Consider the following 72,089-nt stretch of genomic DNA (forward strand, 5'->3'; position numbering starts at 1 on the left):
TTGAATTAAAAGAGATTATTCATTTATTTATTTTTGGTTTATTGCTTTCACAAATTATCAAGAATAGAAAATTAAAAAAAAAAAGTTATTAAGGATACAAATATTACTATAAATGGCAAAATCATAGTTTTCGGGGCCTAAATGAAGGAATTCGCCTTTTTCAGGGGGTACTTCTTAGCAAAGCCATGATTATTGCTCAGAAGACTGTTTCGCTTTAGTTTGCCAAATTTCATGTGATTCCAACTCTGAGGCCCATGATTTTTACTAGTGCATTTTTGCCTCATGCATTGATTTCAGACGCACGTTATAGTCAAGGAAGGCCATGGCAGTCTATTCTATATCACTAAGGAATACATTTTTTCCTTTAAAATTAATATTTGTATATGAAAATGAGATGAAGCATAAGGATAGAATAAATGTCACATCCACTGGGAGGGGGGACCGATTCATCTTGCTAAATATTTTGTGGAAGAGCTTTGCTAAAGTTTCCACATTTATTTGGGTGACTTGAAGTCTCTAATGAAGCAGACGCTTTTGAAATATGAAGTCAATATAGCGTCCCATCAAAGAATACTATTATGTGTGCTATTTATTTTAATTCAAAGTCTATGATTGCATTGAATAACGATCTTTGAATTAAAAGAAATTATTTATTTATTTATTTTTGGGTTATTGCTTTTGCAAATTATAAGAACAGCAAATTATAAATAAATAAATAAAACTGAGGATAAGTTTCGTGCTTTTCTTGTCGTAAGAAATTCTCTTTTGGGTAAGTTGCTATAGAGGAAGGAATTAATTCAACGATTCATGTTTTAAGTGCAAATATGAAATATGGAAGAACAAGCTCTTATGCATGTGGCATAGGGATGGGAGGTTTTGTTTGAGCCAAGTAAAAGAATTTTTCGTACCCATGTAACAAAGCGTGTGGATCCATTGCAGAAGATGTTAAGGAAGTTGATCCAAATTTCTTCGGGCTTCTATCAAAGAATGAACAGGTCTTCAGCCCCCAATGCACGTAACTATTTAAAATATTACAATAAAAAATTTTAATTTTCTTCTTCTTCTTCTTCTTTCTTCTTTTTTTTTTTGGAAATATTCACGCCCTAGTCAGTAAAGTATATTTTGATTATTTTCCAAAGATACTTCATTGCATTTGTATATAATATTGATTAATTTTTTTAACCACTAAATTATAACTCGCGCAACATGCAATATAAGTTATAATTAACGTCTGCATTTATTCCCCCTTTTTTTTTTCTTTTTTTTTTTTTTAATTCCTAAAAGAATATTCATTTGGAAAGAATATTCCTACGTAATTGAGGGCACAATCTTCCTTTTGGTAACCATTGGCTCTTCTCTCCAACGGTTTTCGAGTCTAAATCTTCTGTACCATTTTTCCTGCTTCACTATATACTCTACAAATAAAAATATGTCATATGTCCATCTAATTTATTAAATGCTAAATTTATGCCTTCTATTATTTCAATTTTATAAAATAAATAAATAACCCATCATATTTAGATAATTGAAATAATAGAACGCATAAATTTAGCATTTAATAAGTCAGATAGACATGTGGCATGTTTTTATTTGTGGAGTATATAGTGGAGCAGAAGGAGTGGAATAACGATTTGGATTTACTGTTTTCAAGAAAAATGCTTGTTGTTTTAGGGCAAGTAGTTGGATGGGTTTGTTAAAAAACATGTTAATAACATCTTTGCATGGTTGGTCTATTTGCTGCATGGTTTTGTATGAACAAGTGACCAGCATGAATCCATCTCAATGCTTCATTTGGAGGATGTTAAGTTCTAAAGTTTAGGATTTTATGTATTTAGAACTCTAATGTGTATTGTTGGCAAACCATGATCAAAACAATGTGTTTAGAAGTGTTTAAAGCTAGCTCAAAGTTGTGTGTCAATGTAAAGTTGGAATTGAGTTAAAGCAGGAAGCATTGTGCCTTTCGGCCTGGCTCGATCGATCAAATGACAGGCTCGATCGATCGAAGCTCGGGCAGAATGCTTTTCTTCATATTCGTCCAACTCAGCCCTAGTTGTTTTAAAACGTTTTTAGGGTTTCTTATTTGTCCTAAGTATAAAAGGCAAACCCTAGCCACATTTTAGCGTTGCTCATATTTGCGGTTTGTCTAAATCTCTTGTGAGATCTAGAGGAGCTTTCCTTTACACAAACTTAGGGTTTTCAAGGAGAAAATTTATCTACGCCTTGATGATCAATTCAGTTGCTGCCATTGAAGTTTAAAGAAAACACAAGCAGGTGTGCTTGTAGCTGGTGGTGAATCCAAGAAAGAAGGAGTCCATGGATTCAGAGCTTGCATGTAGTCGTGTCAGTAAGTCTTATTGTATGAACTTCGATTCTTTCTAGTGGATTTGCTTTTTACCTTGAGGATAGCTAGGTTAAATCCTCCCCAGGTTTTTTACCGGTTTGGTTTTCCTGGGTGATCTTATCATTGTCTTATTTATTTTCCGTTGCTATGCATGATATGATTGTTTGATTGTGATAACCTAGACTTATTTAATTGGACTAAGTAACAACTTGGCTAATTACCTAGGTTTAATCAATTGTTTAAGGGGTCTAAAAACTATCAGAGGACTTGATTAGTTCAATATTGTGTCAAATAGCTCTATTTATCTACCTTCATTCCACATTTGCCATATCTTATAGGATTTCAGTTAGACATAATGTAACTATCAAGATCAGATTATTTCATACAATTTATGAAAGGTTTATTGTTTGGATTACTTACATGTCCTTTAGGATTGAGTGGGTGATCTGAATGTCATTTTACCAATATACATTTTAAACCTTAGATATATAAACTTATTTTCTTTCTTAGTTGCATTTTCCCAAGTCCCATAACTGTCTCTCACTAGCTCTCAACCCAATCTCACCTCACTTATTTTCTTTATCACCATTGTCCTTCTATAACTATGGTGCCAAGCTACTGCCACCCTCATTCTTCACTTCTCTCTATCACTCTTAACCTTAGTCACCATCATCATTTACTTTCACCTTTGAACTCTTTGTTATTATCACATCATCACTGTTGTCCTTTACTTCCTTTACCTTTATCTATTTTCCTTAAATTGAGTGTTGGGATTAGACATTAGCTTTTGTGGTTATTTTGTTTGACATATTATGATTGATTATTTGTGATATTTAGATATGCTTTAACTTTAAATGATTATTTGTGATACAGTTATTCTATTAGTTTTGAATATCAGATTAAAAAAATCTTTTTGTTTCGCTTTACGTAATTCAAATCAATTGAATTAATGCTATTAGGATTTTACCAAAACAAATGACCGTTTCCAGACAAGCGTTGTGGGGTGCCTAACACCTTCCCCACACGTAACTAGACTTTCGAACTCAAGAATCAAGATTTTTTACCATCCGTATTAAATTAGGAAAAATGACCATTTTTCGTAGCCTAGGATTGATAGTAAAATCAAATAAAGTCGAGTGACCAGTCACACCTTAGAAAAAACCCAATGATTGGTGGCAATTTCACTACCCTTGGTAATAATAGATTAAAATTGACTCAATTCAGTCACACATCAGAGAATAGAGATTACCCCTTTTCTAACCCTCTTTTATAGCACTCGAGCTATGCTAAGATGCGAGCGTCACCATGGTGGGTGGTCTACCGCCGTGAGGCATCGACAATTGAGAAAAAAAAAAAAAGGAACAAAATTAGAAAGAGTTTTAAGTCAAGTCAATAGCCTTGTAAAGGTATTAACCAATCCTACTACTGTGGATTGAGATCCCTAAGGATCCCACATCCAATCTCTCTCTAGGGTTACTAAGGTGGTAGAAATAAAATATAACTTTTTGAACTACTGTGTGATAGACATTTTTGTTCTATTTAGAATCCATAATTGTGTGGTATAAGGATTTTTGAATGAAATTATTTTTTTATTTTCTTTTTTTGCTATTTCTTTTGCAAATTATCAAGAATATCAAACATGAAAAATAGAGGATAGATTTTTTATTCTGGTAGAAAGTCACTAGAAACAAAATACGTGTCTCAAGAAAAAAAAAATAATAAATCCTTAAATTCACAAGGAAAGTTCCTAGGAATTTACCAGACAAATAAAGGAGAAAAGACGCCTATGAATTTTTATTAAACTGAAATCTATTGAACTTGATTGACTAGAAGAAGATGTTAAAAGAGATCATAATTGATACCGGATCATATATAACATGACTCTAATTTGAGTAGAAAAACATTAATAAATGCATTTAAAGTCATGAAAATGATAACCCTAAATTTAAAATTTTAAAATTACATTAAAAAAATACTAAAATTAATATCAGTTTTTTTTTTTTTTTTTTTGCATGTCACAAGAAAGTCTTTTTTGGTAAGCTGCTGTAGAGGAAGGGATCAATTCATGTTTAACTGCAAATATGGAAGGCCAAGCTCTCATGCAAGTTCTTCGTGTGGCATAAGGTCGGTTTTATGTGAACCAAGTAAAAAAAGTGTTCTTTTAAATTAAAAAAAGTAGTGTTTTTCGTACCCGTGTAACAAAGCGTGTGGACCCATAAGTGGGGTCTTGAGTCAATTCATCTTGACGATATATGAAGTATACACTTTTGAAATAGTAACAGGAAAGAACAAGGGAGCACACAGTCGACCATCAAAATTTTAAGGGAATACAGCGTTCAATCAAAGAATAATAGGATTACAATCAAAATCAAAATTAAAATCAAAATTGATAATTGTATATTTGTATCATTTGATTACTTCTTCTATTATTAATTATTTATTATTTATTTTTGATGAAATATTCAGTCCCTAGTCAGTAAAGTATATTTCCAAATATGCTTCATAGCATTTGTATAATATTATTGATGATTAAGTTTTTTCACCACGAAATTATAACCCGCACAATATGCAAATATACACTATTATTAACGTATATGGTTATTATTATTATTTATTTAACATAATAAGAACTTAACTCAGAAAAACCTTAATTTTAGTCGAGATCAATAATTAATCAACCGCCACATGTATTGTTTTATTTTATTTTAAATATATGAAATCATCCTCTCCTTTTTTTTTCCCCTCCCCAATTAACCTATCATTTTTTCCCTTTACATAATAAAATGCACAACGGAATATTGCATAATTACCGTCTTACAATAGATAATAGATACTTTAGCAGTCAATTTATCCCTTCGTGAATGGTTCATAGTTTATATCAATTAATATTTAATGATACCTGTACCAACTATAGCGCAATATCAAACATCTTTGACAGGACAAAGAACAAAGGAAATTTCTATTCTCCAATTAAATTCATCTAAATTGATAAAATTATTTAGTGAAATTAGTGTAGTAAACGATATAACCTTATTGTTGATACCCGATTTTGGTCGGGGTAGATCAAGCACACGTGACGACCACAGGTGTTTGTGTTCCAGACACAGAAATCTAATTACATGTAGCCCCTAATAAAAATCCTAATACATTTGAAATATATAGAAAAATAAATGCTACTATGTCTATCCCTAGATAAGCATACATTTGTAAATGATTGGTGCATTTATCTAGGATCCATCCCTGAAATTGTAACGTCATTGATGGAAAAGCTTTCCTTCTTCATTTTGGCTACCATTGGCTCTTCTACGACTGTCTTCATGAAAAATGCTGGTTGTTTAGGGGTAGGTAGTTGGATGGTTTCATTGAAAAGCATGCAAATAACATCTTGCATGGCGGGTCTATCTGCTGCATTTTCTTGTACACACAAGAGACCAATATGAATGCATCTCAATGCTTCATTTGAAGAGCATGATTCATTCAATGTTATGTCAATTAGCTCTATACCTCTACCTTCATTCCACAATTGCCATGCCTAATAGAAGTTCAGTTAGACAAAATGCTTACTATCATGTAAGACCAGATTTCATACAATTTACAAAGTTTTATTATTTTGGATTACTTACATGCCCTATAAGATTGAGTGGGTGATCTGAATCATAGAGATTGTTATTCTTCTTGCCAGTCAAAATTTCTACTAGTAGGACTCCATAACTGAATACATCAACTTTTGTTGAAATAATACCATTCATAGCGTATTCCGGAGCCATATAGCCACTGAAATAAGAAATGAAAAAAGAGCTTAATGTTTCTAAGAAGAGACTTAAACTCACCCATAATTAAACTAAATTATGTTAGGTTGAAATGTATTCTTACAAAGTTCCAATAGGTCGATTTGTCCTTTGTTCTGATTCCTTTAAACCAAATTTTATAGCTAGGCCAAAATCAGATATTTTTGGATTCATGTCATCATCAAGTAAAATGTTACTTGCTTTTAAGTCCCGATGAATTACTTTAAGCTTTGAATATTTATGAAGATAAACAAGCGCTTGAGCAATGCCTTCAATAATGTTGATGCGCTTCTTCCAATTTAAATATCTCCTTTTTGTAGAGTCTGTTTCAAAGAATAATGTAATAAGTAAATAAGCAATTGATAAGTGATGACCTTATAAATTGATAGTAGCAATAATTACAAATGCAATTATGCTAAACTTTGAGCATACCAAAAAGGAAGAAATCTAAACTTTTGTTGGCCATGTATTCATAAATTAATATTTTTTCTTCTTCTTGAATACAAAACCCTAAAAGTGTCACGAGATTAGTGTGCTGGAGTTTGGCGATGAGTATAACTTCATTTTTGAGTTCCATCAAACCTTGTCGAGAATTTCTGGAAAGTCTTTTTATGGCAATTTCTTGCTCATTGACCAATTTTCCCTGAAAATATTTCCCATTAGTTATATATTAATGTGGTCGCAATTTACTTGTCAATTTTACCAAGCCCTTGATTTGAGCTCAAGGGCTAGATCTTATTTCAAATTGTTCCAAAGAAAACGAAAAAATAAAAATAAAAAAAGGAAAGAAAGAGAAAGAAGGTTCATGATTTTACCTTATAAACTGGTCCAAAACCACCCATTCCTAGCCTATTTTCAGTTGAGAAATTGTTTGTAGCAACTGTGATGCTTTCAAAGCTAAAGATTTTCAAATCAGTCGAAGTCATTGCATGTCCAAATTCTTGTACTAGCATATTTTGTTTCATCTTTTTCTTCCCTAATTAACATACATGAAAAGTAGAATTTGAAAATACTGTTACTATAATTGTTCGAGTAAAATTTAGAGAAATATTGTTACTCATTGATCTTTAGTAATAAAATACTTTTAAAATATATAGTAGGAGATTACCTTTTGCTTTGTATATTTTCCATAATATAACGATGCAAAACAGGGTTATAATAGTTCCAACTTCCTCAACGATTAGCCATATCCACCACCTGCTTGCTGTAATATTGACAAATAAATTTTATACAGTTCTAAACATGTTATCTTCATATAAGCATGTAATGCATCAGTTAAATACATTTTTTAACAAGTAGACTTACCTTTGGATTCAGGGACGCATAACTCTCGCAAACCATCTGAACGATTACTTCTAAAACTTGTATCTCTGCGCCAAATCTCACCCGTGCCGGCGCGAGTGTCAAATGCATATCCAAAGTCAACCCAGGAACAATTGTTCTCACTGAAGTATGTCTTATTCTCATTTGAAATGAAGCCAAAATTAAAATACTTTTGGTTTGATAAACCATATGATGACGAGTTGGAACGCCCATTGAACCAAGGCCCAGTACTACAATGGAAGTTACCTCGCCACAAGATGACCAGTTGGTTACTATTGTTAAGGGTAAAGGATCCTAAGTCAGGGAAATCACGGTTTCTCTTCGGTGTTGTAGGCCAAGAACGTCCTGTTCTATTGTTTTCTCCAACTTTCATTCCTGGTACATGTGCGTCAGTAGTGTTTGGCCGCAAATCTCGCTTCACAGACCCTTCTGAATTCCCTTCGTACAGTACAAAATTGCCAACATCCAATAGAATAGCACTATTATTACTTTCACCTTGAACTGAACATAGTATCTTAGACTGATACCCTATGTATGAAATTCTCAAGTTCCCATAATCATCTATAGTAAGAACACTACATTTGTCAGCAATTGGAGTGCTTCGATTAGCATCCCAAACTGGCTTCTCATTGTTTCTGTTGTACCATATTCCTAGGTAAGCTATTCCTGCAAGCTGGAAGAATCGTATTATAAAGTTTTCATTAGCTGAAACTAGTTCATCCCCGTCTTTGAGCTCTTTCCCATGGACTAATTTATCAGCTAGCTTCGAATAAGATGGACCCAACAAAGGTAGCAAACAGGAAAACACAAGGAAAAGGTTTCGTGCTTTGCTCGCCATTATCAAAAAAGTCTTCGATCATGTAGGAATGGAATTAGGATTCAAGAATAGTACATCTGTATTGGGCCTTTTTCCTTTTGTATTCTGGCAAACTGAAGTGTTACTTGAGAGAGAGCGTCAGGCTGACTGTGGCGGAAAAAATATCTCCTTGTCCTTTCTATGAGCGGAACGCGGGTCACACATGTTGGAAATATAGTTTGGAAAATTGCCCAGATTGATTAAGAAAGTTACAAAGCAATTTCAATAATATATGATATATCGGTAAAATAAGAAGTGCACAGATTAACTTATAAGCAAAATAGACAAGTGCAAAAGAGGGGAAGGTGCAGCTGACAAGTTTGCTAAGAAAATATAAGATGATTGAGGGTTTTGTTTGCTATCAAAATTCCCACGCTTGTCAAGGAAAATTCTAGAGCATGGACTTGGGTTTTACAACCAAAAAAAAATAAAAAATGCTAAGGCCACAAACAATTACACAACTCACCTCTATTTGTGTGGCAAAAGTTGTGTGAACCAAGTAAACATGCTCCTTAAAATTCAAAAAAAGTAGAAGTGTTCTTTGTACCCATGTAACAAAGCGTGTTACATGGAGCACATAGGGGACCATCAAAGAATACTAGGTCTTCACTCTTCGCCCCAAAAGCACATAACTCTTTATAAGGATTCCAATAAAAATTAAAATTGATAATTTTATCATTTGATTTTTTCCTTCTACTTCTTCTTATTCTTTTTTTATTTTTTATTTTTGATGAAATATGCACACCCTAGTCAGTAAAGTATATTTCCAAAGATGCTTCATAGCATTTCTTTTTTTGGTAAACCAGGATCTTATTAGTGCAAGAAAACATTAAGGATCAAAGTAAGGCCTAAGCCTATCATAGGACATGCCAAAAAAAACATAAAACAACAAAGGATTATTGATGATTAAGTTTTTTCACCACTAAATTATAACTCGCGCAACATGCAATATACATTATTATTTTTAACGTATATGTTTTTATTTTTTTATTTAACATAATAAGAACTCAACTCATAAAAACCTTAATTTCAGTCAAATCCAGATCAATAATTGATCAACAGCCACCTCTGTTGTTTTATTTTATTTTAACTACATGAAATCATTCTCTCCTTTTGTTTTTTTCCCTCCCCAATTAACCTATCATTTTTTTCCTTCACATAATAAAATGCATAATGGAATATTGCATAATTAACCTCATATAATAGATAATAGATACTTTAACAATCAATTTATCCCTTTGTGAATGGTTCATGATAATATGAGCTCTTAAACATGATAACTGTACCAACTTTAGCCGTCAACCTTGATGGTTGTTTTTCACATTCATTAAAACATCCATAATTTCTGAGTTTGTTTGTACTCAACTTTCTATATATATATATATATATATATATATATATATATATATATATATTACATTTTAACTTGGTTAAGAAAAGTAATGAATTAAAGTTTATGTAATATAAACAATAGTTTGAAGCTTCAACTACTCATTTATTTTATTGGTTTCAATTTTTTTTTTCAAATTTTATTTAATCATAAATATTATATAAAAATGACTAAAACAATCTTGCGTAATTCTACTTTATATTAAAAAAAAAATTAATATATGACAGTTTGTTTATACAATTTGTTTAATATATTTTTAGACTTCATGATTTTCAAAAAGATATTATTGTTTTCTTTTATAACTCTTTAAAACTTCTTTAAATTATTTGGGTTAAAAAAACATTGTCCTACGCTGTCATAAAAAGTCAATGTGTAATCCTGCCGTGATTTTTTTTTAGGGTAAGGCTTTGAAATTTTGGTCATTATTTTGTTTACTATATTCAACATTTTATATACTCATTGTAGAATTTATAAATGAGTATTTTCGTTTATTTGGGTCTTTTTCTCTCTTTGTTTTTGTCGATGAAAATATTTAGAACTAGTCAAATACTTAAATATTTATTATTATCCGAATGTGTGGACTCTCACCAGCCCACACCAAGAAACTATTGAAAAGAATCCCTCAAGGCTTCTGTTGAGGGCCATTTGCGGAAGCCCAGACAGACAGAAAAGCCCAATAATGAGGGCCACAAAGAATTGACAAGATAAATAGCAAAAAACCCATTAGGCCCAAGCGGCAGGAATAATGGATCACAGGCCCAACAAATAAATAAATGGGTCTTGAAGAGGCAAGTGGGCTCAAGGAAGCCAAGAAAGAAAGAAATAACATCCCATGGGCAGAGTATGAGGTAGAAAAGTGAGAAAGGGCCGCCGCAGGCCCAAGGCAATTGTAAACTAAGAGAGTAAGGGGTTTATGGCAGGTCCATAAACTCCAAAGATAAGGATAAGGTTATTGGGCCGAGGAAACCCAATGAAGTTAGTAAAAAGCCCATAGGAGTGTAGAATTAGCAAACGGGCCGAGGAAGCCCAAAGAAAGCAATCGGGCCATGGATGTCCAAAGGAAAAGCCCAAAGGGACATAGGAGCCCATGAGTAAAAACAAAAACAGTGTCCATAACAGGCCACTAAGAAATGGGATAAATGGCTGGCCCAAAAGGAGGTCCAGCAAGATTAAGTTATTACGGCAGGAATAACAATTCGACGTGGCAGGCAATAAAGAAAATCCAAAGTGGGCCAAAAAAAATGTAAAGCCCATTATCATACGAGGCCCAGCTCTTGAATGGAGCGAAAAACCAAAGGAAAACCCACATGAAAGGCCAAGAAACGCAGACGGAGAGTCTCCAAGTCGCGGCAGACGCATGAGCAGCAGGCAGACTCTTGAACAAATTTGAAAAGGAAGCACGCGCAAGGTCCAGGCACCACCAGCCTGTACCCAACCAATATAGGACATGGTGGGACCATGGGCCAGAGGTAAGAGGTAAAGGGGGTATGGTTTGGTGGTGGGGAGAGGGGAAAAGATCTATTTACGGCTCCTGCCCAAGTCTCTTTTGGGAGGTATGTCCTACTGGGATGATAGACCACCCAAAAGAGGCAAGTTTAAGGGGGAACCATTGGGTGCATGCTCTGACAGTAGAGAGAGAAAGCATTAATACCGTGGCAGGAAGAAATGTTACAGTATACTGAGGAACAAAACAAACCCGCCTCTGTCTGGCGAGGGTGGATGTCGCACAGTCCTAGTGGTCGGCAAGTACATCCAAACCAGACAAAGGTGGCTAAGGGGCAAAACAGTAAAACACTAGCCACGGCAGATGCTATAAAAAGGCTCTTGTCGTGCCCTGTAAAAGGGATCGAAAAACAGGGTATATTTTCGGAGTGAAAGGAAAAAAACAAAGAAGAAAATAAAAAAGATAAGAAAGAAAACAGAAAAGAAAAGAAAGGAAAACTAAGAAAAAGGGGAGTTAGTTCAACAGGGCATGCACCCATAGATCGTTTTCTCTCTCTCCCCCTCCAAATCTTACCTTCTTCCAAAACGCAAACAAGGACTCTTTCTTTTGAGTAACAACCATTCAGGTCCGACTCCCTCAAAGTCATTAATCCCCACGGCAGGACCCTTTTCTTGGGGGGGTTATTTGCATTGAAAAGAAGCGTTCTCTCTTCTTTGGCTTTGTTGCGGTAGACTAAACTTAAAACTTAATTTATGCCCATTTAAATTAGTCAGTATTATTTTCTTCATTTTTCTCTGTGATTGATATCATTATGATTGTAATCATGCTTTATTAGCAAGGAATACATAGCCATTTATTTAAATAAGTCAAAGTACTCCGTTTTAGTTATTATTATATCTGCCTGCCGTAACTCGTCTGCAACAGTTCTGCTTGCCGTAAATTTGCTCCTGGCAGACAAGGCATAAGTTTGTGCACAAACCGACCCAAGTTGAGTTACAATTAGTCCAGCCCCAGCTCCCTTACTCAGAATCACTAGGGCCCATCACCGCAGGAGGCAGCCCAGCCCATTACCGTAGGAGGCAACCCAATATACCATATCATACAAAAAAGGCCCCTACAACTTCAAACACATATCAGACAACAAACTGTAATAGATGTACACAAGCTCCTTGCTACGTCGGCCATTGACTCAAAAACTAGTGTCTGGTCTATCACGTATCCTTCCTCACACGGGGTGGGCCTAGAATCCTCTATTGCATTTTATATGGGAAAATGTTTAATTGGGCCGACCGCGGTCCCTACTTTCTCACACGGGGGCCCCACCCCAGGATACTTTCTGAATTATGAAAGAAAAAATGGGATGGAGTGTTCCAATAATGTTCAACGTATACTGTATACAGTAATAAAGTTCCATGTTCCTGAGTCCATTGTCCATAGTCAATACAGTGTTTTAACAATGATTGACAGGTCTTCAGCCCCTAAACCATGTAATTTTGACTACCCAATTCACTAATAAGAATAATTGGAGGGGAGGCCTACAATTACAATCTATAAGTGTATTGTAATTGCAGAATTAAGGAGAAAAAAAAAAAGAGAGACATTTTATACCAACGTTTATTCTACAATATTTCTCAACATTTGTTCTTTTATTGTTTATTACTTTAATGGAATAATTATAATTAATATGTGCATGCAATTTATAATTATTGTTTCTTATAATGAACTCAATATCAACAAACTTATATAACAATTATGCTATAATATATGTAAACATTTTTTAAAACCATCTTAAATAAAACACTACAACATCATTCGCGCATCACACAAGCAACTTATTAATTCTAATAAATTATAAAACACATGGATACAAGTATGTATAGTCACAATTAGGTATATTGAGGCCAGTATAGCCCTTCTCAATTAGGCACGTGTGCATATGTACTTCATTCATACATAACTAGTACATTTTAGTATTTATCTGGCTTCATCACATAAAGTGTAACAATATTTGTGGAACAATTTTCAGGCTTAATTTCAAAAACATTTGACGACTCTGCTACAATAGTGTTGATAAAATATGCAGGTTAATGTTATTTGAGGTGGAGAGTTGAAGAGTTTTATTTGAAAACATATAAAATCAACATTTAGCAAGATAGGTTTATCTGTTACTTGGTCTTGTATGCATAAGAGACCAACATGAATGCATCTCAATACTTTTGATGAAGGATATGGCTCATTTCATTTGAAAACATAGAAAACACATCTAACATGATAGGTCTATTTGTTGCTTGGTCTTATACTCATAAGAGACCAACGCATAATGTTAGAGGTTAACCATCAGAACTACTATGTGGTAGGCATTTTTGTTCTATTAAAATCCTTGATTGTTTGGTATAAGGAAATTTGAATGAAAAAAAAAAAAAATATATATATATATATATATATATTTATATATATTTTAATGAGACAGGCGTGTTTTGTTTCTTATGGCTTTCTACTTGTATTCACTTTTTTATGTTTGCTAAGTAGAAAGCCATAAGAAACAAAACACGCCTGTCTCATATATATATATATATATATATATTAAATCCACAATGAGAGTTCCTAGAATCCACCAGAAAAATAAAGAAGAAAAGTCTCTAAATCTTTATTAAACTAAAAATATTTTTTTAATTTTTGTTTACAAACTTGGATGAAAATTTAAGGGCTCCAAAAAACTTGATTGGCGAGAAAAAGATATTAAAAGAGATCATAATTGATACCATACCATAACAAGACTCTAATTTGAGTCATTTGACTAGAAAAGCATAAATACTCTTAAAATCATGGAAATAATAATCCTAAACATAAAATTTTGGAAATCAAATAAAAATAATAAAATTATAAATTATAAAAATTAAATTAAAAATTTTGTCATACATGATCAATATTAATTTCTGTGCTTTGCTGGTCATAAAAAAGTCTTTTTTACGAAAAGCTGCTGTAGAGGAAGGGATCAATTCATGTTTTAAATTTAAAATATGGAGGACCAAGCTCCTATGCAAGTGCCATAGGGTTTGTGCGAACCAAGTAAAAGTGTTATTCATACCCCTGTAAGTGGGGGGGGGGGGGGGGGGGGCAAGGTTTTTCTCTAGTTTGGAGAGAAACTTTTCAAACTCTCTTTAAAACTTTTTATTTATTGGATGTGAAATTTGAAAATCAAACTATTGGATTATGTTTTTAACACTTATATTTTATACATAATTTTATATCACAAAACTTGAAATTTAAACACTTGATTGAATACATAGTTATTGATTTTTGATTTTTGATTTTCTTGAAATTTTGCAAGCATGGAGGATATACTAAGAACATGCAATCTAATGGTTAGATTTTCAAAATTCACACTCAATAAAAAATATATGAGGAATTTGAAAGGTTTATCTCCAAATTAGTTTGGAGAGAAACTTTTTCCCACTAGTGTGGCCTTGAGTCAACTCATCTTGCCAAATATGTCAATGGTTCCTAATTTCTTCGGGTGACTAGAATAAAGTGGAGTGGATGCTGTTGAAATAGTAGGAAAGAGCAAGGGAACATAGTGGACCATTGGAAGTTTATTTATGTCCATACTCTAGAGTCAATACAGTGTTCCTGAAAGAATGATAGGTCTTCACTCTTCAGCCCTCATAGCACGTAACTCTGAGCTGTCCAATTGAGAGGAAAAAATTGGTTTCTTCCCCTTTCAAAAAAACAATCCAACATTTTGCCCTCTTTCACAAATTAATTAGGGAAATGCCCCTCTTTTGAAACTCGATTTTCTCAAAATCGAGTTAAGCCCTATAGTGACGTTTTTAAGGATCCTATAGTGACGTTTTAAGGACCTATAGTGGTGTTTTGTAATCCGATTTCCATGAAGTCGAGTTATAGGTAAAAAAAAAAAAACTTGCATGTAACTCGACTTCATGGAGATCGGATTACAAGAAGCCACTATAGGGTTCCAGAATTTTTTTTTTTTTTTTTTTTATAACTCGATTTTGAGAAAATCGAGTTTCAAAAGAGGAGCATTTTTCTAATTAGTTTGGAAAATGGGGCAAAATGCTAGATTTTTTTTTGAAAGGGGCATTTGCCCATTTTCTCCCCAATTGAGAAGAAACTCTTTAAAAAGATTACAATCAAAATTAATAATTGTATAATTTATTTATTTTTAAAATATGAATGTCATAATCATTGATGTTTAATTCTAATGATTCTTCACAACATTTGTATATAATATATCTTTCTTTCTTTTTCTTTTTTTCTTTTTTTTTTTGAGGAAAAATTGAAAACTTTATAAATGAAAACTGGCTACATCAGCTTGAAGTATAGAATAAAATTGTGGTGAAACATCCTCCATCCATGCAGCACAATCTGAAACAGTAAGAGAATTCCTAGCCAAACAACGGGCAAGTTTATTACCTTCTCTAGTAAAAAAATTAAGAAGAAGACCTAGTAAAAAACTTAGCATCTTGAATAAGAGGGCCAAAATGGGGATATACCTATTTCGGCAAAAAGTTCTAGCAAAATTCTCCATTTCTAAAACTATTTAGGGATATGCTCCTGTTTTGAAACTAGATTAGAAAATCGAGTTTCAATATAAAACTCAATTTTTAGAAAATCGAGTTATACCCAAATTAAAATTAAATAAAAAAATAAAAAAATTGTGGAAAGTTCCACACTAAAACTCGATTTTGATAAAATCGAGTTTCAAAACAGTGATATATACCTAAATAGTTTCAGAAATTGGATATTTTGCTGAAACTTTTCACCGAATGGGATATATCCCCATTTTGTCTTGAATAAGAGGATTTAGAGAGGCTGAATACCCATCCTCCACCAATGCTTTCACGATCACCACGGAATCACCTTCCAACACAGCTCGCTTAACCCCAATCTCTGCACCAAACTCAAGAGCCTGACCTACAACTATAGATTCTATATCCTGAACTTGGAAAGAGTGTGGTAGTTGTTGAGATAAAGAGGCAATCGCAAGTCCCTAAGAGTTGCGAATGATAACTTCTATCCCAGATTTGTTTTCTTCTTTGAAATTGGCTCCATCAAAGTTGATTTAAAATAAAAAAAATAAAAAAATCTGAAGGAGGAGTTGTCCATGACACTTTAGTTTTCGGCAATCGTGGCTACTGAAGGGACCACACCACTAAATTATAACTCATGCAACTTGCAATATATACGTTAGTATTGACGTATATATTTGTTATTTTTGTTTTATTTAACGTAATAGCAACTCAACTCAGGATTACCTTAATTTCAATTGAATTGAGATTTGAGATTAATAATAGATCCACGACCACATATATTCTTTTATTTTATTTTAAAATTTAGTATTATTCACATGTGATGCACTTAATTAAAAGTTATATGTGTTGAAACTCTATTAACAATTTTAGAGCCACACGATAAAAACTAATTAATTTTGAAACATGTAATACATATATGTATTGAGTCACTTTGTGCATATAGGGTGTATAGTATATAAATTATACATATTAAAACATAAAGTTATATGATTTATAATCTAAATAAATATTGAATTTATTTTAAATTACTTGAAACATTTGGTTATAAAATTTTAAATGAAGTGTAATTTAAAAGTTTTTAGAACTTGGGACATAAAGTTTTATTCATAGTAAACTATTAGTAATAAAGTTTAATCTTTGATAACAAACTTAATAATAAATGAAAGTACAAATGTATATTTTACTAACATTATCAAAATTATCTTAATGATTGCTGAACCACTTGAAAGTTGAAAGTTTAACAGAGTTTTTCCTAGAGTAAATCAAATGGAAATTATATTAATACTCTTGGTAATAAATGGCCAATTTGAGGAGATTTTTTTTTTCTTTTTTTGAGGAAAAAGATATCAAGCATGTTATTATGAAAGCTCGAAAATGTGTTAAAACACAAGAGCTGTTTAGAGTTTTAGACCCCCAAATTAAAGTTACAGCTCAATTGATTTTACTCTAACTTAAACTAAGTGCGGAAAAGAGTAAATGCAAGCAGATAGATAATATAACTACTCTAAGCCATATTCAATATAACATAGCAGTAATATGAAAGCTAAAAGAGTAGGGAAGACGAATGCAAACACAAGATAACACGCCGATGTGTTATCAAAGAGGAAACCGAAGTACTAGGTGTAAAACCTTTCCGCCGCTCTCCAAGTGATAATCGATCCACTAGACAATCAATTGGGATACACGAATAGCAAGAGACTCTCCAAGCCTAATCCACCCAATGCGCCTAAGCCCTCCAAGCTCCTACTCCAACAAGGCTTCTTAGAACCATGTCTTGTCTAACTCTATGGATCCCACAATACGCCCGATTGCATCCACCAAAGCCTTGCTTCTTCCAATACTTCCCAGCAACACCAAAACCTCACTTGCCACTCTAAAAGGGTGTGGTAAGTGTTTGAGCTATCAACCTCTCAAGTGTATGGAAATGGAGAGGTAGGAGTTGAGGAAAATCCACAAGTAATTGTATAAAGAATTGTGGGTATAACAATCTCTAACTCTCAATGTTTGTGGCTAGGGTTTTCTCTCAGAAGCATTCCTCAACATATGTGGGTAATGGGGGTATATATAGTTTGGGTATAAAAAGTGTGTATTAGGTATGACAGTTCAGCAAAACAGAATGTTTCGCGGGTATCTCGCGGGAAGGCCTTACCTGCGAGACACTCACGAAAACCAGCTGTCTCCATCCTGTCCTGACTCTTCGCATTCCAGTCATGTGCAGGGCACATGCTTTACTTCGCAGGAAGCTTACTCGCGAGCTACCCGCAAAAACAACTTTAGTCTTCAATTGCCTTGAGTCTTCACACTCTATCTCTCTCACACATAACCCTTACAAATAAATCCCACATGAAATATAGGGTATATAAGATTGAACAAAATTACAATCAAATTTGGCATAGAATAAAAGCCAACAAAAACATAGTTGTAAATTATAATTACAACTTTACATATTAAATAGCTGGTAAATCGGCTCCAATCACAGAAAATAAATCTAGAGGAACAGACTCCATAAAACATAGCATTTTAGCACTCTTTCAACTTTTTTGATGTATAATGTAAAGAAAGGAGTAAGTGTTAATCTTATGCTTTGAATAAACTTACTTGAGATGATTAAATATGATATCTTCACATGCCTTATTAGTTTATGTCAACCTCTTTGCTAATCTAACATAATTTCATGTTTAATCAAAAGTTATCTACATAATTCTTCACCTTATATTATGAACATTTTCTATCTTTCACTCTCTACAATCTTATTAACATTTGTAGAGAGTGAAATAGTGATATCATGCTTATTTGTAGAGAGGTTCTAGAATAAGTTTGCATATACCTTCAAGGGAATTGATGTCATGCTTATTTGCTTTGAACCCCTAGCAACTACCGAACCAAATAGTCATAGCAACAAGGCAGAAGAGAAAGAGATGAGTAAGTGATTATAGTTCATGATTGTAGAGAATGCAGCTTGACTCTGAGATGGGTATCCTTTGATGGAGATTTTCTTTTGTGGGGAGGGCATTAACCCCAACGTGCCATAACAACATTTTGGTTCTCTATGGAATTTTGAGCTTCCAAAGTTTATTCCAAGGCAGCTGGGATGAGCTGGGGATGTTACTTTGTAGGATCATAGAAGATAGAGCTAATTTGACTGAGAAGTTTCCTTTGAGATTGTGCACCCAAATCAGCTTGTCTAATAGGGAGTGGAATGGAGAGAATGGCTTAAGAAGAGGCATCATCAAAAGTGTCATGGATAAGGTTAGCCTTCCAAGTATGAAGGTCATTGTTAATGAGCTATGAAACCATAAATGGGGGTTCGGCAGTTAAAACTTACTCGGATTTGGTTTTGGGCTTGAATTCTAGAATCTAAGGAACCTATGGATCTTGCTAGATATTGATAAATGTCCCATCTCCGGTGGTCTAGCATACACCTTTTTCTATGATCTTTTTGGAACTTTCAATGGCTTTCTAAGTAGGGTTGTTGTCATGGTGGATCGGCAATTGCTTTGGTTTTGTGTTTTGTGTTTTTTTTTTTTTTTTTTGATGATTGCTGGGATGTGTGCGGTAGTGGGGTGGTGGTTGTTTGGGTGGGTTTCAGTAATGGTTGTTTTGGTGTTAGGTTTTTGTGGTGGCTAGGTTGGGATTGGCTGCTAGGTTTTAGTGGTGGGTCGTTTTGGTAGTTCTCTCTTTCTCTATGATTTTGGTGGTTATTGGCGGTGGTAATGGGCTGCAGGGATGGTGGCTGTTGAGGTTGAGTTGAGTTTTTTTATTTTTTATTTTATTTTATTATTTTTATTATTTTTTTTTGCTAAGAGGTTTGATTTTTGGGATGGGTATTTACTGTGGTGCTAGTGATTAGCAGTGGCAAATTTTTTTGGGGGTAATTTTGGTGGTGAAGAATTGGTGTTTGTGGCTAAGTTTTGGTGGAAGGTGGCTGTATGGGTTTACTGCAGAGAGAGAGAGAGAGAGAGAGAGAGAGAGAGAATTGAATTGTTTATATTATTTAATATTATAATTTATATTATTTTAATAAGTTGTATGTAAAAATAGAAACTGAGATATTAAATGAGTTGTAAAATGAGATAATAAAATAAACAAAGCAGGTTTTTAGGATGTAAAATAGAGACCCGTATGCATTCTTGGATGTTAGTGCTCTTAGTGAAGCAACATCATCCCATAAAGTGGTTATAAAAGTAGATTCTCGAAGTAATAATAATAATAATATTGTATGTGAAGGTGCCTATTTTATTATAGTGTGATCACTCATCACAATGTACACTACTAATAGATATATAATAAGACATATTAGTGACACATCATAATCAATCTAATCCTATAAAATTAATACTTCTCACACGCAAATCAATAATTCTTCTTGTTACTTATAGCAAGAAGAAAGATAAAACTAATTAGGTTTAGGCACATACCCCTGTGTGGGTTCTTCTGTTTTTTTAGTAAAACATCACATAGGCCCAAGTAGCAAACAAGGATCTTGGGCCCAATGCTTTATGTTTTAAGGGACTGGATTTGGTTCACCGCAGCTAAGTTTGGCTGATTTCAAACCAAGTTGTGCACAAAGCGCGGATCCTATAACACATACATACTAACATACAGAAAACATATACGCATTGAACAGTAACGAACAATAAAGAATGATATATAAGAAATAAAAAAATAAAAATAAAACGTTGGGGATCCTTAGGATAATATGGAATGTTTCATTGTTTTCTTAAGTTTGTAATACATCATGCTCACTAGGATGTGTTACAAGGTCCAAATAAGTTCAAAAATCACAATCTTAGATGGCTTTTCAGGCCTCTAAGACTTGCGAAGTTTGAATCCCTTTAAATCCAAGTGTATTATCTAGTGGCTGTTTGAGGATTCCAAACGATGCTTTCCCTCTCTTTTTTCTTTTTTGAATTCTAACAGAGTTTTCTCAAGGATCTTTTCCCTCTAATTCACTGTTACTGAATGTCTTTCATTGTTGGCTACCCTCCATTTATAGTTCTATCCTAGGGCTTCTAGAGTACCACTGATTCCCTCCATTTGTTGCCCTAGGTACCAGAACCAATGTTGTGTCAGCAACATTGGTGACTGGTCCCTTCCTTATTTTCTCACTATTTCCCTATTTTGAGGTTCTTTCTTCAAAAGCCCCTAGTTGACTTTCCCGTTCTGGGGGGGTCCTAAAGGGCTGACCTTTGATTTTTCATTTTCAAAAACTTCTAGATTCCACCATTTTAGACCCACCTTTTGGCTACTTTCCTTTTTGTCATTTTTCCTAAATGGACTGATTCCTTTCTCTCAGGCTAAAAGATTCCCAACCACCTTCCTTCATGGTCCATCTTTTTGGGTTCCTTGAGGTACTAGACCCTTATTCATGAGTTGTTGGTTCCCAAGCCTTTTGTTCCTTTTCTGCATCATTAGGTGCCTGATGGGACATATTTGACCTCATTCGTTGTGTTTCTAGGCATGCCCCTTTGAGTTATCTCAGTCTCAACCTGGCCAAGCTACATATTCCGAGGATTCCAGGCTTTTGGGAATTCCCAAGTATCCTGGTTCAGCTTTCTCCCTTAAGGGCTGGGCTGCACTTCTTCTTTTCTTTGTTTAGTGAGACCCAAAGCTTGCCTATTCATGTGCTTGGGTCCCTTCCTATTGGCTTTTAATGGACTTGGGCCTTCCCTATTCATTGAAAGCCCAAATGGTTCCTAGACTTCAATCCTTTGTATTGTTTTGGGCTTTGATGCAATATTGTGATATGTTGGGCCTTAACATTTAGCCCTCTGAGCTCGTAGGTTGCCTACAACCCACACGTGACTGCGTGAGCAGACAAGACTCTTGATTTTTGTAAGAATTTTTTCACTTGTTGTCTCAGTCCGTTTCGAGATCCCCTCTCTTTGCTTCTTGGGGTCCTACTCCTTTACGTTATCCTCTAGTATCCTGATTTTTTTCAAGTATCCCACTCCTTTTGTAACTCCCCCTCTTTCCACTGAACATGGCAGCTAAGTGTCTGAGTAAACTTCCCCCTTCCACTTCTTACGTTTCTCGTAACTCCCATTAATAACTGACAATAACTTTTTCTTATAAAATTGAATATTAGCAACTAGCACGTTTTCCTATACTTCGTCTTCTCCAATTTTCTTTGCGTCATTATTGCAGTCACTTCAAGCCATCTTTTCACTTCCAGAGATATTTTTCTTTTCAAACTCACCTTCTTCCTCTTAGTTCTTTCCTTCGTCCCTTCTTTTTTTTTTTGTCCTACACCCTAACCTTTCTTGTTGCACCATTATTCCAAGGCTTCTTCTTCTTCACAAAAAAGGAGGGAGCGTTCTCCCACTTCTTCTGAAGGCGAGGGTTCTTCAGGGTCAGCACAGGGCGAGGTGTAGGAGGTTGTAGATCGCCCAATGTTCCCTTTACAGGCTCCCTGGTACACCTCTTGCATGTTCTTTCCTCAGGTGTCCCACGACGAGGCTCCTCCTTCCCCTCACACCTGGCTTTTTTTCAGTCAGCCTGGGTTCGCCAATTCTGCCTAGATTCCAGATCCAAGGCAGATTTTGGATCTTCAAATTAGACGGGGATCCTGAGTGGTAGTTCCTATTTTCTTTGACTTTGTCCTGGGGAAGATTACTGGTTGGTCCAGTTGGGTGGACAAGGAGCTTTTTGATTGTGAGTTTAAAAGTTGCTTGGAGCACGTGGGGATCCTGAAATCAATAGCAATTTCTAGGAATCTTGAAGGTTTTAGGGATGCCAAAGGCCTTAAACACTTGGTGTGCCGTTGGTGTCCAGCTCCACACATTCCTCAGAAATCTTCCAAGCAGAGAGTAAAAGCCTAGAAAAGTTGGTCTGAGGGGTGCCTTGGGCTATTTCTAGCCCCGACGCATTTTTCGAGGTGGTGGCTCTTCAAGGGCCGCCATCCTCAAAAGTCCTTTGATTGGGTTGATCTTGACACTCTTGGAAAGATCTTGATTTTCAGTTTCTAAAAGGGTATGGAACTCAAAAATCCAATGGTCGGATCAAAAGTTATGGCTCCGGGAAGTTAGCAGTGCATCAATTAGTGCGTTATCCCAGTTTTTGTGATATCTCAGTCGTTCTAACTTCGATTTTGACCCATGAATAGTCTTTGGAATGAGAATTTGATAATCTTCACAATGACATTGGTTTCAACCATTCCGATGGCCGGATCAAAATTAGAGTTTTCGGGGCCCACCTAGAGTCAACTTCGGGTTAAACTTGGTCAAAGTGGCTAAAAATCTTCGAGAAGCTTGGGTTTGATGAAAAACTATGAAAGGTGTTATTTTGTGTGGATTTGACCTTGTTTGACCTTCGGTCAACCATAGGTTGACTAGGAGTATTTTGGTCATTTTAGCTAAAAAAGGCACTTTGGGTGCTCCGATGTTTGAACGGGTTGCACCACGTCATTTGGATGTTCTCATGGCCCCATGGGGAGAAAATAATATTTTTAGATTTTTCGGGGTCCAACACGCAAATCGATGGCGAACAAAATATGGTATCAACAGCAGGTGCCATTACTGAAGCAGCCTGGTGGAGGGATTGAGTACCACTGTCAGACCACAATAGGTACAAATAGGCCTTTCTTTCTTAGAATGCCCCCCCTCCTTTACCACCATTATACGCTTAAGTGTGACCTTTGTTACTATTATTCACAAACATTGTAGCAGCAGCTTCAACAAGATATGTCATGTTAGCCCCATGACCTATATTTCCTCTTTTCTCTTCTTGTAAGATCAAAGAACATACTTTGCTAAGGGAAGGAAAATGCTTAACTAACAGAATTTGAGCAATAAGATTTCCATAGCTATCATTTAACCCCATTAAGAAACGAAAAACATGTTCCTTATGTTGAGCATTCAATTGAGAAGATTTAGCACCACAAGTGCAAGCACAATACAAACAGTAAAGGGTTGATAATTGACAAATTCATCCCACAAAGTTTTGAACTTGGTGAAATAAGAACTCACTGAGAGAGACCCTTTTGAAAGATGAGAAATCTCCTTCTTAAGCTCAAACATTCTTGGAGTATTACCTTGTGAAAGCCTATCCTTAAGATCAATCCACAAATCCCTGGCATTATTGATGTACATCACACTTACTTTAAGCTCCAAACTAAGAGAATTGGTTAACCAGGACAGCACTGTGGTATTGCAATGACTCCATCAATTGAACAATGGAGAATTAGGATCTGGTTTTATGATTGAACCATTGACGAAACCAAATTTGTTCCTAGAGCTTAAAGCCAAAAACATAGATCTAGCCCAGCTCATGTAGTTTTCAAGACCAGTCAAAGGCTGAGAAGTAAGAACAAAACTTGGATTTTCATTAGCTGGAAGAAAGTATGGATTATTAGCATACTCGTCTGCTATAGCCGTGCTTGAAGCAGGCACAGATTGTGAAGGATTTGTTGAAACAAGGACTGATTGTGAGGAATCAATGGTGGAAGCCAATGAAGAAGCTTCAAGGATTGTGAAAACGAAAATCAGGTATTGGAAAAACAAGAAAGGGAAAACAGAAATTCAACAGAAGCACTCTGCTCTGATACCATGTAAAGAAAAGAAGTTTCTGGAGAGAGAAAGAGAATTTCTGAATTGATTCTAATTCATTGAAATCAAGTAAGTGTTAATTTACAAGCATTGGTTACTAATATATACATGTACAAACAGAGATGCAAAGAGGCGCCAAAATAACAACTCTAACTAACTTTTCTAACAACCATCCTAACAGTATAACTATCACTTATAATTACACTAGTGAATACACGACAGCTGGAGCTTCTAACTTCTAATTCACATGCTTTCTTTCCTTCACACGTGCTGAGGCATTATCCTTGTGGTGTGTCATTTTTCTTCTTCTGTTTTGATCTTGATTGTCGTTTAAGCTCTGTTTCCTTTTGCCGTTTACTGCTTGCATTAGTCTCAACATATGGAATAGTTTTTTGGCTTAGTTTCTAAAACCTCTGACTCTTCTGCAACTTTGTTGGTAAAAAATGCAGGTAGTTTAGGAGGATATAGTTTAAGAGTTTCATTTGAAGCATAGAAACAACATCCAGCATGGTGGGTCTATCCATTACCTGATCCTGTAAAGATAAGAGACTAGCGTGAATGCCTCTCGATACTTCAAATGGAGGGCATGGCGCATGCATCTAGTACTGTTGGGTCTATTAGCTCTAAATTACTTTTACCTTCATTCCATAACTACCAAGCCTGATACAAGTCCAATTGTTCATAAAATGACAATTGTTAAGTTCAAAATTCCAAATACAGGTTAAGAAGGGTTCAAGTGAGAAACTCACCTATCCTATAAGGTTGAGTGCATACTCAAAGTGATAGCGACTATTTTTTTTTCTTGCCACTCATGATTTCTAATAGTAGAACCCCAAAGTTGAGTACATCAGATTTTATTAAAAAAACACCAATCATTGCAAAAAGCATGTTTTCCAATTTTATAAACACTTTTTAGTAGAATTTGACTCATAGTAGAAAACACTAGCAAGCAAATTATTATTTTTTTTTTATTTTAAATAAAAAGAGAAAAAAATCTTCACATAAGCCAATTTTGCTAATATGATCATATATCTGGGCATAAAGGAAGAAGTTAGGCTTTTGTTGGGCATATGCTCATAGCTTAGTAATTTTTTCTTCTTCTGTAATGCAAAACCCTAAAAGACTGACAAGATTAGTGCGTCAGAGTTTGGCAATAATAATAGTTTTATTCTTGAACTCTACCAATCCCTATCCAAATCTTATTGAAAGTCTCTTCACTGCTATTTACTACCCATCTAATAATTTACCCTAAAAGTAAATTGGGTTAGTCTTACTCACATTATCTTAATTCAATCTTTACTTACATTTTAAACTTTGTGTCAAGATTCTACCTAGTCCATGGGCTCAGCTCAAGTACTAATTTATTGATTGGTCAAATAGGATTAGCTAGGCTATGTCTTTAGTTCCATTATCATACCCAAAAAACAAAAACAAGAGAGAGAGAGAGACGATTGTGTTAAGTCAAGTCATATATTCAAATTTTATGAGTGAGAGAGAGAGAGAGCTAACCTTAGAAACTAATCCAAAGCCATCCTCTCTTAATTTATTTTCAGTTGAGAAATTATTTGTAGTAGCCAAAATGCTTCAAAGCTGAAGTTTACAACTCATGGCTAGCTTGTCCACCTTTATTTTTTTTTCTTCACTTTGTCATATACTGTGGAAGGAATTGCATTACCCCCAATTTCTTGTATCAGCATCTTTTGTTTGTTTTTCTCTCCCAACATATATGGAAAATGTTAATTGAATTTTTTTCATAGAATACAAATCCTTTGTACCAATTTTTGTGTATCACTCTATGTTCCACCAATCACAGATAGAGTGGTAAACAAAAAGTGGTAGATATTCAATCATCAGTAATATATCTAAAAAATCTATATTAGAAGCATGGTGCCTTTAATTCTGTTCTTTTTTTTTTTCCCTCCATTTAGTGTTGCTTAAGAATCAGTAAAACGAGATAATAATCGCCCCCACTGCCATGATGAGCCATCTCCACCACCTGTTTGCCCTCCTGTTTTCTTCTTTATTTGCTACATGGACAAACAAACTTTCAATGTTCTACTATGTACCAATAGTACTTCTTTTCAATTCTCTTATGATTTAATATGCTTTAACCTTCACAGTCCAGATAAATCTTTTGGAAATTATTGAACTTGTTAAGAAACCAACAATTTGTATTTATCCATTTTTACCATGTCGACAACAAATTAATCAGTTAATTTAGTTTTCTACATCAAGCCACCAGTATATCAAATTATCAATCCTACACATCAAAGCCATGGATAGCGTATGGTCTTATTTTCTACATGTACAGGTAATACATCAATTATATGTTTTAATGTTATAAGTTGGGTGTGAAGTAGACTTACCAATTGCTGAATTAAGGAAGTATATTGTCCTTGCATTTGAGTTTAAAGATCCATTAAATCTTGCCGGTGTGCTAGTCCAAATCTCACACCAGTTTGGGCATCCTCGATTGTAGATGCATAGGCAACACAAGAACAATTGTTCAAGCACTTGGCCTCACAATCCATGACAGTCAGGTTTTCACTTTCACTGAACTTGAATCCATCATTGTACATGAAAGTGAAATGTGAATAAAATACATCATCAGGGCTCCTACACTCAGGAAGCTGCGCCGGCATACATCTTTCCACTTTTGATGAACCAGAGAAACGAGAAATACAATCAACCAGAATGCCTCTATCGTCAGAAAGTCTTCCCAAGTAATCTATCACCAACCGCGGCGACTTTGTGAAACTTGTTTCAACAGAGTAGTTGAAGAATGTTTCATTCTCATTTGATATGTAGCTAAAATTGTAGTAAGAATCTGAAATACCTGAAAAAGATGAGGTGAAATGCCCACGTTCCAAAGATCCACTAGTCCAATAGATGTTGTCGTGCCACAAGATGACCAATTGATTTGTATGGTTGGAGTCCATGCCAAAGGTAAATACGCCCAAGTCAGGAACCACCACTCCTCTCCATGATGTTAGAGACCAAGTATGTCCCGTTTTCCGATTAACTCCAAGTTTCATTCCAGGCACAAGAATGTGACTAGGATAATCAAAGCTTTGCCACAATTCCTCTGAATTATTCAGTTCGCGCAGTACAAAATTACCAGTGTCAAGTAGAACAGCACTTGTGTTACTTCCTCCTTGTCCTGAATATAGAACAATAGGAAGACCCCCACCGTGTGAAATTTTCAAATTCCCGTTATCATCAATGGTAAGACTTCCAGAATTGTTAAAGATAGGAGAGTCTCGATTTGCAACCCACACTAAATTGTCCTGGCGTTGACGGTTGTCGTTGTACCATATTCCTAAGTAGTAGTTGTTACTTTCAAGCGTGAAGAATCCTAGTTTAAAGTTTCCTTGAGCTGAAACTAATTCATCCCCATCCTTGACCTCCTGTCCTTGCACTAATGTCTCTAGCAGAGAAGAAGATGGCCCCACGAAGAGTAGCAAACATGACAAACAGAGGATAACATTTCTCACTTTGCTTGCCATTACAGAGTTTTTGATTTTTTTTGTTAAGAGAGGCGGAAGGAAGAGAATATGCGAGACCAAAATCTACCAACTATTGTCAAAATGAAAGGAAAAGAAACAGACGTTAAAGATGAGAAAGTTTGAACATCGGTCCACCCCTTATCATGAAGTCCACAATTTGTGACTGGTTGGTCCTCCGTTCTACAAAGCCGGCATAAGTGGATTGACTTTCTAAATGTTTTTTTTTTTTTTTTTTTTTAATCCATTGACCATGAATCTTAGACCTTACATTTTAGAATTATTATCAATTTGATCTTAATATTTTAATAGTCAATTTGAGGGTTTTTTTTTTTTTTTTTTTTTTTTTTTTTTTTTTTTAGTCAATTTACATCACTCCACCCCCTTGTCATGAACATGAAGTCCACAGTATTTTGCTTAAAAAAAAAAAAGTCCACAATCTGTGAGTGGTTTGTGGTCCGTTCTATAAAGCCGCCCATAAGTGGATTGGTTTTCAAAATGTTTTTTTTTTTTTCATGGACCATGGATTGAGTAATCTCCGACCCAAGCTAAGCCATGAATACATTAAAAAAATAGGCATAAATATTATCTTTGTTCTTACATTTTAAACATTATTATCAATTTAGTTTCTATATTTTAGTAGTTAATTTGGTTTTGTTATTTTCAATTTGCAATTAATTTCTATAAATGAGTTCATAGTAAGCCTAAATTACTGCAAATAAAAAATAACAGAATTTAAATTGACAATGTCTTTAAGATATAGAGCCCAAAGTGATTTTTTTTTCCCCTAAAAAATAACCCAGCCCAAATTTGGCATTGTCTTGTATATCTTCATTTTATTTTTGTTCAATGGACTGGCCACAAAAAAAAAAAAAAAAAAAAAAAAAAAAAAAAAAAAAAATCGAAATAGAATAAAAACTGATCTTAAAGCATTTAAAATTTCTTCAAAAGCTAGACTAAACAGGTCCTTTACTATGCAAATTTGAACCCAAACTCATTAGTCATTACCCGAACAAAAAGAGTAGATATAAGTATAATTACTTTTTTTTTTTTTTTTTTTTTTTTTTTTTTTTTTTTTTTTTCTAATCCTTGAAAAATGGATCAACCCAAATACAACCTGCTATAATAGAGGGTTGGGTCAGGTTGACAGGCAATTTAGGCAGGTCCACTTTTTAATTTTTCGTTTAAGTAGGTAAAAAATTTCATTTTCCTTATCTAAAAATCTGTTTTTGACTAATTCACAATTTTACTCTCAAATCTTTCATTCTCTATTTCTCACCATCTCATCTTCTTTACAATTCTCAAATCTAGATAACTAATAGCTATGGCCTACGGAAGACCTCACATAAAGGCTTCTTCCCCTGCTCACCAGAGACCCACAAACTATTTCTCGTTGTTATGTTTTCCATTTACTTAAAAAATTAGTGCCCGGTCTATCTCATATCCACTCCACCGGGGCGGGCCCCCAAAACTGGGAAGATGTTCAATTGGGCTTGTCGCTCCCTATTTTCAACTGGGGTCTTGACCTATTTTGAGGAACCTTGATCCAATTATTCAAATTTCAGAGTGGAATGAATTATATTTCTTGAAATGATATGAAAAAGCCAAATTTCAGGTGAGGACTACAATTACAATCAACATCAAAATATCAGTTCTGCTTCGTTATTCTTTTTTTTTTTTTAAAGAGAGTTTTAACTTCTGATTGAACCTCAGATTTCTTATTCAACTATAAAATTTTTTACCAATTGAGCTAACTGAAATTCAAGGTTATTCTACTTAATTATCTCTATAATTGAATTATCATAAATATATATATATATATATATATATATACCTATAGATCTGTCTTTTCTTCTATTAATATATGATCCTTTTTACACTACCTAATCCGATTATATTTTCAAAGATGCTTCATAATCTTCATAATATTATTGATCAGGTTTTTTAGACTATAAGTCTCGGAGTTGATGAAGAATATTGGCAAGGTCTCTTTAGGGTGTTATATCATATAAAATCCCAGAGACTGTTTTCTATAATTTTTTTCTTTTAATCTATTCAGTTTATTTGATTTATGTACCAAATTTTAAAGTTAATGTAAAAATAACAATATAAGTTTAGGCATATGCACTAAACAATATATAATAATAATGTCAGTTCGGTAATATTGTAAGTTGAACAATTGTTAATAATAATAAACAATACATTGGGAAATCAGGATTATAATTTCATTGTAATGTGTGTGTATCTTTTATCATCAAAATGATTTTTTTTTTTTTTTCAAATTTAAGCATTTGATTATATGCTTTAGTTTAAGCTTGAGTGCATGAGCTTGTACCAAGATTGTGTTTGAGCACCAATTCAAGAGCTTGATTTTTAAGCTCAATATAGAGCTTGAGCTCAACTTAAGTAATGAATCAAATCTTGTCAAGCTAAGCTTAAGCTTTTGGGTTTTTTGACAAGATTGAGTTCAAAAGTTGTGTGTAAGCTTGACTTGAGTTCGAGTTGATTTTGAACAAATTTTTTATTATTGTTGAGTTAAATTCAGCAATTCACTAGTTGTCAGTACTCAATTATAACCTTAGTTATGACCTTATTTATATATATATATATATATATATATATACAAAATAGAAATTCTACTATAGTCTAATCTAAGTATAAATGTGTGTGAAACTCTCTTCTAAAGATTTGAACTCTGGTTCTTATCTTCCACATTCCACAAGCACTTATACTTGTGGAGTGACCATCGTATCAAGGGTGCGCAGTGGTGTTATAACTTATTAACTAATGATCAAGATTACATATCTTTTACTACATTTATAATATCGAATATGTCTAGTTAACTAAGCAAGGGGACTTTTACAATAATGCCTCTCGTTGCTTATAGTAAGAAGAAAGATAAACAAAATTGGCTTAGGCGTATACCAATTATTACCAATTCTAATAAAAACCATAAAATACAAGGATACAAGCATGTATTGTCTAGTCACAATTATGTATAGCCCTTATCAAATAGGCACGTTCATTTAGAAGAAGATAAATTCAAAACATCCTGAGCCAATGTGGACTTAAGCATACTAGAATTTTCTTCTATCCAAGTTATATAAGTATCAATTCCTTTAGCATATTGAGCCAAAATGCATGTTGGTTGATTTCCTTGCCACTTTACAAGACATAGTTGGACCGTTCTAAATGGTAGAGTTGGATTGAATACTGTCCATTTGGGGTTAGAGCACTAGTATTGGGAGGTGTAAAAACCCTCCAATTGCTATGTTACAACTCAAGACACCCAAAACCCGCTCCATCTGGGTTTGTAAACTTAAAAAAAAAAGTTGAAACCTATGAACAAAAAGGTTGCATATATGCAACCTTACTGTAAAGAAAAAAATATATTATTTTAATCTTGTAGTTGTGTGTGAAGAGAAAAAGATAGTGGGAGGAAAAAAAGAGAGAACAGTACTTTTTATTATTTTATTAAGTAGTTTATATTATTTTATTGAGTTGTATGTAAAAATAAAAACTGAGATGTTGGGTGAGTAGCAAAATGGGTTAGTAAAATACATAAAGTAGTATTTGAAGATGCAAAAATAAGTTTTTTATTTTTTGCATCCCCGGATACTAGTGCTCTTAGATGGCAAACTCCATTCCCAAATTGGTATTAGTCAATTGGGCTATAAAAGCTATTGAGTATACATATGGAACTTATACGGTGTAGGAATAATAATGAGAGACGATTTTGGTCATATAATTTCGGGGTCCACACGAAGGCAACCATGGGTCCCAATTTTAGTAGCCTTATCTCTCATGGCTATGTCCAAAGCAATTGCCATGGATGCTAGTGTTTTTAATGCAACTTTGAAACAGATGTAGCACAAGCGCTTCAACGCTTGTATAAAGCAAATTTCACTTGCAAAATTTTGGTCAACTCTTGAGTGATTGGTTAGAGGAGTAGTCTGTTTAGCTTATGCAGTGATAGTTTCTAATGTATTTAGCACTAGTTTCTAATGTATGCTGGTAAGTTGGAGCAAGAAGAAGAATAAGATGAAGAAGCTCTTATCGAGTGGAGAGAGAGAGAGAGAGAGAGAGCACTATAACAAAATGTACTTTCAATGATGAAAAAATTCATCACTAAAAGTCCAATTTTTCATCGCTAAGAACCTTAAGTGACAAAATTGGACTTTTAGCGATGAAACTCATTTCATCGCTGAAATCTCGTCGCTAAAAGTCCTGGTGACAAAGGAGGGGGAACACCACTAGTTCTAAACTTTTGAACAATGTGAAAACTGAAAACATGCTTTTGCTTGATAAAGTTAAATCTTTGGAACTTGATTTATCTGTTGCTAGATCTGCTAGTTTTAAACTTGATCAAATGCTAAGTACTATAAGATCTTGTGCTTGAGGCACAGGTACCTTTGATTTGTTTGCTCTCTTAGCAGCTTGCAGCTTGTAACAATTTGGACGAATGTGTCCAAACTTTCCATAAAAGTGACAAACTTATGCAGGCTTATCATGTGTCTTGTCCTTTGATAGGGTAGGCTTCTTAGACTTAGACTCTTTCAGATCAACCCTAATCTTCCTAGATGATGAACCTTCTAAGGGTTTAACAACCTCACTCACAGGGGGTTTGACAATTTCACTCATTATCTCACTCACGGAAGGTTCAGAAGAAGAAGATGAAGGAGCAAACTTTGTGGAATGTGGAGCAGACATAGAGATGCTTTCAACATAACCTAATCCAGTTTTGTCAGAAGAAGACTTTTAAACACTCAGCATTTGATCAAGTTTAGAACTAGCAGATCTAGGAACAGATAAATCAAGTTCCAAAGATTTAACTTTATCAAGTAAAAACATGTTTTCAGTTTTCACATTGTTTAAAAATTCATTAGCATCAAACAGTTTAACAAGCAAATTCTTCTTTTCAAGCTCAAGAGATTTAATTTTCTTCAGGCCAAGTTCAACATTCATAGCATCCTTTGCAGCAACTTTGCAAAGTTTATTATAGGCCTCTTGAAGATCTGCATCTTCAGAGAGTTCCCCATCAGAAGGGTTCTCTTCAACAGATATGCTCTCATCGACTACAGCAGTAGCGATGAAAGTAATGAAGTTTCCATCCTTATCACAATCCGACTCATTATCAGAAACTTCACCATCACTAAGAGTTACAGCCATAGCCTTACCCTTAGACTTCAAATAGGTAGGACATTTAGATTTCATGTGTTCATACCCTTAACATCCAAAACACTGAAAGCCCAAAGAATTATTGGAAGATTGACCTACTTTTTCTCTAGGTTTATCATTACTGTTAACCTTAGTGGGATCATGCTTCCTAAAGTTTCTAGGTTCAGCAGTGTTTATGCCTCTTGCCTTTCTATTACTATTCTTGAGAAAGTTTCTAAAGTTCTTGGCAAGGTAGGCAATCTCTGTAGCAGAGAGCTCATCATCAAATCCACCACCTTCAACATCATCAATTGACTTAAGAACCATCGATTTAGATTTGGTAGTTTTAGGTAGATCCAACTCGTAAGATTGAAGAGATCCTACAAGTTAATCAATAGGGATGGAGTCCACATCCTTACTTTCAGTAATGGCAGTCACCTTGGGTTTAAAGTTTTCAGTTAAAGATCTAAGAATCTTCCTAACAATTTTAGGTTGATCATAGATTTCACCCAAGTTAAAAGCAGAATTAACAATATCATTCAATTTAGCATAGAATTCATCAAAAGATTCATCATCAGACATCCCGATGCTTTCAAATTTAGAAGTCAATTGCTGTAATTTATTAATTTTGATAGCCTTTGTGCCTTCATGCACAGTTTGGAGGATATTCCAAGCAGTATGAGCAACTTCAACATTAGAGATTCTCTTAAATTCCTCCATAGAAACAGCGTTAAAGATCGCATTCATAACCTTGCTATTAAACGCAGCTGCTTCTTTTTGAGAAGTTTCCCACTCACTAACAGGAGTTGTGGGCTTCTCCCATCCGTATTCAACAGAGTTCCACACTCTCTCATCAATGGATTTCAAGAATGCTTTCATCCTTACTTTCCAATAAGCATAATTATTCCCATCAAAGTGAGGAGGAATAACTAGAGAGTGTCCGTGTTCCATGACAACAGGGGTCAAGGATCAGCTTAGTGATTAAAGGATCAACAACAAAAGAGCTACACGCTCTGATACCACTTGATAGTTTTTAAACCCCTTAAAAAATTGATTTAACCTAGTTTTTAGAATACTTTAGAGAAGTTGAGATGTGCTTCAATCCCAAAGCATCGAATCTCTCTTGGTTTTGCCTTATTCTATCCAATCTTGCCATCTCATACCTTGGTATGCTATGAGTGTATTTGGCCTTTTTGTGCATTTTTTGAAACTATGTATTGATATGAAAGATAAGTACAATTGCAACTAACTTAACATCAAAGTCCACACCATTATCCATATCAAGCAACTCACAAGTACAAAATTTGAACACAATTGCTACTAACTCAACACAAAAAATGACCACATCAATATTCGTATCAAGTTCAAGATAAGTACAAAACATCTCAATAACAATTACTACTAACTTTACATATCATAGTTTATACCATTATCCATATCAAGCAATTCACAAATGTTAAATTTGAACATAATTACTACTAACTCAACACAACAAATGACCATATCAATATCTATATCAATTTTAAGATAAGTACAAAACAACTGCTACTTAGACAAGCATAAAACTTTAAGACAAGCACACAATATTTAAGACAATTCTTATGAACTCTACATATCATAATCTGATAGTTTTTAGACCCCTTAAATAATTGATTTAACCTAGGTAATTAGCCAAGTTGTTACTTAGTCCAATTAAACAAGTCTAGGTTATCACAATAATAAGATCAAATCATGCAAAGTGACGGAAAATAAATAACACCAGATATGATCACCCAGGAAACCAAACCGGTAAAAACTTGAGGAGGATTTGACCTAGCTATCCTCAAGGTAAACTTGAATCCACTATCTTGAAAGAATCAAAGTTCATATAATAAGACTTACAAGCCCCCACACTCGACTTCTTATTACTACCAACTAGTAGAACTTACTGACACGACCACGTGTAAGCTCCGAATCCACGGACTCCTTCTTTCTTGGATTCACTACCAGATACAAGCACACCCGCTTGTGTTTTCTTTAAGCTTCAATGGCAACAACTGAATTGATCATCAAGGCGTAGATAAATCTTCTCCTTGAAAACCCTAAGTTTGTGTAAAGGAAAGCTCCTCTAGATCTCACAAGAGATTTACACAAATCGCAATTATAAGCAACACTAAAATGTGGCTAGGGTTTGCCTTTTATACTTAAGACAAATAAGAAAACCTAAAAACGTTTTAAAACACTTAGGACTGAGTTGGCAAATCTGCAGAAATCATTCTGCTCGAGTTCAATCGATCGAGCCTGTCTTTCGATCGATCGAGCCAGGCCGAAAGGCACAATGCTTTCCTGCTTTAACTCAATTACAACTTTACATAAAAGAACAACTTTGAGCTAGACTAAAACACTTCTAAACACATTGTTTTGATCATGGTTTGCCAACAATACAAATTAGAGTTCTAAATACACAAAATCGTAAGACTTTAGAACCTAACATAATCTATATCAAGATCAACATTAGGTATGTCATGCTCTTCATTTTGATTAGCATCTCTTGAAGTTCCACCTTCAAGAATAACCTCAGTTTCAACATCACCCATATAATAGTTAATAATATTGTCCTCAACATTAATAAAGACAACATCAACAATCGCTTTTTGTTGGAATGCGTCACTATCTTCTGTATTATCATTGGATTCCCCACCCTTGACTTTTGGGACATCAAACACTCCTCTATGTTGGATGGATTGCATAATTTTCCAAGATTCACCCAATTTGGTATTTTGAAGGTAAAAAACTTGTCTCGCTTGACTAAAAAGTATAAAAGGGTCATTTTCATATCACCGACTTGTAACATAAATGCCTGTGCAGTGTGCATCGATTCTTATCGTTTTCCTTCGACTATTGGTACTAGTATTGTACCATTCACACTGGAGTAAAACAACTTTATGGTGAAACACATAATCCAATTCCCAAATTTTGCACAAATGACCATAGTAGTCGTGCATTTCTCCCTCATAGTCCCCTTCGATACATATACCATTATTTTGGGTTACACGACAATTGTCTAGGTCCTTTATATGGAACTTTACACCATTGACCATATAAACTGTGTACTCCTTCACATGCGGCTTAGGACCATTTGCTAATGACCATAGCTATTTAGTAGCTTTTAGTGACTCGTTAACCTTCAATCTATTCATCTATAATGACATACAACAAGTGATATTAATTAATAATAAGTAATGACGAAACTATTTAAATGTTTAATTTTTATTAGTGCGTGATTTAATTTCAAATGTCTTATACGTTTTCTAAACCACTTGGAAAACTCTTGTCGTTGGATTTGAGTTATGGCTTCTCTAGTAGGATTATGCAATGTGCTTTTGTGTTCACTGTTAAAAATAAGGTAATTTATTTTTAGTTAAGCATTACAAATAATATTCAAAACTTGATCAAGCATGACATGCATATAAAATCATATACTTTAAATAAGGCTCTAGTTCAGGACTATTGTACAACAAGTGCCAACGAGTAGTATCAAGCAATGCACGAGACAAGTTGCCATCATTCCGCCTACTACTTGTAGGTCGGGCAATCTACGAAAAAACTATTAATCCTTCACTAGATTCACCAAAATTTTTATTTCTTTCTCTTCGATTATGCACAATTTCGATTCCATCAATATACAAAGACCAGTTGTTAATACATTCTTTGAGAATGTAAGCCTTTACAATCGAACCTTCTAATCAAGCTTAGTTGGAAACGTATCTTTTCAATTTTCTAAGGTGCCTAAGAGGAAAAAATACGTATATTATGTGATTTTATACCACATGGGAAATATGCAATTAATGGATGCATTAAAGGATCTAATTCCCTTTAAATTGGGTACATCCACTGATTTTGTACCGGGCCTCCTAGATTTGCTTCTTAAGGCAAGTGAACAATAAGGTGAATCATAACATCAAAGAATGCTGGAGGAAGGAACTTCTCAAGCTTGTATAGTATAAGAACTATATGATCTTCTAGTTTCTCCAATTCACTTTACTTTAGGGTCCTTAAGCATAAGTCTTAGAAGAAGCTGCCCAACTCAAACAATACAATACTAATGTGTTTATGTGCAAACCCTCGTAACCCAATTGGAAGAATTCGTTGTAGTAGCACATGATAGTCATGGCTTTTCAAACTAGATAATTTACCATTTTTTGCATTTACTGACCTTGATATGTTAGCTGCATAGCCATCCGGATACTTGATTGATTTCAAAAAGTTATAGAAACCATCCCTTTCATTTGGGCTTAATGAAAAGAAAGCCCAAGTTTTGTCATATGATCCATCAGGACGTTGTTTCAACTGCAACGTGTGCCTAAAGTTCATATTTTGTAAGTCTATTCGTGCCTTGTCAGTATCCTTGTTTCTCCCCTCAATGCCCAACAAAGTACCGTAAGTACTCTCACTAATGTTCTTCTCCACATGCATGACATCAATAGTGTCCTTAAGCTTCTTATTCTTCCAGTATGGAAGCTTGTACAAAATACTTACCTTTGACCAATTTGGCTCCCCAATGAGTTGTCTCTTCTTGTTACTTGGATGCTTTCCTAAAATTATATTTGGCACTCTATCTAGCTATTCTTGTATCTTTCCCACTTGCAACTCTAAAGATTTCTTTCGTTTCTCCGATAAACCATTATGCAACTGACTATGTCTCTAACAATGTTCCATAGGCAAATAAGCTCGATGGTTAATGAATCCAATTTTACTTTCCAAAGCTTCTGAATACGGTTCATTGTTGCAAGTATAACAAGAATGATAACCTTTTGTCCTCCACCCAAATACGCTACCAAATCTAGGATAATCATGTATTGTCCACAACAAAGTTGCACACATTTGAAAATACTCTTTACTATAAGCATCATAAGTTTCTACACCTTCTTCCCACAACTCCTTCAACTCATTAACCAATAGTTTCAAGTAAATATCAATCTCATTTCCTGGTTGATGAGGACTAGGAATAAGTAAGGACAACATAAAATATAGCTCCTTCATAACCAACCAAGATTGTAAGTTATAGAGGATAAGTATGACAGGTCACATACTATAGTTGTTGTTTATATTCCCAAAAGGGTTAAATCCATCTATAGCCAACCCCAATCTTACATTATGAGGTTTGAGAGCAAAATCAAGATGTTGTAAATCAAACTCCTTCCACTCCTCACTATCAGTCGGATGCCTCATTATTCCATCATCCACACGTTTATATATATACCATCTCATGTCCTTAGCTCTTTGCCCTGACATGTACAATCTCCTTAGTCTCGGTGTCAACGAGAAGTAACGCAATACCTTATGAGGAATCTTCTTACCTTGGGCATGTGTATCCTTGTACCTAGGCGCCTCACACACCAGACATTTATCAAGGTTTTCATTTTCCTTCCAAAATAGTTCACAATCATTTTTGCATGCATCTATATGCTCGTATGACATGCCTAAGTCACATAATATCTTCTTTGCTTCATAAGTTAACCTTGAAACCAAGTTACCTTTCAGTAAAACCTTTGTTAGCAATTCTAGCATCATATCAACTCTCTTATTACTCAAGTTAGTCATTACCTTTACATTCAACGTCTTAATAACAAACTTCAAGATACTATAATCAGTGCAATCCGGATACAACTCACGCTTTGCATCATTCTTAAATTTGTTAAAATGACGCACCTCCTCATCTTCGGTTGCATTTCTTGGTTCCCTTCTAATTCGGTCACCTACCAAGGCATTGATACCATCCATATGATCACCATCTGACATTTCATTATCATGAATGTTCTCATTCAATACACAAGGTTCTCCATGATTATACCATTTAATGTAAGATTGCATAATCCCATGATGAAGCAAATGGATACACAAAATATGAGGAGATTGTCGATAGCAATTCACACAGTGAATACATGGGCACAGAATATTACTACTCAAGTTCACAACCGCTTTTGCAAAATTAATAAATGCATTGACCTTTTCAATATATGGATGACTTAATCTACCATCGGGTGTCTTATCCATTATCATTCAACTTTTATCCATGTTTGACTACAATTACAAGATGAATGCTACTTTAGTAAAATAAGGACAACTCATGCATAATGTATTTTAACATTTAAGTCTATAAGCTACTTAGATAAAGTTCTATCACATTTCATGAATACACAAGTCTATATTAATACTTAAACAAATATACATTATACACTCAAACACTCCCAATATTAGTTTAAACCGCCTAATAACATCGTGCAAGCCACCTACTTGCTCCAACACAGTAGGCCACCACAAAATCAATTTCCAACATCACAAGTATAAAGTTTTACAAGTATTTAAATCAAATAAAATACTATTCATCACATCTAATCAACAAAACTCATTCACATTTGCAAGAATTGAAAAACACTCCTAACATGTATTTAAACTACCTTATAACACCATGCAAGCCACTTGTTTACTCCAACACAACAATCCACCACAAAACCAATCACAAACATCACAACTATAATGCTTATAAGTATTGAAATCAAATAAAATACTATTCATCATATCTAATCTATAAGGTCCATTCACATTTGCAAGAAATTAAAAATACTCTCAAAATTTAAACAACCTTATAACACCATACAAGCCATCCGCTTGTTCCAACATAACAACCCACCAAAAAACCAATCGCAAACATCACAAGTATAGAGTGTTTACAAATATTGAAATCAATTAAAGTACTATTCATCACATCTAATCAATAAGGTCCATTCATATTTGTAATAAATTAAAAACACTCCCAATATGAATTTAAACCACCCTATAACGCCATGTAAGCCACCCGCTCGCTCCAATACAACAACCCACCACAAAACCAATCACAAACATCACAGGTATAGAGTTTTTACAAGTATTGAGATCAATTAAAGTACTATTCATCACATCTAATCAATAAGGTCCATTCACATTTGCAAGAAATTAAAACACTCCCAATATGAATTTAAACCACCTTATAACACCATGCAAGCCACCTGCTTGCTCCATCACAACAACCCACCACAAAACCAGTCACAAACATCACAAGTATAGGGTTTTATAGGTATTTGAATAGAGTTTACTTACTATGATCAAGCTAAGTGTACAAGTCTGATTTGTTGGCTAAGCTTTGGTCTTTAACTTTCATAGATCTAAGCCTCTTTCTATTCCCCCACAGCAACCCAAACAATCACTAACCTTGTCACCAATAAAAAAAAAAAAAAAAAAAAAAAAAAAAAAGCCCTCAAATTATGTCACCAATGGGCATTCATCAAAAGCCTTTACAAACTATATGCAAAGAAAATTCAATTTACGGGTCTCCTCTTCACCAAACCCATATAGCCAACAATACTAATAATATCAACATAGTGCACAGAGAGATAAACTCCAAAAACAATTCAATTATGTCACCATGTCCATTCCTAAAGTATTAAGCATTAATTTGACTTACAAAAGGTTCCTATCAGAAAGGCATTTCCTGTAAAATGAAAAAAAAAAGAAGAGAGCAGTTAGTACAACTCAAACATTAAAAAAATTTCAACATGCATATCGCCGAAGCAAGTGCCGAACACAATTTGCTACTGAATTCTAATTTACAAACAAATAAAGATAACCATAGCCTTTCGGATAGTCTCTGTTTGGCTGCTCATAAAATGCATGTAAATGAAAAAGAAAAAAAGAAAAAAAAAAGAGCTAAAATAAAAACGAACAAACAAAACAATACCAAAAACCTTTCACATTACAAATTCACAGTATTTACCAATGAACATTAAGAGAGACACAAATGGAGCAAACAAATGGGAAAAGGAGATGAAGAAATAAGCAATGGATATTCTTTGAAATTGTGAAATAGTAGAAAAAGGATGAGTGACTTACTATCACAATGGGAACGGAGTTTGTGATGGCTCAAATCGGCGACGGAATGCTCGAATTGGTGACGGTTGGTTTTCTTTTAAGTTATCGGCGACGGTGGGCTTATTGGTGATGGTTGCATTATCGGTGATGGTGAGGGGGCTTATCGGCGACAGTTGAGTTCATTTGGGCAGTGATTGAGTTCATTTGGCTTATCGGCGATGGTTGGGTTATCGGCGACGATGAGTGGGCTTATCGACGACGGTTGGGTTCATCACAAGTATCGGCGACAGTTGGAGCTTAAGAGTCAAGCTTGCTATTTTTTTTTTTTTTTTTTTTGTTTTGGTATTGAAATGGGGCTAGTTTGGGAGTATTTATATTGAAGTCTTTAGTGATGAAATGTTTTCGTCACTATTGCCCACTTCTAGCTACGAATTTCGGTTTCATCACAAAAGGAGACAGAATTTGTTACGCTTTTAGCGATGACTTTTAATTTCATTGCTATAACACTCTTAGCAATGAATTTTAATTTCATCACTAAAGAAACCATATTTTGTTAATATTTTTAGCGACGAAATTCAAATTTTGTCGCTATAGAATACTTTTTAGTGACGAATTGTGATTTCGTCGCTAAAACTATGACATGAAAAACCATGATTATTTTTAGTGACGATTATTTTTAGTCACTAAAGCTTCCTTAAAGTGACGAAATAATTTTCGTCGCTAATACTATCCACAGCAATACCTACAGTGACGAAATATTTTGTCACTAAAAATTTCAACTTTTAGCGACAAAATATTTCGTCGCTATAGATTAATTAAGTTTGTGCCAAAGTTTTCCCTATTGGCGCCCATTTTTCAGATCACAATAGTTACGAAATTTATTTTTCATCTCTAAATGTTATAATTTTTTTCATTATTAGCGATAAAACTCATATTTCGTCACTAAATCTGTATTTTTAGCAATGAAAAATATTTCCTCACTAATTTTCATCGCTAAAAATACATTTTGTTGTAGTGGAGAGAAGCATTATTGCAATATTCATCCCTTTTTCTTTTTGGGTATCAAGATGCATTAGATGAGTAGCACGTACTTTGCAAATTGTGATATAAGGGTCGTCATTTGGAATAGGGGGGCATGAGTAATACCGCTAAGCATGAAATGGCCTGTGTATGATAGGTTCCCCAAAAAAGTGAAAAAAATTCACCAAATGGAAGAGAATAGATGCTATCGAAAGCAGAGTATGTTGCATTATTGCATTCATAAGAAAGGGGTGCTTTCAACTTGAAAACTTTGTTTTGCATTTTGATTCCCAAGGGCTATGTATGTCTTATTTCTTTTGAATTAGGATTTTTTGGGTAATTGTTTTGCATGGCCGGTTATTGTTGTAACTAATTCCATAGGGGGGCATGAAATTTTTTTTTTCTGAAATTGATTTAATGAGTTTTTTTTTTCCCAAAAAAAAAAAAAAAGAAAAGAAAAGAAAAGAAAAACAAATAAAGACAAACAAGGTCTCTTGACGGAATAGAAATCTTATGTCTAGCTTGTTGTGTTGCAAAATAAATGAGTCTATTATATTTTTACCCATTTTAGAAGAAAAAAAAATTGCTCTAAGATAAAATTATATTTTGGACTGATATAAGGGTGTGTTTGTTTGGAGGTGAAGTAGGGTGGATAGGAAAATATGGAGAGAAAATGGGAAGTAAAACTTTTTTGGAGTGTGTTTGTTGGTTAGGTGGAGAGAAAGGAAAATAAATGGCAGGACTCACTATTTTCTCCCTTGAACCACCAAAAAGTTTTCTCTTCAAAATGGAGAGAAAACTGAAGAGAGAAATTGGGCATCATTTTTAGACGAAAATGCTCATGTACAATTGCGCCATCACCCACATTGCTTTTCTTTACACTTTTTCTTTTCTTTTCCTTTTTACTTTTGATTTACTGGGCAGCGTTGACTGCCTCTCCTTCTTCTTCTTCTTCTTCTTTGTTTTTTTTTTTTTTTTTTTTTTTTTTTTTTTTTTTTTTTTTTTTTTTTTTTTTTTTTTTTTTTTTTTTTCATGGACATGATTTATATTTTTTAATAAATTTAGGCGATTGGTTTTTTTTGGTTGTTTATCACTTTTTTAGTTTTAATTGGGTATCATTTTTTAACAAAGATATATATGTAAATTTATATAAACTCACTTATACTTAAATTTATATAAACTCACTTTTTCTTACTCTCTATTTTTCCACTCCCAACCAAATAAAAATGAAGGAAATTAAAATCTTTTCTATCCTTCCACTTTTCCATCCTTTTACCATTTTTTATTTTCCCACTTTTCTACCCCTCCAACCAAATGGACTCTAATTATATATGTGTATAAACGTCCTTATTGGAGAGTATGCGAAGTGCAAAATTAGGTGGAAGCATGCAAAGAGCCGTTTGTTTTGGGCCAAAAGTTGTGTGGTACATATAAACCCTTTGAATGTTCAATGTTCCAAGAGTCAATCTAGTCATCGTTCGAAGACCTTTTTTTTTTTTTTTTGGATAATACACTCTTCGAAGACTTGTCTCTCTCTGTCCCTAATAGAAGCATGAAACCCCAACAAAACATATCCATGATTTTGACTGGACCCTGCCAAATTCAATTATACAACCAATTGCGTCCTTCTAGTGTCTCGTAAAAAATATGCTTATTTGAACGTTACAGATAGTACATAGCTTCTCTTTTTCCCAAGTATTTTCTCATATCCTACTGAACAATATTCAGTTTTGAAGTATATGGGTAGTTAAGTGCACACGAAAAACCCTATTTTTTATTTAGCCAAAAAATATTTGTCAAATAAGAGAATGCGGCATTAATAATAAAGATAAATAAATAAAAGGGTAAAGATAAATAAATAAATAAGAATTTTTTGTTTTGTTTTGTTTTTTTGCTTAATTTTCTTTTACCACTCTTTTGTGAAACCTTGGGTTGGGACAGATTCTGGTCTTTGTGCTTTAAATCTTGTGTCATTCTTTTTTTTTTTTCTTTTGATACAAGATATAATTTATACTTTAGCCTAATTTAAGTGTATATGTGTGTAAAACTCTCTCCTGAAAGCTTGAACCCCGACTCTTGCCCCCCACACCCCACAAGCACTTGTGTCATTCTTAACTCATAAACACATGCAAAGAGTCGTTTGAAGTGGGGTCAGTCATAACACCACTTCACTTGCATTCAGCAAAAAATAAAAGGGGGGCATATATGTGGTCCATTTAAACCATTTGATTGTTCAATGTTCCAAAAGTCATCTATCTCTATCCCTAATAAAAGCATGAGAACCCTACGAAACATCCATGATTTTGAGTAGACCCTAGCAAAATCTAGGGATGGCAATTTATGCCTAACCCACGAGTACTTGGCCCTACCTGACCCTAATGGGTCGGGTTTTACCCGGTCTGATAAAGAATAGGGTCAAGTATGGGTTTAAAAAAAAAAAAAAACTGAAATGGGTTCAGGTTTTGTCAAAAACCCGACCCAACTCGGTTAGCCTAAATATAAAATTACAAAAAAACCTACCTATATATACATCACAACCCTAACCTAAAACTCATTTCTCTCCTTTCTCTCTCAACTCAGCCGCCTCCCTCATTGACTCTCACTCTCACTTGCATCTCATCTAGTCCTTACAAACTCTCACTCTCACTCAAACACTCACATCTCATCATCACCCTCACTCTCATTCACTCACCGACCCACCCTCAGCCTCGTGGAGGAGCACAAATCTCGTGGTGGTTGCCGTTTTTGTCACAGAGGAGAACGCAGTTTGAGTTCTTCTTCTTTTCTTTTCTTTTTGGTTCTTTTTTTGGGGGGGGGGGGGGGGGTTCATTTCCTCTCTGAATAGTTTTTGTTTTTGTGTATTTGTTTGAGAATATAATATGTAAAAATTGGAGTGAATGTTGTGTTAATGTAAAAATATGTCCATAAATGATAAAATGGAGTTTTGTTCCTCTCTCAGTAGTTTCTATTTTTGGGTATTTGTTTGAGGATTCAATATGTAAAAATCGGAGTGAATGTTGTGTTAATGTAAAAATTTGTCCATAAATGTAAAAATCGGAGTTTTGTTTCTTCCATAAATGATAAATGGAGTTTGAGGATTTAATTTCAGCAAGACTAATAACAATGTTGATTGATTTGTGCTTGTGTTTATGTTTGGGTTTTTTTTTTTGTTTTTTTTTTTTATTTTTTATTTTTTATAAATAAGATTGAGTTGGATTGGGCCACGAATTAGGTGTAGAAGTGGCTGGACGGGGCCCACAGAGACCCGACAAGCCGGGTTTGGGGTGAAAAAAAGACATGTTTATTAAATGGGCCAGGTCTAGGTGACAGGGGAGGACCCGCGGGTTGGGTCTAGTTATCAAAAACCCCGGCCCGAACTCGACCCGTTGCCATTCCTACCAAAATCAAAACAAGTTCTCTTTTAAGACTTGGGAGGGTTTTGCAAAAGGTAAACATGTGGATTCATTTATATGCAAATAAAAGTGAAATGTCAATTTGTATAGAAAAACTTAAAATTTGAATATTAAATTTGAGAGTACGCGATGGACGGAATTAAAGCATTCATGCCAATTTGTGTATAATAAAAATATATATAAATTTAAATATTTTTGTTTAAAAATGATCTACATCAATCCGTGTATAATTGTATAAATTTACAAGTTTGTTATAATAACCATATAAATTTAAAAATATATCTTTCTTTATGTATCTCGATGATGAAGGAAGAGAGTGGGTAGTGGTTGTTATGTGTGAAGAAAGAGAAACAATTAAAAAAAATCAAGAAAAATTGATGTATATCGAGGATGATGGTTATTCTTTCTTTATGTATCTTGAGGATGAAGGAAGAAAGTAGATGGTGATTGTTGTGTATGAAGAAAGAGAAACAATTTAAAAAACCATGAAAATTGATATTTTAATAAAATCTAGTGTAAAATAGATAATCTGATATGGAGTATTTTAAAAAATGAATATGAAAAATAGAAAAAGTATATTCTTATTGTTAGGGTCATATTTCTATATATTGGCTTATCCTTTGACAAAACACACTTTACTTGTAATTGGGTAGATCTAAGTTAGGTTTAATGTATCAAGAACTATGTTGCTCAAGCATAACAAGTGGTATTATTAAAGACATGAAAATTGATCCAAGAAACAAGTGAAGAAAACTAGTTTTAGTAATTCTCGATATTAGGCTCGACACTAGCATCTATCGAGAATTAATGGTAAAACTCGACACACGCTCAATCTATCGAGACTTATGATTTCAAAAATCTCATATCTAAAATTCAATCGATGATGACTTGGATGATTAGGGTTTTTCTCTCTACAACCCTAGACCATATAAAAGACTTATTTTAAAGTCATTAAAGACACAGAGACTCAATTAGAGAACTCATATACTCTGTGACAAGCTACTACATTTTGTACGCCTAAGGGATTTGTAACCAAGTACTTCCTGACCTTCAACGTGCTTTGAAGTGAAGAACTTTGCAGCCAACAACAATCAATCAGTTGCTTGGAGTTAGTCATGTACTGGGATCTGTGCAAAAAAAGAAGTCTCTACAAGATCAAGTCTAATTGAGGATTGAAGTAAAGGTTCAACTGTAAGTTGGTGTTTTAGGATAGGCCAAGGTAGTGGTATGATTCCTTATACTTGTAACTGCTTGATTATTGATTAGTGAATTCTTGGGAGTGATGACTTGAAATTCACTCGGTGGGGTTTTTGCCTTATGAAAGGTTTTCCCCATTCGTCAACAAATTGTTGTGTCATTTAATTTCTGCTGCATATTAGTTTATTTGGTGATTTGTTGGTTCTTCTATGATTTGCATATAGTTTGACCTAATTAATCAATTTGGGTAATTGAATTAATTAACCAGGATTAATTTATAACTCAACACTTATGCTAAAATAAATAGAAATTTTTGCACAAGCTAATACAAATACTCTTGGGGTGAAACGATGCACCAAATTGCTTAAAATTTCAAGAAAGAAAAATACTTATAAAATGGAAATAAAATTTTAGATATATTATAGAGAAAATTAAAATGTTTAACATATTCTAGTCTTGAGCTTTAAGTCATGTGTCAGTCATAACTCATAAAAGCATGCAAAGAGCCGTTTGTTTTGGGCCAAAAGTCATTTGGCTCATTTAAGCCATTTGAATGTTCAATGAATCAATGTTCGAAGAGTCGTCTCTCTGTGCCCCTAGTGAAAAGCATGAACCCCATCCATGATTTGGACTTTGGAGTGGACCCTCAATTATGCAATCAAATATACTTATTTGAATGTTTCAGATACCACACGGTTTTTTTTTTTTTTTTTTTTTTTTTTTTTTAATTTCAATGAGTGAGAGTTGCATTTTTTCAACTTTTGAATCCCAGTCATTTACAACTATTGCACAACGTATTGTACTTGATCTCAATCCTCCCAAGTATGCTCTCATATCTAGCTGTATAATATTTGGTTCTGGATGATATTATTTCTAGGTTTTAAATAAAAGAATTTGCATATTCTCAAGAAATAAATAAATAAATAAATAAAGGCTAAATTGTAAACGACACCTCTAAAGTTTTGGATGTTTGTATTTTAAACTCTGAAATTTCAAATTTTGGATTTTATCTCTTGAAGTTTAGGCATGTTTGGATTTAACACTTTGAAGTTTCTGAATTTAAATTTTACACCCTAAAGTTTAAGAGTATTTGGATTTTATAGCATGAAGTTTTAGAATTTGAATTTTATCCCCTAAAGTTCTAGAATTTAGATTTTACCCCTTGAAGTTCTATTCCATGTCATTAGTAGCCCCCTGTCCATACTTTCCGTTTAATGCCACATAAACTTGCCACCCACATGTTTTACTTATTTAATAAAATGATTCCACATCATTACAACACATTTTGATTTCAAGTTTTCGTTCCAGTTTATTTCACAAATTTGGATGATTCTCAACCCTCTCAAGATAAAACTTAAGGCAGTTATAAACTAGTTTAAAAATATATATATATATATATATATATATATATATATCAACTAAATAGATTTTATCTATTTGTATCATGTCCTCAACAAAATAACCCCATAACTTTCTACCGAATTTCAGTAATCAACTAGATTATCAAACCTACAAATCAAAGTTATGCATATATGGTATAGATCAAATAAGATATTTATGGTGTAGTCCCTACTGAACAAGACAATTAATTCCATATCTGATTTGAATATGATAGGAAGAAAAAACATTATGCAAATCCCAAGAAAAGATTTTCAAAAAAGGAACTTGATGGTAAAAGAAATATTTGTGGGTATAAGAGTGGTGCATTTAAACCTTCAGAATTACACTACCACTCTACTTTTAAGGAGATTCTTGCAGTCAAACATGGAATTGAAAAATTCCAGTTTCATCTTCTTGTGCATCACTTCCTGGTAGAAATGGATATGTCTTCCTTCCCTAAAATGCTTCAGTTCAAAAGGAAAATGCTTCCACGCCCCCAGTTACTCAGATGGTCAAATTGGTTTTCACAGTGGTCCTTCCAAGTCAAGCACATCAAAGGAGGAGATAACCTTATCACTGATTATCTTTCCAGAAAGCCTCCAATCCTCAATACCACAATTCTTCCTTCCCCCTTATGTGTATACCCTGTTACAGATCCTTCCTCATCATCAAATCCTTCTCCTGCAATTCCTAGTGATATCCTTAACATGATAGAGAATCTCCCTCTAGAAATAAAAGACCAAATAAAGACCTTAACTCTTCAAGCCAGAGCCAAAAGAATTATCAGAATCCTCCATAATTATCTCAGAAATCACCAACCCCACTTCCTTGCTATTTTCCCTGATATTGACCAACCATGGAAAACCCCTTTTGCCTTCTGGATAACAAATTGGACGGTTGCACATTATCTCTACATGTGGTACTTACTTAATGAGTATCATTTGTGCATCCATTTTGAACCAGAATTTTACAAATATATTTTCCCACGTGAAAATAGATATTTTCATAAATTCTGGTTTAACATTTTGAAAAATGATGCCTATGATGGAGAATGGATAAAATATTCTTCCACAGAACATCCAAGATTTGCAAGCAAGATTACTTCAGCAACTTTGATTGTTAAGCTTAACTCCAAAAATGATGTTCGTACAGAAGGACTTTTCTACCCTGCAGAAATACAGTGGCTTACCAATCTAGATGGCACTTTACACACACATCGAGACCCATCTTGGGTATCCTGTTACTATGCTCTCACACTGATGGAATCTCTAAATAAAGGGATCTTATCTCAAGCAGTACCCATGGACCTAGAAACCTGTAGAAAGCAATTACCACATGAAGACCATTGGGAAATGCCAAATCCTCTTGAGGGGTATGATGACCCTTATTACCATAACCATGATCCAGATGTAAATGCTGATGTAGATGAAGAATGGTTCCAAGGAAGAGATGGATGGGACTAGACTTTCCTAATATATTGAACAAAAAAAAAAAAAAAAAAAAAGACCCCAGAAACGTCTTCAAATGTTTCATCCTTATTCTTCCAACATACCTTACAGTGATCTTCCCAGCTGTCCATTTCTACAGTAAGGAGCCCTACCATGCACCTGCTTCACAGCCTAATCATGCCAAACTGAGGCCTCTGCCCCTTTAGCCAGGTGTCAACATGGAGCCAGCCCCTACTCTCTCTTCAAAGATTATTGTACTCTGAATGTAAGATATTTCTGTAAAAGTTTTCCTTATAAATAACCCCCAAAGGGCTTTGTAAAAAAGCAGAGTGAAAAAAGGAAAAAAGAATCCCTGTAAGATGTCCACTAGCATATCCAATGTAAAAAAGTTGTTAAGTCTAATAATATCCTTAAGTTTGCTGTATTTAGTTCTGTGTTCCATTCCTTATTTTCATGTAATCTTTTATCTCTTCTTAGTCGTATACTTTGTAAACCAATTTCCATAATCTTCTTACACCCTCTATTTCAATCTTCCCTCTAGCTTCTGTTTTGTTCTTTTGACCTAATAGCACTACTTCCCCATTCTCTTTTCTGATAAAAAGAGGAGTCTTTGATTGAATTGGTTTAGCCGCTTGGTGGAGCATCTCATATTTCGTATTTTCACCAACTTCTCCTTATCAAAATCTCCAGCCACTGGTTATAACACATCCTGACTACAATCCCTTCAAACCAAGTGGAATCTTTTCAACTGTTGGACTGCTTCTGTATGGACAGAATCCCATTCTGGGGGAGATTTTTTCAGCAGTTGGGCTAGAGAATTTCTATACTTGGAGATTTTAGGAATGAAATCTGACATGTAATTAACAATTCCAAGGAATTGCTGTATCTGTTTAGCACTTGTGAGCCAATCTGGGAATTGATCAAGACAGGCAGCTATGTGAGGTTATAATACATACTTTCCATCTGAAATATTTACCCCCAAGAAATCTATAGAGGATTGTCCAATGATCATCTTCTTTTCCGAGAGCATGATCCCTTGTGATTTTACTAAATTATAGAATTCAGTGAGCAACTTCTCATGGGATTCTTCGTCCTTGGAAAACAGGAGAATATCATCTATGTAAATCAATGCATTGTTCAGGAGTGGCTGGAACAATGTTACCATTGCCTTTTGGATTTGGGATGGAGCATTTTTGAGACCAAAAGGCATGACAGTCCATTGATAGTGGTGATTAGGGATGCAAAAAGCTGTTTTGTATCTTTCTTCTGGATGGATTCCCAATTGCCAAAATCCTACTTTTAGATCAAACTTTGAGAAAATTTTTGCACTTGAAAGATGTTGAAAGAGTGCACTTTTGTTTGGTAGGGGGAATTTATCATCTGCAAGGAAGTGATTGAGATCCTGATAATTAATCACCAATCTGAGTTTTCCTCTGACTTGTTCAGAATTTTTATTAACATAAAAGGCTTCACATGCCCATGGAGAAATTGTTGGTTCAATAAGGCCTTCGGAAAGGAGGGTGGCGAGCTCCTGTTTGGCTAAGGTTAAATGTTCAAGATTCATTCCCCGATGACTAGCTTTTGTGGGATTAACATCTTCATTTTTCTTGAAGGGAAGGGATATGAAAAAGTTGGGGTTTTTCCACAGAGGATTTGAATTCTTAAGAAGGAATTCAGAGTGGGTATTTGCACAACAGTCATGGATAATTTGGAGTTTTAAAGACTGAAAGGGGTCAACTGTGAACAGATAGGGGACTTGGGTCCATGTGAGAAGGTGTTGCTTGTGCATAAGTCCTTTTGAGGACCATCTAAGGTTAGGAATTTGATGTAGGAGATCAAATCCTATGAGAAGGTCTCTTCCTGTGAGAGGGGATCCAAGGACTTGGTGTCTAATGATGAGAGTCGGAAAGATTCTGATGAACAGAGGTTTACTTTTCAAAGTGATAAGAAATGTTTCACCATTTGCCGCTCTGAACATTTGATTATGGGGTAACCAACATTCTGCAGGCAAAATCTTGGGGTGGAGAATTGTGACTACTGCCCCCGTATCAAACAGGGCTATTACTGGGATAAGTCTGGAGTAGGTGTCTAGGAGGATGTGTACTTGGGCTATAGGGGTGGGATTGGTTAAAGGAGCTATAATAGGCTGGGATGTATAGATGGTTTGGATTTCTGGTTCTGAGCCTTCATCATTGTCTGGATCTGTATCTTCCTCTGAAGTGGAATAGGCCATGACAACCAAAGCTTGAGGGGAATACTCATCATCCAACGAGAAAAGTGATTCTACGTCTGAAAATGGAGTATCCTCTGCATGGATCTGGGCTTATTCAAGAAGCTTGGCTGCTTTCTCCTTCTTTGGGCAATTTTTTGCAAAATGTCCCGGTCTTCTGCATACAAAGCAGACTTTTGAAAATTTTCCTTTAAACTACTTTCGTTGAAGAAACTTCCAATTTTTCTTTTTTGAAAATCTTTTCTTGGGATTTGCATAATGTTTTTTCTTCTAGGAATATTTCTTGAAATGATCTCTTCTCTTTGTTGAACAGGAACAATTCTTGTCATAACACTTTATTTGCAAATCCTTTCTTTTGCAATTATCTCTGAGCTTGCTATGAACTTTGTCTATTTCTAAAAGAAATTTTCTCTGGTTGCAGAGTTTTTCAAGGGCAATGAGAGCATGCTGGTAAATTTCTCCCAAGGAGGCTTGTTGCAGAGTTATTTTATGGAGATTCATCATGCGAAGTGTCTCATCCCCTAATGGTTCTGGGAGGGAATTGAGGAAGGTATGCTTGGCATTGACATCATCCATATCATTGAAAGAGTAATATCTTCTAGACATCTTGTCAAAATGTTTCTCCAAATCTTTTCTTTGAAATGAGCAACATTTCATCAGCAAAAATTCTTCTCGTGCTACCTCCTTATAATGAGTTGGTGCACCCAAAAATTCATTATGGACAATTGTAAAGAAATCCTAAACCAGCACTAGAAACCTTCATTGATCCCATATTACCCAAAGGTCCGCAAGAATCTCCTTAAAAGTAGGGTGGTAGTGTAATTCTGAAGGTTTTTATAGTGTAGTCCCTACATAAATTTAGATATATGGATTAAAATTAGACTTCAATTTCAAATTCTAATTGAACACCTAGAAGGATAATTATAGTGTGGTCTCTACATAAATGTAAACACATGACGCAAAATTGGATTCTAATTTAGAATTCTAATTTGACTTTCTCTATGTTTTGCATATTTATAGAAATAGAAAGAGAGAAGGAGGAAATACAACCACGTAGTATACGGGTAATTATTGGGTACTTCCAGAATATCATAAATGTATACTCCCCTCTTATATAACTGTGGGTCCCACTAATTAAATTTAATTAGTGGGGCCTACAGTCAAGTGAGAGGGAGGAGTAAGTATTTATGGTACTCCCAGAGTATTTAATAATTTTCCGTAGTATTCATTCTCTTACATAAGAACAATTAATAAATCCATCAAATTTAATTCATAATGAAATTTATTGTTCATACAAAATTAATTGATTGAGAAACAACCTTTAAAAGGGTTACAATCAAAATCGAAAATTCAGTCCTTTATTATTATTATTATTGGTTATAAAATATGCACGCTCCTATAATATTGAATTCCTAACAATGGTTCTAGGAATAGCGTATGCAATATCCTTAACCATGTACGTTGTCTCACATAGAGATGGAGCCAGAACTTTGAGTTAAGGGGTGGTTTTACCTTTGGCTATGTGCGACAATTTCAACCTCTGACTCTACTACTACTTAACTGCTAAGGGTTTTTTTTTGGTAAGAACAAAATTATTTTTGTTTAGAAGTTTTTTAAAGGGTATGATTGTTTATTTTGGATAAAATTGGTGGATTGGGCTTAATTTTGTTTTAGTTTTACTATTGGTAATTTTTGTTGTTGAGCTAATTTTTTTTGGGCTTGTACATTTTGTTTTAGATTTTAGATCTATAAATTTTTTTATGGTCACTAAAATGAGGAAAATGCTAGAGTTACAAACTTTTTTTTTTATATAAATTTTTGAGGTAATAAGTGATTACTACTAAGTAATAAAATAATGTAAGTAATGGGCCCGTATGCGAACCAATAAGAATTTGCAACCAAAACAGTTTGTAAAAATGTTTGTAAGTATAACATTACTCAAAAAATAATCAATGATATTGTTTAAGGGGAGTAAAATGTATTTTTATTTATAAAATTAATAAAATTAGTACGCACACACACACACATATATATAACAATAGTTATTTAAAAAAAATTAGGGGGGACCATTGCCCCCCTAGTCCAACAGTGGCTTCATCCCTGGTCTCGCAAGCAAAGAGACAAAAGCATCATTGCACTATTCATCTTCTCTTCTTCTTCTTCTTTTTTTTTTTTTTTTTTTTTTTCTTTTTTAAATGTATCAAGACGCATTAAATGAGTAGCACATGCTTTGCAAATTGTGATATAAAGGTTGTCATTAGGAATAGGGGGGCTCGAGTTATAACGCAAAGCATGAAATGGCATGTGTATAATAGGTTCCCCAAATAAGGGGAAAAAAAATCACCAAATGGAAGAGAATAGATGCCATCGAAAGTAGAGTTTGTTGTATTATAGCATTTATTGTATCAAATATGTCTAGTTAGTTAACTTTAAGGTAAGTTCAATCAATTGGAACACCTGGTTGAACCCAAATGGTTAGCTTTACCTCTCACAACTGAGCTAGAACAATTTGGCTAAAAATTAAATCAGTTAATGCTATGTTTGGAAGTTTGGAGGGAGAGGAGAGTAGAAGAGTGGAGAGTAGTGGGGAGGAGAGTAGAGGGGAATGGTTATCCTCCACCTTATTTAGATGTTTTTAAAATTAAGTAAGAGAGAGGGGAATAATTAGCCTTTCTTCATAGTTTGTAATTTTGTTAATATGGTAAGGGTAAATTTGGTAATTCATTTGGTCAAGCATTTCCATACTCTACTCTCCTTCCAAATCCAATTTGGGGGAATTGAAAATGAGGAGTTAGAAGTAGTTAGAATCCCTCCAAATCCCTCCCTCTCCTCCCTTAATAAACATCCAAACAAGATAATTTAACTTACTCTCCCTCCCTCTACTCTACTCCCCCCTACTCTCCATCCATCCAAACAAGCTATAAGTCTCATGTGAATCAATGATTCTTCTCATTCCTTATAACAAGAAGAAAGATAATTTTGATCAATATATATATATATATATTTGCAATTATCAAGACTTCTAATAAAAACATTAGAAACAAGGATACATCTTGACTAGTTATAATCAACAATAGCCCTTATCAGTTATATAGCCCTTATTAGTTATCACAAAGGCATATATACACATACTTTTTTTTTTTGCTGAGATGGCATATATATACATACTATATTCTAGTATTTATCTAGGTTTCATCATAGAAACCGTGACACTATTTACGAAACAGCTTTCTGGCTTAATTTCAGAAACCAAAATCTCTTCCACAAATGTGTTAATAAAAAAAATAGGTTGCTTTGGAGGAGATAGTTGAAGAGTTTCATTTGAAAGCATAAAAACAACATTCAGCATGGTCAGTCTATCTATTGCTTGGTCTTGTACGCATAAGAGACCAATGTGAATGCATCTCCATACTTCATATAGACTGCATGAATCATCTAATATTGTTGGGTCAGTTAGCTCTAAATCCTTACCTTCATTCCATAATTTCCATGCCTGATACAAGTCCAGTTATACAAACATTATTAACTATTAATTTCAAAATTCCATTTATACAAATTAAGAAAGGTCAAATGAAAAACTTATATATTCTATAAGGTTGAGTGGATGATCAGAATGATAACGACTATTATTTTTCTTGCCACTCACAATTTCTAATAGTAGAACTCCAAAGCTAAATACGTCAGTTTTTATTGAAACAACACCATTCATGGATTACTCTGGGGACATATAACCACTGGAATAACAATTAACCAATGAACTTTAGTGTATAAACAAGCACATACATGCTCACAAATAGAGTTAATTAGATTGTACTTGCTTGAAATGCAATGAATACTTACTACATTCCAACAACTCTATTTGTGTTTTCTTCTAATTCTTTCAATCCAAATATCCTAGCTAACCCAAAATCAGATATTTTTGGATTCATCTCTTCATCAAGTAAAATGTCGCTAGCTTTTAAGTCTCAGTGAACAATTCTTAGTCTTGAATATTTGTGAAGATAAACAAGTCCTTGAGCAATGCCTTCAATGATATTGAAGCGTGTTTTCCAATTTAATATGTACTTTTTAGTAGGATCTGACTCATTTTACCAAAAAAAAAAAAAAAAAAAAGAGCAAGAAAATGATAAGTATTGATTGAATCTATATAATATCACAACCAAATTTTCCTAGTAATGGACATATGTCTTACCAAATAGGAAGATGTCTAAGCTTTTGTTGGGCATGTACTCATAGATTAGTATATTTTGTTCTTCTTGAATGCAAAATCCTAAAAGTCTTACGAGATTAGTGTGTTGGAGTTTGGCAATGAGAATAACTTCATTCTTGAATTCTACCAATCCTTGTCCGGAACTTTTTGAAAGTCTCTTTATTGCTATTTCTCGTCCATCGGGTAATTTTCCCTGAAAGTATATTGCATTAGTCATATTTTACTCTCATTATCTTAATTCAATATGTACTTTCATTTTCTAACTTTCTAGAAAGTTTCTAGCTATCCCTAGGGCTTACTCAAAGTGCTAATTCATTGATCGGATTAATTGGATTAACTAAACTAAGTCTTGAGTTCAAATTTTATCCCAAAAACAAAAAGAAAAGGAGAGAGAATTAGGTTAAGTTAGGTCTTAGATTCAAATGGTTATCATAAAGAAATCCATAAGTATAAAAGTACAACAAAGTTTATAAGATTTTTCACAACTGCAAAAATGGCCGGTTGTGATTGTTATGCTAATCAAAATCTATCACCTCACCATACAGTAAAATTTGTTATATTTATACTTTTTAGTAATGTTGTAAAGAAATGGGTAGAGAACTGACAGGCCTTACCTTATAAACTGGTCCAAAACCACCCTCTCCTAATTTATTTTCGGTTGAAAAATTACTTGTAGCAATGGTAATGCTTTCAAAGCTAAAGACATGCAACTCATGGCTAGTTTGCCCATCGTTGTTTTGATTCTTCGTGTTGTCATGTACAGTGGAAGGTATTGCATTACCTCCAAGTTCTTGTATGAGCATATTTTGTTTCCTTTTTCTCTCCCCTAATTAACATAAATGCAAAGTATTAATTGAAAGTTAGTTACTACTTGATCATCAGCAATATATCTAACAAAATCTATGGCAAGAGCATTTATTACCTTCCGCTACGCGTTTTTTATTTACTTTTGCATAGAATAAGAAGAAGAACAAGATGATAATGACTCCTCCTACTGCTACAATGAGCCACATCCACCACCTGTTTGGCTTTGCTGCATTGACAAACAATTTTTTACCATTCTACTGGCAATAGTATTTTTGTTCGTTTTTCTTCCTCTAATAATTTACTATGCATTAAGATGCATGTACTGTTTGTGCTTTATTAAGATTGAATGAATATATTACATGCATTAAGCTTAAAGTGAATTACAAGCTCTGTTTGTTTATATACTAAGTTAGTAACAGACTTAGAAAATAATAATAAACTAGCAACAACTATAGCATAACAAACTCCAAGTCAGCTTCCCAGGTGGTAACTAATGGTTTGTTTGGATTGAGAGGTAAGGAGGGGAGTAGAGTAGAGTAGAGTATATTTAGCACAAAATTAGTTTATTTTTAGCCAACTTTACTCTACTCCCCACTGCTGCCCCTTCTTCCCCCTTCCATCCAAACAGGTCATAACTCTACTATAAGAATATTCCTATGTAGGGGCGGAGCAAGGAATTTTTGTTTGGAGGGCCAAGTTGCAGTACTAATATATTTATCAAAACAATTCCCCACACACACATATATACACACACACACACTTTTTTATTTGATAAATTATATATATACACACATCCAACCAAAAAAAAAATTGCATAGTATTTTAAATCAAAATTATGTTTGATGACAATCTTTCATAAAATAAAATTCATTTTTAGTGTGAAATTCTTTAAAAGATTCAATTTCAATACAAATTATCATATTTTATACTAAAATAAGTAAAAAAATCTTTTAACCAAACTAATGAAACTTTCAAAAACATGACTTATGTAAAACTTGGAGGAATAATTTATGCTTTAAACATATTTGAAGCTATTTTGCTCTAACCCATTATGTGGCAACTAAAAAGACATTTCATGTGTAGTTTTAGTGATAAGATTTTTCTAATAAGTCAATGAATTCTTAATTGCCACATAAAGGGTTGAAAGAGATAGATCCAGACATGTTTGGTGCCAAACTTTGTCAAATATTCAACAGATTTAAAAGCACATTTTATAATAAAAAATAAAATTGCAAAAAATAAAGTTATGTTTCTATAGCTATTAGACCATTTTTTTTTTTTTAAAGCATCATTGGATTAGTTCAAATATTTGGGGGCGGGGGTAACTCTTATTTTTGTAAGCTAAATTTTGAAAACATTAAAATATATATATATATATATATATATATATATTTATATATAGGAAAATTTCAAAATTTTGGGCCATGTACATGGGTCCGTCCCTGTCTATGCTACCTGCCATTTGTATTTAAATTTACAAAACTACATGTCATATAAGCTCTCTTAACAAGCATTGACATATTGATCCTTCAAATATTTTGAGATTCTCTTATATTTTTGTTTTTTGTTTTTTTTTTTTCAAGCTAGGACTAGGACTCTATGGTAGTTATTGTAAAGTTATTATTTACAACTATTTTGTGTTGGCTTTAATTCCGTGCTAAATTTGATTGTAATTCTATTCAATCATTTTTTCCATGTATTTATGTGAGATTTTTATTGTAAGGGTTGTGTGTGAGAGAGAGTGTGAAGACTCAAGCTTATATTGAAGATCAAGTGGATTTCATGACAAGCTCACGAGAAGCTAACCCGCGAAGTAGCCATGTGTTGAGCACATGATTGGAATGCAAAAAGTCATGACAGCCTGGTTTTCATGAGTGTCTCGTGGGTAAGGCCTTCCCATGAAATACTCGTGAAACATTCTGTTTTGCTATCTTGTCATTTCTGCTCTACCAAGTCTTTACCCACACTATACATATCCTCATTACCCACATATTGTAAGGAGTGCTTTTCAAAGAGAAAAACCTAGCATACACACTTGAGAGTTAGAGATTGTTATATCCACAATCATCTACACTTTTCCTTGTGGTTTTCCTCTATTCTTACCTCTCCATCTCTAAATCCTTGAGAGTTTGATAGCTCAAACACTTACCACACCTAATCTGAGTGTCAAGTGAGGTTTTGGTGCTGTTGGGAAGTATTGGAAGAAACCAATCATTGGCGGATGCAACCGACTGAATTGCGCGATCCGAGAAAGCTAGAGAAGACAAGGTTTTGTCAAAACAGTTGGTAGCAGGAGCTTGGAGGGCTCAAGTACATTGGGTAGACTAGGATTGGAGTGTCTTTCGTTATTCGTGTACTCCAAGTTATTCTCTAGTGGATCGATTTACCGCTTGGAGGGCGGCGGAGAGGTTTTTCACTGAGTTTTTTGATTTCCTCTTGGATTACATGTCTTGGTGTTATCTTGTGTTTGGATCCTTCTTCCCTAATATTTGATGAATATGGCTTATAGTAGTTTTATCATTTGTTTGCATGCATTTACTCTTATTCCACACTTAGTTTAAGTTAGAGTAAAAGCAACCGAGCCATAACTTTTAATTGGGGCTCTAAACAAGCTCTTGTGTATTCACACATATTCGAGCTTTCCGTTGGTATCAGAGTAGGGGCACTTGTTGTGGTTTCATTACCTAAGTGTGATCTTAGACCCCTTGGCTTGCTATGGATAGTGCTATGGCAAAGGCCAACATGAAGCATAGTTCATGTGTTTGTGATAATGACTCTATGAGCATCTTTGGAGACTGTCCTAGCAATGAGCTTTTTAAGTTATTCAAATCTAAGAAACATGATAGAATTTTTGTACACATGTTGATTGTTTAGAGCATAGGAATCATGATATTCATAATAGCTTGTGTGAGTCGAATTCCATAATTACAAAATATAGGAGAAGGAATAGACATTTGTGTGATAAAATTGATGGTTTGAAAAGAAAGCTTCACTCATCTATGAATGAAATGAAGGAAGATAAGTCTTGCTTTAATGGTCAAGAATGTTTATCTCATGCTTGCCTTTTTGTCCATACCGCATTGAAAGTGTTTAATTCATGTTTGTGGTATCTTGACAGTGAGTGTTCAAGGCACATGACCAGAGATAAAACACTCTTCAAAACTCTTTAAAAGAAGGAGGAAGGTTTTGTGATATTTGGAGATGGTAGCCACTCACAAGTTCTCGAAAAAGGAACTATCAATATTCCAGGACTTCCTTTATTAACCAATGTTCTTTACATCAAAGGGTTGAAAGTGAACTTGCTGAGTATCACCCAAATATGCGATGAAGACTTTCTAGTTCAATTCTCAAAGAAAGGGTGTCTAATTCTCAGTGAAGAAGGTGTACAAGTCTTGAAGGGACTTAGGACCATTGACAATTGCTATGGTGTTATTCCCAAGCCAAGCATATCATGTCGGAGTGCTCGAGTAAATCATTTGGAGTTATGGCATCAACGTTTTGGGAAAGCAAATTACAAGCAAGTGGCAAAAGTCTTGAAGCTTGAAGCGATGATTGGTTTGTCGAAGTTTGGAAAGATTGAGAAAAATGTTTGTGGTCCATGTTAATCGGGTAAACAAACTAAATCAACCCATCCCATAGTAAATGTAGTTGCTTCATATGGATCTAATGGGTAAACAAACTAAATCAACCCATCCCATAGTAAATGTAGTTGCTTCATATGGATCTAATGGGTCCAACGAGAATAGAAAGTATGGGTGAAAAACGATACATCATGCCTGTGGTTGATGATTTCTCAAGGTACTCTTGGGTGGAATTCCTTAGAGAGAAGTCGGAGGAATGAAACAAGATGGAAAGATTATGCAAGAGGCTCCAAAATGAAAAGGGAGTTCCCATTGTCAAAATCAGGAGTGATCATGGGAAGGAGCTTAAAAATGCAAAATTTGAAGTGTTTTGCAATGAGCACGATATCAAAAGGAATTCTCTGCTCCAAAGACCCCATTACAAAATGGGGTAGTTGAAAGAGAGAACTGGGTGATCTAAGAGATGGTGAGAGTAATGCTTCTCAACAAAACATTCCATAGAAGTTTTGAGCTGAAGCGATGCACACATCATGCCACATTGGGAATAGGATTTTCTTCCAAGCAGGAACAAAGAAGACATCATATGAGATTTTGAGGTTAAAGAAGCCGAAGGTGAAGTACTTTCGAGTATTTGGAAGTAAATATTACATTCTCAATGATAGGGAGAATCTTGGGAAGTTTGATGCTAAGAGTGACAAAGGGATCTTCCTAAGATAATCCATAAATAGCCAAGCATATAGAGTGTACAATAAGCACACTAAGATGGTGATGGAATCGATAAATATAGTTATAGATGACACCAGTCCGGAAAAGGATGTTGATGAGGATGGCGAAGCACCAAGCCTCAAGAAGAATAAGGGTGATGATAACATGTCTCAAAGTGATGATGGTGAGAGAGAATCACTAGAAAAGAAGTCTACACCTACTACATCAAGAAGGGAGACTAGATCAACACAAGGTTCTTGAAGCCCACCCACCCCTCCGGAAGTTCAAGCTCCAATTTCTCGTGATGGGGAACCCTTCACTTCCAAGAAATTGTTGTCAAGAATAACTCTCAATCATCCCAAAAGCAACATCATTAGTGATTTAGATTAGGGACTCCGTTTGAGAAGAGGACTGAGCTATAGTGTGAATCATGTGACGTATAACTGCTATCTTGCTCAATTTGAACCCAAGAAAGCGGAAAAAGTCTTGAAAGACGAGAATTGGGTAGAATCCATGCACCAAGAGTTACATCAATTTGTTAGAAATGATGTATGGGAGTTGGTACCAAGGCCCAAGGATACACATGTAATCAGCACCAAGTGGATCTTTAAGAACAAGATCGATGAAGATGGTGAAGTTGTCTGAAGCAAGTTTAGATTGGTGGCTCAAGGATATACTCAAGTTGAAGGCGTAGACTTTGATGAGTCATTTGCTCCAGTAGCAAGACTAGAGTCAATCCTAATTCTTCTTTCCATAGCGAGTATTATGAACTTCAAGCTATACCAAATGGGTGTGAAGAGTGCATTTTTTAATGGACCTTTTAACGAAGAAGTGTTTGTTGAACAACCAAAGGGATTTCAAGACCCTCACTTTCCGAACTATGTGCTAAGATTGAAGAAAGCATTGTAAGGGTTGAAGCAAGCACTAAGGGCATGGTATGATCATCTCACCACATACCTTTTAGATCATGGTTTCAAGAGAGGTCAAGCCGATCAAACACTTTTTGTTAAAAGAGATGAGAATTCTCTTCTCATTGCTCAAGTATATATGGATGACATTGTATTTGGATCCACAATTGATCACCTTGCTCAAGATTTTTCGGAAGAAATGAAAAAGGAATTTGAAATGAGCATGATGGGGGAGCTAAACTACTTCCTAGGTCTTCAAGTAAAACAATGGAAAGATGAGATATTTTTATCTCAAGAGACGTATGCCAAAAATCTTGTAAAGAGATTCGGCTTAGACTCCAAGAAGCATGCATTCACTCCTATGAGTTCCTCGATAAAACTAAGCCTTGATCCATCCGGTGTGGAAGTAGATCCAACACTATCAGAGCATGATCGGTAGTCTTCTTTACATTACTATGAATAGGCTGGACATTACCTTTAGTGTAGGGTATGTGCATGATTTCAAGCAACACCGAAAGAGTCCCACTTGACAGCGGTCAAATGAATTGTTCGTTATATCAATGGCACATCCAACTATGGAATTCAGTATTCAAGAGACTCAAATGAGTGCTTAGTTGGATATTTGGATGTTGACTAGGCCAGGTGCATTGATGATAGGAAGAGCACCTTGGGTGGTTATTTTTACCTTGGAAATAACTTGGTGGTGTGGGTGAGCAAAAAGCAAAATTCAGTCTCTCTATCAACGGCTGAAGCTGAATACATCGCAATGGGGAGTTGTTGTGCACAACTATTATGGATGAAGAAGCTCTTACATGATTATGGAATCACTCAAGACTTTGTGTGTGTTTTGTGATAACACGAGTTCCATAAACCTTACAAAAAATCCAGTTCAGCACTCGAAGTTGAAGCATATCGAGATTCGGTACCACTTCATTCGAGACTTGGTGGAGGAGAAGATTATGTCCCTGGAGTTTATCAACATTGACAACCAAAAGGCAAACATATTTACAAAACCTCTCGATTGTCCACAATTTGAGTCTCTCTGTAAGACCATTGGTGTCGATGTCATCCCTTGACTTCTATCTCTTGTGTGACCTTATGCTGTTCATTGTTGCATACTTGCTATATAGGTGTCACTTGTTTGGTTCGATGATGTTTCTTTTTCAAGTTTGTTTTGTACTTGTTGTTTTTGTTGATCTTACTTTTCATGTTCTGTATTAAAGTGTGTTGAAAAATTCAAAAACCCATAAAAATTGAAAAAATTCCAAAAAGTTTGATCGCTTGTGTTATGTGTATCACATGAGAGTTTGGCCTAGTACCTCCGTACTAATGGCATAGTGCATTTACGAGCTTAACTTGTTATGTATGCACATTTTCCAAGTGTGAGCGTCATCTAGAAATCTACGTTTGATTGTTGTAAATAGATCTTCAAGCTTATCATAAATGATTGGTAATTAGATTTGCTTGATCTTGATACATGCGTAGACTTGTGTCTATATATCTCCTCACTTTTTTTTTTTCTTTTTCAAGAGCTCTACAAATGTCAATCTCGAAAAGAGAATTTTGATCTGAAAAGACCATCGCGCATACTAGTATTTGACTAGGAAAAAGGGAAAGCGATTTGTACTAAAATGTATGGTGCCAAAAGCCAAAGGATAAATTGTCAAAGTTATCTTAAAATGTTTATGGTATTGCTTCTCAAAAATTTGAGTTGTTTTGATCAAAAGTATGTAAATGGAAGCAAAACAAAAAGCAGTCAATCAAGTATAATCACATTGGTGAGGGGACATATATGTTCATTTCTACAAGTGAAATATGTCACTTGACTTTGTACTAGTCATGTATGACTTAATTGAATTGATCATTGAAACTTCATACTAGACTATAAATTAGTTCATACTTGATCCACACACACAACACACAAGTCTAATGTTCAATGAATGCTTATTTCATTTATGTGATTGTATGTGTTCAAATGTGATGTGTATACTCAATTGCTTGTTGATCAAACCTAAAAAGATTTTTGAGTATTTTATATGTTTTTGAAAGTGTTTTTATGCTTTTGTGTCTTTAGAGTTTTTGTATATATTGTCTGTTTCTTGTTTTACTTAAAAACTCTTTCGAAGGAAGTTTCGCGAGAAGTTTCGTGAGTTAGATCTTCCCACGAAAATGAGGATGGCAAAAATTGAAAACACTAAATTCAGACAGAAACTTTCGCGACTGTCTTGTGGGAAAAATTTACCCGCGAAACAATTTACATTCTTCAGTGGCATTTTTGCTAGTAACTTACCTGTGAAAATTGCATGTTTTCAGTTTTTGAAGGGCAGACTATGATGGTTTTTCAAACACAACCCCTTTGTCGCTCTCAAGCCTCTCTTAACCCAAAACATATTTTCTCTCAAAAACCTAACAAAAACTCAAGTTCAATCAACTCTAATTCTCACTAAGTTATGTTTCATCATTCTTTAATCCTGGATTCCTTAGTTTATGTCTTAGATTCTAGCATTTCTTGGGTTGGGTATATTTTTGAAAAGGTTGCGAAAACCTAATATTATGCAAAATTTCTTGATTTTCTTGATTGGGCTCTGTCCCATTTTCTTTGATTGTGTTTGTGTTGGCCCCAAGTGGAATTTTAACATGTATTTAGACAAGATTTTGACATGTTCATGCATTGTTTTACATGTTAGTTATGTATGTGCATACTAGGTGTCTGATAAAATGCATAAATGGAATTTTGATGTTCTTTTGGACTCCAATGAGTACCAAACTTTGGAGATTACCATGATTATGCATGTTTATCATATTTTGATTATTGGTTGTGTGTTTTACACACTTTGACCCAAATGTGCTTAGTCATGCCTTGGTCATACATCACATATGCACACCACATGCACACTTGATGCACACACTTGTTCACTTGACATGTTTTGCATTTCACTCATGCTAAATAAGTTTTGTTACATGTTTAGCACTAATAACATGATCTTGTGATAGTGTTTTATTGTCTTTGAAGGACTAGTTGTTTAATTTGGAACTAACTTGCTGCTAATAAAGTTTGTTGTCCTTTTGTGTTCCATTTTGTTCTTTGATGTTACATGATTGTTCTTGAAGATGTCTGCATTCAAGAAATCAGCTATGAAAGGAAGTAGTAGCAAAGGAAAAGAACCAATGATTGATGTTGATAGCCTCACCCCAAAGTCAAAGAAGACTCGATCATATATAGGATTTTATGATTCCGACAAGTTCAGATCATATGCCGCATCTTAAGCCAATGAGAAGTACTTCAAGGATGCTCCCTTGTTGGTTGAAAGGGTGGTTGAGCAAGCGTCTTTGCTTGATACGAACATTCCAAAATGGTTCACCGTCGAGGATTAGAATTTTCTGCTATCCAACTTAGACGAAACATACGAAGAAATGGTGAAGGAATTCTATGCAAATGCCATTTATGATGAGGATGAACTGAAATGTTGGATTAGAGGATAAGATCTCATAGTGACACCCTCCTATCTTGCCATCATTTTGCAAATCAACAAGCCAGTGTCCAAAAAACCACTGGTGTATGATGACTTGGATCTGAAGGAAGACTTGCTTTGGGAAACTTTTGGAGAAAAGTTGGAGTTATCTCCTAATGGGAAATCAGTTAGTGTTGCATCACTATCTCCCGAATTGAGGCTGTGCATAAAAATCATGTTTCACAACCTATATCCTCTCTCAAGCATAGGGTATATGAATCTTGGTCGGGCTTTATTCCTTCATGACCTGATCATTGATGAAGAAATCAATATTTGCTCTCATATCTTCCATATCTTAAGCAAGACTGTTGAGAGAACTGCCTCAAGGAAATGCCTTCATTTCTGTTGCCTCATTTCAAAAATCTTGAAGCTCAAAGGCATTCATCCATTGGAAAATGAGTACCCTTATCCAAAGCAAAGTCCAATCAATATTCGCACTCTCAATGCTAGCATCGGTCACAATCAAAAGGGAGTCAAACAAGAGAGTCATGCTCCTCATGGTGGTTCACGCTCTAGCTTACATCCTTATGATGAGAAGTTAGACAACATTATGTCATCCGTCCAAGACATCAGTAACAAGCTATTTAGACTTTCATCTATTACACACTCCCAACACATCCGTTTTGACACAAAGTTCACGTCTCTCCAAACTCAATTGGACCAAATTCAAAGGAGCTAGAGGAAGATGAGGACTAGCTATTACATGACAAAAAGGGGGAGATGGTTCATGATAGGGGGAGTGTAATGATAAGGGGAGAAAGAGCTAGATTGAAGGGGGAGCATTGGAGATGAAGAGCAAGAGCAAGAAAATCCTACATTTAATATTTTGTTTTATGCTATTTACATTGCTTTCTTTTAAATATTTAAAGTACTTTAGTTTAAATTTCAATTTATCTTTAGTACTTTGTTTGTATTGTTTGCTTTGTAGCTTATTAGTACTTTTAGATTATGTATGCATTATCTTTAGTACTCTTCTTTTGTGCCCTTGTTGGGTCTTGTATTCTTGATGCAAATACCTTGGTGTTTTGCATTGGTTGTGTGTTAGACATGCAATTGATTTTTACGTTGGTGTTTTGCATTGATTTTTAATTGCATTGCATGTCCGGATGATCATTTACTAGATAAATGTTCATTGTAGTCATTCTTTAATGATTGTTCATGTTTGATCAAGTTACGCTTCATAGATTATAACTTGTTTAATACCTTGATTGCATTTTACTTGTTCCTATATGTACCTTATGTCAACTTGTCATGAGCTTAATGATAGTTTTGTTTGTGTGCGAGTGTTTCAGGATATAAGTGTATATGGTGCAAGTGCTTTGTAGCTTCTAGAATTTGAAGTGAGTGAGTTTTGTCATTGTTCCCAAACTCATGTTTAAGTCTAGAGTTTGTTTTAGGGGTTTTGTCACGGAATAGCCAAAGGGGGAGATTGTAAAGTTGTTATTTACAATTATTTTGTATTGGCTTTAATTCCATGCCAAATTTGATTGTAATTCTATTCAATCATTTTTTCCATGTATTTATGTGGGATTTTTATTGTAAGGGTTATGTGTGAGAGAGAGTGTGAAAACTCAAGCTTATATTGAAGATCAAGTGGATTTTGCGAGAAGCTAACCCAAGAAGTAGCCATGTGTTGAGCACATGATTGGAATGCGAAGAGTCATGACAGCCTGGTTTTCATGAGTCTCTCGCGGGTAAGGCCTTCTCACGAAATAATTGAAAAACATTCTGTTATGCTATTTTGTCATTTCTGCATACCCTTATTACCTACATATTGTAAGGATTTCTTTTAAGAGAGAAAACCCTAGCACACATTTGAGAATTAGGGATTGTTAAATCCATAATCATCTACACTTTTCCTTGTGGATTTCCTCTACTCCTACCTTTCCTTCTTTAAATCCTTGAGAGTTTGATAGTCCAAACACTTACTATACCTAATCTGAGTGTCAAGTAAGGTTTTGGTGCTAGTGGGAAGCATTGGAAGAAGCCAATCGTTGGCAGATGCAATTGGGTTGAATTGTGTGATTTGAGAAAGATAGAGAAGACAAGGTTTCGTCAAACCAGTTGGTAGCAAGAGGTTGGAGGGCTCAAGTACATGGGGTAGACTAAGCTTGGAATATCTTTTATTATTTGTGTACTCCAACTTATTCTCTAATGGATCAATTTACTGCTTGGAGGGCATTGGAGAGGATTTTTGCCGAGTTTTTCGGTTTCCTCTTCGATAACACGTCTCAATGTTATCTTGTGTTTGCATCATTCTTCCCTACTCTTTTAATTTTCATTTTATTGTTGATATTTGATGAATATGGCTCAGAGTAGTTTTATCGCTTGTTCGTGTTAGGACATATGTGATTCATGTTAGGAACATAGGTCAATATTTAATGTAACTGGTTAATCTTTTAACAAAACGCACTTTACTTGTATTTGGGTAGATCTAGGATGTGTTTAATACTTCAAGAAGCATGTTGTTCAAGTCTAGTATTAAAGCCATGAAGATTAGACCAAGAAACAAGTGAAGAAGGGCTATTCATTAAAGTTAGACAAATAGTTCAACAGCTGTGGACAGATAGCTCGACAGCTGCTCGACAGATAGCTATTTATCGAGATTTAATGAATGAAACTCGACAGATTCTTGATCGATCGAGTTATCTATCGAGATTACAGGAATTCAGATCTGATTTTCGGCCCATGATGACATGTATGTGTGGGGTTTCTTTTCTCACAACCTTAGACCTATATAAGGCTTATTTTAAAGGCCGTCACATATGAGAATACAAGGAGAACATATGCAAAAGGTAACCAATGCCTTATTCTCTTTGAAAGAAGCTACTGCGTCTTTGCGCCTTAGGGTTTTGTAACCAAGTGCTTCTTGATCTTTATTGTTGATGAAGTGAAGAACTTTGCAACCAATATCTTCTTCTAGTTGGGGTGTTAGTCATGTACTGGGATCCGTGCAATAAAAAGGGTGGCATTCATATATTGAAGAGTTTAGAAGTTCTGAAGCGGTAGAAGGTTTCTGCTGTGAGTTCATCTACGGGGATTGTAAAGTCTAGGGACAAATGTTTTGTACAAGATCTAAAACTTCTTTTTACTATAGTGAATTTCTTTTGAAGAAGGTTTCCTCCCAGGTTTTTTACTGTGAAACTAGTTTGTTTGATTGGTTTTCCTAGGTCATCATATCTTGTCTTATTTATTTTTTCGTTGCATGATTTTGACATGATATTGATGTCTGTTTGTTTGTTTTAACAAGTTTTATTCATAATAAATCTAATTAACAACTTGGGTTTAAAACTTGTTAATTCTATCAACCGGGGTCTAAATTTTCCAACAAGTGGTATCAGAGCAAGCACACTCTAATTAGGTTTTAATCTTTGCTATGTGATCCATTGACCCTTGTTGTCATGGAAACTCTTTATTTATTTTTTTTTATTTGCATGATCTTGTGTTGAATGATGATGATGATATTCAAGATGCCTACTGCAAGCTTTATAATTTTTGTATGAAATCGCTTGAATGTTCTCCAAAATTAAAAGCTAATTTTAGAAAGGTCAAACTTGAAAGAGATGATTTGATTGCAAAATTGGATGAAGCTAATAATTTGAATGAGAATTTTAAAAATAAAATTTCATCTCAGGTGGACAAAATTAAGAGTTTGGAAGAGCAACTAGTTGAATTTAAAATTGAAGTTGAAAAATTAACTAGTGCCAAACTTGTTATTGAGCCTAACTCAAAAGAAAAAGATTTTTATATTCCTCCATTTAAAAGGAATAATCAAGAGTTGAAGACTAATATTGCTAGGATAGACAAAGGTAAACAATCTGATGTTAACACTGAAGTTTCTAAACCTATGTCTAAAACTCCTCCTAGGTTGAATAAAAATTCTGAATTTGTCCCCATTTGTCATCATTGTCAGATTGTTAGTCATATTAGACCAAATTGTCCTAAGTTGAGGTCTCTATCAACCTCTAAGGTTAGGCCTCTTCTAGGAAGCCGAGTAGCTCTAAAACTGCTTATGTTTGTCACCATTGTGGTATTTCTGGACACATTCGTCCTAATTGTTTCAAGTTGTTTCCTCATAAGCGAGTGTCCAATGGGTCTCATCATTTGTCTAAAGGCTTTGTACCTATTCTTGGTGAGTTATTAAAAGTTTTGAGCTTTTTGACTCAATTTTAGGGGAATTCTAATTCCTTTATGTCCTTTAGTAGTCATACTAGGACACGTGCCTTTCCATCTTCATGGCTAAGGACTCGTGCTGTGTGGGTGATAAAGGATCCTAAGACTTAATTGTCTTTCTGTTTGTCCTTTACTTTAATTCTTTCTATCTAAAGTTAGACTTTCTTTCCTGATTTCTTATTTGTTTTTGGAATCGTGCTTTCATGCATTTGCATCTAATTTTATGCTTTGTTTTGCTTAACATGTTTTTGGTTTGCTTATTTTTAGTTTAGTTTTATTTTTTTTAATATAAAAATAAATAAAAAAATTGAAAAATACAAAAACAGTGTGTGTTTTGTGTACATTGGTACTTGTGTATCTTGGATGGCCATTGAAACAAAGTTTTCTAAATTTTGTATCTCTTGTAACTTAGATGAGCATCTCTATGCACAATTAAGCAAGTGAGCTTTGTGGCTCTTGTTTGTGATGAGTAAGATTAAGTTATCTTTTGTACTTAACACTCGTATCACTCTTTTTGACGGGAAGAACTAGAAAATCCTAAGAGAAAAACATAAATAACTATCTCACCACTGTTGCCCGCCAATCATAATATGACACCTGTATGCTTCGGCATAGCAAAAGTGCAGTGTCAATGACATTTGTGTGGTTCAACAAAGCAAAATTGGAATGTCAAATGTTAACCAAAGAAAATGAAAAGTAAAAAGATCAAAATGCTTTAAATATGATTGCAAGCGTGTATTCTAAGAGATGTGGGAGTTATAAGATGTACCTCGAAGGTGATAGTCCCCATCAAACAATTATGATTGTGTGTGAGTTAGAGTGATTTTCCTATATATCAAATCATCATAACATGTATACACTTATGCAATCTTGCGATGTTTTTCACACACAACATGCAACATTCTTTGCTACTTTTGATACATGTACATGTATAATGTGATTTGGCCATCACAAGATTATACATGTGTTAATGTATGCTCACTAAACTGTATTAACTTATTTTTGAAATATAAAATTGGTTAGACTTGTTTAGTGTGTGTGTGTGTGTGTTTTTTTGGGATCATTGTGCTTAAAATTGTTGTTGAGAGATGATTTTGAGAGGATAATATGGTGTTTGGATCTTTGATTGAGTTGCATGCTTGATTGCATTCATGTATGTGTTTTTCTCTTCTTTGAAAAACTGTTTTTAAGCAATCTCGATAGCTCCTCAACACCTGGCTTTTCTATCGAGATCTTTAGCTAATTTTTATCGCAATCTCAACACCTCTCGACAACTAGGTGTTTCAATCGAGAACTCTCCTGTCTGCTCGATAGGTTCTTGACACCTCTCGATCGATCGAGATCCTCTTGCATGCATTGTTTTTCACATGTTTTGCATCTTTCTTTTATCTTATCATCCATAGCATCTTGTTTCATTACATTCATGCATTTTTATGGATTTCTTGTGCCCTCTTGATCATCGTTGATCATCTTTATGTTTCTCGGGTGAAGCTTTCTAGCTTCTTGTACCCTTTATCAATCATGACAAAAAGGGGGAGAAATTGCAGAAATATGTGGTTTCTTTTTAAAGATTCTATATGTTAGGGGGAGAAATACATGCCTCTATAAGGGGGAGATGCGTTTCATCTTGTTAGGGGAAGTGTTTACTTCCTTTTTCTTATACACTGGTCTTGTGACCATATTTACATACATTGTGCTTATCTTTGATATATATGATGATGTATGTTTCCTTCACCTATCTTTACATGTGTTGTTTCTTTTCTATCTTTATATACATGCTTCTTATTACTTGTATGCAATCTATTATTTCTGTTTTACACTAAGATGTCTTGATGAGTTTTGTTTAAAGTGTTTCAAAAACACAGGTTGTCAAAGTCTACTTGCCATAAAATCTCTTTTTGCAAAGTTTTTCAAGAGTTTGTGTTAGGATAGATTTTATTGTATTCAATAAGTAAGTATGAGTTGAGTGATTTATGACTTCTCTCATATGTTCATTTGTTTGTTGTGGTTTTGTCATGGATTGTCAAAGGAGAGATTGTTAGGACATATGTGATTTATGTTAGGAATATATGTCAATATTTAATGTAGTTGGTTAATCCTTTGACAAAACACACTTTATGTATATTTGGGTAGATCTAGGATGTGTTTAATACTTCAAGAAACATGTTGTTCAAGTCTAGTATTAAAGCCATGAAAATTGGACCAAGAAATAAGTGAAGAAAGGCTATTCATTAAAGCTGGATAGATATCTCGACATCTGTGGACAGATAGCTTGATAGCTGCTTGACAGATAGCTATTTATTGAGATTTAATGAATGAAGCTCAACAGATTCTCGATCGATCGAGATATCTATCGAGGTTATAGGAATTCAGATTTTCAGATTTGATTTTCGGCTCATGATGACATGTATGTGTAGAGTTTCTTTTCTCACAACCCTAGATCTATATAAGGCTTATTTTAGAGGCCGTCACATATGAGAATACAAGGAGAACATATGCAAAATGTGACCAATGCCTTATTCTCTTTGAAAGAAGTTACTGCGTCTTTGCGCCTTAGGGTTTTGTAACCAAGTGCTTCTTAATCTTCATTGTTAATGAAGTGAAGAACTTCATAGCCAACATCTTCTTCTAGTTGGTGTGTTAGTTATGTACTGGGATCCGTGCAACAAAAAGGATGGCATTCATATATTGAAGAGTTCAGAGTTTCTGAAGTGGTA

The 72,089-nt window shown here is 34.4% G+C and overlaps 3 protein-coding genes and 1 pseudogene across 4 annotated transcripts; all 4 read right to left on the bottom strand.

The window, feature by feature from the left end:
• Positions 1-5,564: 5,564 nt before the first annotated feature.
• LOC115990197 (G-type lectin S-receptor-like serine/threonine-protein kinase At1g67520) lies at positions 5,565-8,290 on the bottom strand. The gene is made up of 7 exons (XM_031114044.1): positions 7,435-8,290; positions 7,238-7,333; positions 6,945-7,105; positions 6,562-6,772; positions 6,215-6,452; positions 5,965-6,115; positions 5,565-5,873 (listed from the first exon to the last, which is right to left on the bottom strand). The coding sequence occupies exons 1-7, from the start codon at positions 8,288-8,290 to the stop codon at positions 5,565-5,567; spliced, it is 2,022 nt and encodes a 673-aa protein (XP_030969904.1).
• A 16,054-nt stretch (positions 8,291-24,344) lies between these two features.
• On the bottom strand, positions 24,345-27,805 carry LOC115989688 (G-type lectin S-receptor-like serine/threonine-protein kinase CES101). 2 transcript variants are annotated; one of them, XM_031113501.1, is made up of 2 exons: positions 26,608-27,805; positions 24,345-24,901 (listed from the first exon to the last, which is right to left on the bottom strand). In XM_031113501.1, exon 1 carries the CDS (start codon positions 27,745-27,747, stop codon positions 26,650-26,652), a length of 1,098 nt encoding a protein of 365 aa, XP_030969361.1. In that variant the 5' UTR covers positions 27,748-27,805; the 3' UTR covers positions 24,345-24,901; positions 26,608-26,649. The 2 variants fall into 2 exon arrangements, with proteins under 2 accessions (XP_030969361.1, XP_030969360.1); XM_031113500.1 differs by lacking the exon at positions 24,345-24,901 and adding an exon at positions 26,159-26,268.
• A 7,555-nt stretch (positions 27,806-35,360) lies between these two features.
• Positions 35,361-38,937, bottom strand: LOC115990198. The gene is made up of 4 exons (XM_031114045.1): positions 38,035-38,937; positions 37,692-37,917; positions 37,097-37,475; positions 35,361-35,610 (listed from the first exon to the last, which is right to left on the bottom strand). Exons 1-4 carry the CDS (start codon positions 38,935-38,937, stop codon positions 35,361-35,363), a joined length of 1,758 nt encoding a protein of 585 aa, XP_030969905.1.
• Positions 38,938-54,657: 15,720 nt separating this feature from the next.
• LOC115990199 lies at positions 54,658-56,625 on the bottom strand (annotated as a pseudogene).
• Between the last annotated feature and the right edge of the window lie 15,464 nt (positions 56,626-72,089).

Source organism: Quercus lobata, chromosome 5, assembly GCF_001633185.2.
Source record: "Quercus lobata isolate SW786 chromosome 5, ValleyOak3.0 Primary Assembly, whole genome shotgun sequence".
NCBI classification, from domain to species: Eukaryota; Viridiplantae; Streptophyta; class Magnoliopsida; order Fagales; family Fagaceae; genus Quercus; species Quercus lobata.

Bases quoted from the DNA above. Each gene is read 5' to 3' on its own strand.
- LOC115990197 (XM_031114044.1), bottom strand. From the start codon at position 8,290: ATGGCGAGCAAAGCACGAAACCTTTTCCTTGTGTTTTCCTGTTTGCTA. The intron at 7,106-7,237 runs GTAATCTCCTAC...TATGTTAATTAG, and splicing joins GAAAATATACAAAGCAAAAG to GGAAGAAAAAGATGAAACAA. The intron at 6,453-6,561 runs GTATGCTCAAAG...TCTTTGAAACAG, and splicing joins TTTAGATTTCTTCCTTTTTG to ACTCTACAAAAAGGAGATAT.
- LOC115989688 (XM_031113501.1), bottom strand. From the start codon at position 27,747: ATGGCAAGCAAAGTGAGAAATGTTATCCTCTGTTTGTCATGTTTGCTA.
- LOC115990198 (XM_031114045.1), bottom strand. From the start codon at position 38,937: ATGGATAAGACACCCGATGGTAGATTAAGTCATCCATATATTGAAAAG. The intron at 37,476-37,691 runs GTTATCATTCTT...ATATAATTTTAG, and splicing joins ATTTGGGTGGAGGACAAAAG to GAAAGCATCCAAGTAACAAG. The intron at 35,611-37,096 runs GTCAGTAAATGC...CATCCAACATAG, and splicing joins TATGCAGCTAACATATCAAG to AGGAGTGTTTGATGTCCCAA.